We start from the raw sequence: 72,089 nt of genomic DNA on the forward strand, positions 1-72,089 counted from the left end.
ATTTGGATGATTTGGGACCAATCCTAGATCGTATGGAAAAGTTTAGTCTTTGACTCAATCCTAAGAAATGTGCATTTGGTGTCACATCAGGAAAACTATTAGGATATATTGTTTCTGTAAAGGGAATTGAAGGAGATCCAGAAAAAGTACAAGCAATAATGGACATGCCATCACCTTGAAACATCAGTCAGATGAGACGACTACAAGGAAGGCTTCAATCTATTCACAGGTTTATTTCACAATTGGCGGATAAATCACAACCCTTCACAAAGACCTTACATAAGGGTGTGAAATTCAATTGGAGCCAGGATTGTGGGCAAAGCTTAACACAAATCAAATAGTATCTTGTCAATCCACCAATCCTGATCCATCCTATGCATGGGAAGCCTTTTCTTTTATACATTTCAGCCACTGAAACATCTTTGGGAATCTTTTTGGCTCAGGAAGACAATGACAACAAAGAAAGAGCTATTTATTACTTGAGCCGAACATTGGTCTCTTATGAGAAAAACTATAGCATTATTGAGAAAGCTTGCTTGGAAATTGTCTTTGCTTCCCAAAAGTTGAGACACTAAATGCTTTCCCACACTACATGGCTTGTGGTTAAAATAGATCCATTAAAGTACTTGCTCAGTAAGGCAGCTCTCACAGGAAGATTGGCTAAATGGGTCATGATACTAAGTGAGTTTGACATCCAATATGTTGAACGCAAAGCTATAAAGGCATAGGCAATTGCAGACCTGCTGGCCGAGGCACCCATACAGAGTCTTCTACCAATAAACATTGATTTTCCAGATGAGTCAATTCTAACACTCACTCATCATACATGGGTTATGTTCTTCGATGGGTCATTCACACAACAAGGATCGGGTGCTAGATTACTTTTCATCACACCACAAAAATACTCATTGCCCAAAGCGTACAAGATTCTGTTTCCTTGTACAAATAACATTGCTGAATATGAAGCTTTGATCAATGGTATGAAAATTGCAGCTGAATGGAGAGTAGATCAGTTGGATATCTTCGGTGACTCTTAGCTTGTCATCAACCAAGTAAATGATGTGTATAAAAAAAAGGATGAAAAATTGATTCCTTACAAACACATGGTTGATGACTTGACAAAATATTTTGCACACATCACCTTCCAACAGGTTCCACGCACAGATAATAAAGCAGCTGACGCCATGGCCACTCTGGCCTCCCTTCTATGAATGCTAGAAAATGATCTCCAACATGAGTTCTTGTTGGAAGCGTTACACTACCCAGCCTATGACACACCTGATTCCAAGATGATCTATTCTATTATAGGACAAGAATCATCCTGCTACCATCACATCTATTTCTACCTTCGTAATCAAACCACTCTAGAAGGTTTGACTCAGAATGAGAAATGTTACCTAATCTGTAATGCTTCACATTATGTCATTATTGCTAACGATCTGTATAGGAGAGGTCTTGACGGAACACTCCTTAGGTGTTTAGAACCCAACGAGTCCAAACGTGCACTAATTGATGTTCACGAAGGCATTTTTGGATCTCATTCCAATGGCCTAACACTAGCTCGTAAACTCCTTCATGCTGGTTACTACTGGCTTAAAATGGAGCAAAAAGCTATTCAATATGCTAGGTCCTGCAAACAGTGTCAGCTACACAGGAATCTCATTCACGCTCCAGCTAGAGAGTTGATTCCCTCAACTACAACATGGCCATTTCAACAATGGGCTTTTGACTTGGTGGGACAGATTCACCCAACCTCTTCTAATGGACATAAGTTCATTATCACCGCTATAGATTATATCATGAAATGGGTAGAGGCAGTCCCTCTCACAATTGCTGATGGCAAAATTGTAGCACTTTTTATCAAAAACTACATCATCTATAGATATGGTATACCATCCTCAATCATTACTGACAATGGAGGATAGTTCAAAAATAAAGACCTTAAGGAACTGTGTAAGAAATTTAAGATCACACAACATTGGTCTTCCATTTATTACCCCCAGGGTAATGGCCAAGCTGAGGCATCCAATAAGGCGATCCTCAAAATTCTTCATCACACAGTCAGTAAGTCAAGGAGAGACTGGCATCTCCAAATCAATCCAGCCCTATGGGCATATAGAACAAGCATTAGAACTCCAACAGGCATGACTCCTTTTACGTTGGTATATGGGGTGGATGTTGTACTTCCAATAGAGGTTGAGATTCCTACTTTGAGAATCTCCATGAAAGGCCTTATCACTGATGATGACTATAGGATAGCTCGGCTTGAAGAGCTTGTAATTTTGGATGAACGATGACAAGTGGCCTGTGATCATCTACGAGCATATCAACAAAGAATGGCATGAAGCTACAATAGGAGAATTAGGCCACGTGACTTCCAGCTGGGTGATCTCGTCCTGAGAGAGAATCCTAAGAATCAACAACAATGAATACAAAAGGGAAAGTTTAAACCAAACTGGCTAGGTCCTTACATCATTATTGCAGTATATGGATCTAGCACCTATCAACTTTCCATAACCGAAGGAGAAGTACTTAAAGAGCCTATGAATACTCTCCACCTGAAGTGGTTTTACAGTTGATTCAATATCAGCAAGCTCTCTGTACATATCTAAATGTCTTGAAAAAAATCCTAAAAATTAGAAAAAGTCCTGAAAAAATTGTTACCCTAGTGAAAACCTTGCAATAGGTGCCTTGGTAACACCAAAAAAACTAAACAAAAAAAAAAAAACAAAAAATGAAGAGAAAACTTGCCAAGAAGGTGAAAACCTAGTAAACAGGCACCTCTTATTCCCAATGTTCCATCTCGCAGCGCATCTTCTAGCTATTTTGTATAGTCACTTTCATGTTTTCGCTTTCCTGCTTCTTGCTCATGTATCCATGGATTGAGTCTTGTCACAGCTCGGGGGCATTCCCCCTTTAGTGTCACTCTTTTCGTGATTCTCCTCATAGAATCTCCTTCGTGACAGTCACCAGTCATTCTGACTATGTCTGCCTACTATCGCTAGTGTCACTCTTTTTTAGATTCTCCTCATAGAATCTCCTTTGCGATAGTCAATAGTCATTCTGACTGCGTCTGTCTATTGTTGCCAGTGTCACTCTTTTCGAGATTCTCCTCATAGAATCTCCTTCACAACAGTCACCAGTCATTCTGACTGCATCTGTCTACTGTCGCCAGTGTCACTCTTTTTGAGATTCTCCTCATAGAATCTCTTTCACGACAGTCACCAGTCATTTTGACTACGTCTGCCTACTATCGCTAGTGTCACTCTTTTCGAGATTCTCCTCATAGAATCTCCTTTGCGACAGTCACCATTCATTTTGACTGCATCTGCCTACTGTCGCTAGTGTCACTCTTTTTGAGATTCTCCTCATAGAATCTCTTTTGCAATGATCACTAGTTGTTTCAACTGTGTCTGCCTATCGTTGCTCAGGTCATGTTTTAACATTCCTTTATGGAAGATCTCTTTTGCATTAGTCACCAGTCATCCTGGCTATGTCTGTCTACTGTTGCTTAGTCCTTCTTAGGTTCTTCATTGTGAAGATTCCTCTTTGACCTTAGTCACCAGTCATTCTAACTGTGTTTGCCTACTGTCGTCACCCTACTGAAGAGATTTCTTTCTTACATGTTATGGACATTGACACTTGACATCAATCTCGAAAACATTGAACTCAAAAAAATAAAAATAAATGATATACTTGTTTGGATATGCTAAGAATTTTCTTTGTTTGCTTTGTTTTGCTTTATCATATCTCCTCGAGCAACTTGATGATGTCATCTTTGACTAGAGAAGTAATGGCTAGGGGCATGATCTTTTTCTTTGCTTTCTATTTGCGGTTTAGTTCTAATAAGTTGATCTATTCCTATAAGAGGGGTGTCCACTATAAGAGCCTCCATCTTGTATTGGATGGCCGTGTGTACCTCAACTCCTTTTATACAAATACGTCAATGACATTGGTTCTTCTCCTTATTTGTTGGAGTGAACTCTTCATGCTATAGTACATACTGATACTTGTCCTATTAAGTGAACGTACGAGTCACTGCGAGTATATCTAGCACACTTCTGTCTCAAGTTATGAACGCAAGGGTCGTTGCAGACAGAATGAATACTGAATACTTAGCATAAGAGGAATCTCCTGTGTGTTTGGTGTGCTTGTCATGCAAGCTACATTTAGGTCATCCTAGCATTCATGCTTTGATGCTTATGTTAACTTTCTACATTAAAAGGGACAAATGTTATGGTCATTCTGGCTTCTTGTGCCTTGAATGCTTACATTTAATCCCGACATCCCAATAATGTATGTTATATTCATATTTTCATGATTGCAGTGTCAGTAGGAGTTGTATAACATACAAGCTTTATTTTATATCCAATGATGATAAATCATCGAGGCTTGGTAACTAGACCTAGGGTTGCATTTAACATAGTCTTGCATTACATACTTCACTTTCATAAGCATGCGATTCAATTGCAAATCTACTTTCACCTTCTCTAATGAGGGATTGCTGATCTCTTCAAAGTATCATGTTCTTTTACGAACTGCACAATGATTGATTAATCACCCTCTTGGCTACTTTGGTTGCTCTGAACCCATTTTTCGAGATCAAATTCAAAATATGACACACTTAAGTGGCTCAAAATGCATTTAAATTTTTTTTGTGCAATCCAAATCTTTCTGATACTTTGCAATTCTTGGAATCTTTTCAACTCAAACTTGGTCTTTTAGACCTCGAGATTGTTCTGATCTCTTCATATTTCTTCAGATCGTTCTGATCTCTTCATATTTCTTCAGATCATTATGATCTCTCCAAATTTCTTTAGATCATTCTGATATCTTCAAATTTCTTTAGATCATTCTAATCTCTTCAAATTTTTCAGATCATTTTGATCTCTTTATATTTCTTTTGATCATTCTGATCTCTTCATATTTCTTCAAGATCATTATGATCTCTTTATATTTCTTTAGATCATTCTGATCTCTTCATATTTCTTTAGATCATTCTGATCTCTTCATATTTCTTCAAGATTGTTCTGATCTCTTTATATTTCTTCAGATCATTCTGATCTCTTAATATTTCTTCAGATCATTCTAATCTCTCCAAATTTCTTCATATCATTCTGATCTCTTCATATTTCTTCTAATCATTCTGATCTCTTGTACATTCTGTTGAATCTCAAATTTCTTCTGTATCTATTGCTATATTGCTTCACATCTATTTCTGGTGTGTCATCTTTTGATTTTGCTCCCGAGGGGGCAGGATGATTACATCATTGAATACTTATTGCTATGGGCATCTAGTTCCCATCTTATGTCCTTATCACTTGGAGCATCTCATCACTTAGGGCATTTTGTTCCCTTCTATCTGGCATCTTTGCCATCTATCTTATCTTTTGATCAATCGATCAACCTTTTAACAACTCTTCTCAGAGTTTGATGGATAGGTATTGGGATAGTTTAAACCCTGACTCCTGAGGAACAAGCCTCATTCTGGGGATGATTCTATGACTCATGATTGGACCTTGTTATCTTTTATCAATCTCAGGTATCTAGGTGTTCTATCTGGATCCTTGAAGGTTAAGCTCTGTTCTGGAGATAATCTTCTAAATGCTATCAATTTCAAGTATCTAGATGTTCTATTTGGATCCTTAAAGATTACGCTTTGTTCTGGAGATAGTCTTTTAAATGCTACCAATCTTAGGTATCTAGGTGCTCTACTTGGATTCCTTGGGATTAAGCTATGTTCTAGAGATGGTCCTTAAAAGCTTATCAATTGGTCTCCGTGTCATCACCTTCGGAACCAATCTCATGTTCGCATCATGCTTTCTGATTTTCTTTGAATTGAACATGCTGCTCACACATTCATTCAAAAAGGGGCAAAATGTAATACCCCAAAATTGGCTCATTTCCATGATACCAATTCTGGTCTATTTCTGATCAATCCTATGACCTATTCTAATAGACAATTCTCATTCTGCTACTCGCTAGTTGACTTAATTGTCAAATGCAGAAAACCTAAATCTACATTCATCATGCTTATTATTTAATTCCTATAGTATTTACTCATATTAGTCACATTAAACCTATTGATTAATATTTAATTTAATTATTAAGTATTTATACTTTAATTAAATTAAATTATATCCTAAGGCTAATGTACTATGGAATTAAATTTATTTAATTTAATAAATGTCCCTATTTTAATTAATTAAACAAAATTATTTAATTAAATGGACAACTTACTTCTAAATTAATTAAACAAAGATTTAATTAAATGGGAAGCCATTCCTAATTAATTAAATGAAGTTATTTAATTAAATAAGAAAAGTGTCTCTAATTAATTAAATAGAATTATTTAATTAAATATAAAAGGTAATTATGAGAGCATATCTCATTTTATTAAATTAAATATCTCACCAAAATCTCTCTTCAGTTCAAAAAAGGAAATTTCCAGTTCACTATTGATAAAAAATGAGTCAAATCAGTTAACTCCTTTTTCTACTCAAATTAAATTAGTTAACTCCTTTTTTTACTCAAATTAAATCATTTAACTCCCTTTAATTTGGGAATCTTCCTTTATGACTGAACTTCACCTTTAATCTTGACCGTTGATCGAAATCGATCTCAACCGTTGATGGATTCCAAGAAATTCTATTTAAGAGACCCCCATCTCTTCATTTTAGGAGGATGAATTTGGAGAATTTGCATCAAATCACTACTGGAATTCATACTCACATTTGCTTACATTTCTTGCATACATTCTCAATTCTTAGCTTAATCTCATTTTAGTTTAATCATGCATATGCTTAATCTAGTTTTCTTTATTTGTTCTTAGATTACATTGCATCTTTCATTCTAGATTAATCTGCATACTCATTCTTAGCTTAATTTCATTGTCAAATCCTTCATTCTTAGAGGGTCTAGTTGCTTAAACACCTTGGATCTGAATATCTGATAAGCAATCCCCTCTAGATAGAAGGCAACAGGTCGCTTTGCAGGCTAATTTTCAGATGAACAATCCAATGTTCATTCTGGGATGAATCCGCAAATAAGGACCATGTTGAAGTGTGTGTGTTAGCATAGGCCGCATTTTCACATATACAGGGGGTGCCAGAAATGTATATGTGAAAATGCGGCCTATGCTAACACACACACTTCAACACAGTCCTTATTTGCGTATTCATCTCGGAATGAACATTGGATTGTTCATTTGAAAATTAGCCTGCAAAGCGACCTATTGCCTTCTATCTAGAGGGGATTGCTTATCAGATATTCAGATCCGAGGTGTTTAAGCAACCAGACCCTCTAAGAACGAAGGATTTGACAATGAAATTAAGCTAAGAATGAGTATGCAGATTAATCTAGAATGAGAGATGCAATGTAATCTAAGAACAAATAGAGAAAACTAGATTAAGCATATGCATGATTAAACTAAAATGAGATTAAGCTAAGAATTGAGAATGTATGCAAGAAATGTAAGGAAACGTGAGTATGAATTCTAGCAACAATTCGATGCAAATTCTCCAAATTCATCCTCCTCAAAATGAAGAGATGAGGGTCTCTTAAATAGGCTTTCTTGGAATCCATCAACAGTTGAGATCAATTTGGATCAATGGTCAATATTAAAGGTAAAGTTCAGTCATAAAGGAAGATTCCCAAATTAAAGGGAGTTAACTGCTTTAATTTGAGTAAAAAAAAGAGTTAACTGATTTGATTTGAGTAGAAAAAGGAGTTAACTGATTTAACTCATTTTTTATCAATAGTGAACTAGAAATTTCCTTTTTGGAACTGAAGAGAGATTTTGGTGAGATAATTAATTTAATAAAATGAGATATGCTCTCATAATTACCTTTTCTATTTAATTAAATAATTCTATTTAATTAATTAGAGACACTTTTCTTATTTAATTAAATAACTTCATTTAATTAATTAGGAATGGCTTCCCATTTAATTAAATAACTTTGTTTAATTAATTTAGAAGTAAGTTCTCCATTTAATTAAATAATTTTGTTTAATTAATTAAAATAGGCACATTTATTAAATTAAATAAATTTAATTCCATTAGTACATTAGCCTTAGGATATAATTTAATTTAATTTAAGTATAAATACTTAATAATTAAATTAAATATTAATCAATAGGTTTAATGTGACTAATATGAGTAAATAATATAGGAATTAAATAATAAGCATGATGAATGCAGATTTAGGTTTTCTGCATTTGACAATTAAGTCAAGTAGCAAGTTACAGAATGAGAATTTCCTATTAGAACAGGTCTTAGGATTGATAGGAAAAAGACTAGAATTAGTATCATGGCAATGAGCTAATTTTGGGGTATTACAACCATCGAATCTATCTAGTTGAGGCCCAATTAATTTTTTTAGAAATCTATAATGTGCCTTACCATTACTTTAACAACATCCTATTAAAAGGAACAATAATCTTTGGACACCCTAGACTAATTAATGTAGTATGCAGTTCGTGGGAGGTCCTACTAAACAACCATTTCTCTAGTACAAACAAATAAATCAGCACAACATCCCATATGGAATTATTGGCTTGTTGAACATAAAAATATCTATATAGGAAATAACTGGACTTCCTTTTTTCCCTTTCTCTAAAACATAGATTATGTTAACACGAGATCACTTGCTTCATCTTCAGTAAAAGGTAGTGTTGCTTTAGGTTGATTATGAATGGCATACACTACTTGGCCAACCCATAGTGCACAAAATGAATTTATAAGGCTTAGCCAAGTGGATTTCATATGGTTAAGGAATATTATTGTAAAAAACTATAAGATTATAATTCAAGTATTATAAAAATAATTGTATTTAGTGAAATTTCATTGAGCTTATGAGCTATTTGGAGCCAACATTAGTCTGACAAGGTGAATATAAAGTAGTGCTAAAAATTAACAAGGTGAGATGGAATGCAAAAGATAGATTTATTTACTAGGATACATATCTTAAATAAATATATCTCTAGAAATGCAGATAGATATCCACTACAAAATAATTATAATTGAATTTACTACATCTAAAATTATTTATATTTCCTTTATCTCCATTTTTATTTAGTTAATATTTTATTTGGTATTTATTAAATTATTTTCAAAAGTATATTTTATTTATAATAAGATTTAAAATTTTGACATGTAGATTGTTGTCAAATTTAACCTAGAAGAATAAAAGTTAACATTAACACCCTCATGCCATCCCACTCCTCCCATTTTGTCATTGTAGAATTCCTATTGGCATTAATAATAATAAGCATTTGAAAGGGAGAGGTTTAAGATAACACAATATCCAGATAGAGAATGCATTTAGGTTGCATGGCACTATAATTTGTCTATATTGTGTGAAAGCTAACATTTACTTATTTAAAGTAGTTATACTTCTTTATCAAGAATATGAATAAGCTCATGTGATTCCTCCACTAGTAGTGATATAAGAATCTCTCATCATGCTTGGCTCAATATTTGGTCCTACTCTTTTGTTACATGTGATTACAATGTGAATATTGTCGAGAATATTCTTAAAATTAGAGAAGAAATTCATTATAGATATAGAAATTTTGTAGAAATTAGAGAGTTTTCTCTTAATCTAACTTTTTGTTTTACGAAAATATGTAATCCTTCAACTAGTGCTTCTATTGCATGTTTTAATAGTTAGTCTTAAGTTCATGGTGGGGCATGTCAGAACTGTAACATTCTTCTATCAACAAATATTATTATTCATTATGGTGGTGACATGATTCAAAAAAAATAGTGCATTTAGATGTTAAATATACTGGAGTATAATCACTTACAAAGGGGTAAAATTTTATTAACATAAAATGAGAAACAAAAAGGAGAGCTCAACAGGGAGCTCTATCTTGAGCAACAAGGTTATCTAATTGAAGAGATAGATCTAAGGGGAGTTTCCCCCCATACGTGCAATAATTCAATATTGAGCATGATCAAATGCCCATTTGGTTAAACAATCAATAACTTTGTTCCATTCTTGAGGAATGTAATTAAAATTAACAAAATCTAGAGAAGTAAAAAAGAGAAGAGTTTGACTAACTGAAGCCAATTTCCAACTAACATCCTCAAAAACCTATGAAGTAAGAAAATTCACCACCACTTGAGAGTCACATTCACAAATAACTTTGCACCATCCCCTTGAACAACATTGCTCCACAACATATAAAATGGTTAGAGCCTCCATGTGATTATTAGTATGATAATCCTTATTCACTGAAACAAAGGAATTGAAGCTCTCCAAATCTACATCGGGACATACCCCCAATGTTAGTAGGACTTGGATTCCCCCCAAAAGAACCATTGGTGTTCACTTTGAGAACTCTAGGTGGAGGAGGTGACCAATGACCCATGTGATTCACCCATCTCTTCTCTTCATGTCTAGAGTGGTTTGGAACTTTATGATACCAATGACCTATAACCCTTGAGAACCCATTTTGAAATAACAAGATCACCATGATCCATATCTCAATCTAACTAACACTTTGTCTGAATAGTTTCCTATAGAAAGTGAAAATTCTTCCACCAAAGATGCATGACACCAATTTAGACATCCTAAAATATTCATTTGGTCCTCTCCAACTAGACATGCTCAATAATAAAAGAGGGGAAAAGAATCCATAAAGCTTGAATAGGTGAAGCATTGGAGGAGGCACTCTCCAAGTGATCCTAAAACTTGGGAAAGGAGGAAGCATGTCAATAAATGAAACTACAAGAACTCCACCAAATATTTCATAACTAGGTAGAAAATGAAGAATGGAAGAAGATATTAGAGATAGACACCTCTCAATTACCATATAATGCACAAAAATATGGGACCTAGAATCCACATTTATAAATATTATCTGATGTAAGACACCAGTTATGAGCCACTAGCCACATGAAGAAATTAAATTTGGACCAAGAAAAATTATTCCAAACTTGTTTCCACTAAGGGACATCAACATCCCATAGCAATTGTCTAGTAATCTCCTAGTACTTAGCAAAAACATAATGTTTACTAGATAGGGTACCACCCCAAGCCAAAAAACCTAGCCCCAATAGAGAAAAACACTCCCAAGAAGCCAAAATCTTAGAAAGATCCTAGTGGTTTTCCTGTGATCCCCCAAGAGGCCAATCTGAAGAGCACTTCCATCTATATCTGACAATAAGACTCGGTTTATAAGGAGTCTTATAAAGAGCCACTTTTTTCCATCCAACAATAAGAAAAAAATCCCATAGAGTCTTAAGCTAAGGGTAAATGTATAAGATGGGAGGGTTTTCATCCCAAGCATCAAACCAAAAAAAAATCCTCACAACATCCCTTAAAAATCCAAAAATTCCATCTTAATCAATTGAGCACCAATCTTGAGAGTATTCCACACCATAGAGTGAAAATCTTCAAGACAAAGTATGTAAAAAGACCAAGGATCAATGCCTCTAAAATACCTATGAGTAATTATATGAGCCCATAGATCATTTTGTTGAGAGTACTATCGCTAGTAAAGCTTAGTAGCGAAAGATTTTCTACTCAAGATAGTAGATTGGAGGCCAATACCACCCTCCTTCTTAGGCCAAAAATTAGTCTTCCAACTAATCAAATTCTAGTTAACATTACACAAATGACCACTCTAAAGTAATTATCATGAAAATGAATCAAATTCCTTGAGAAAGTAAATAGGAGTAGCTTGAATCATGCTTCTATAAATAGGAAGAGCCTAAATAACATATTGAAGAAGGGTAACATGAGAAACAACAAAGAGGCATCTAGAGGTCCAGTTATTTACCTTCTCCCGAAGTTCGATAATAAAATTCTTATAGAAGAGTCATGGTTGCCTAGATATTGAAATATTAATGCCAAGGTAAGTCAAAGATAGAAAACCAATTTGAAACATAAGGATATTAGCAATCCTCCACTAAATAGGATGAGGAGTATTAAATAATTATATAGAAGATTTGTGTTCATTAACATTTCAGCCTTTCACCACCAAATAAATATCAAAAGTATGTCAAAAGGCTAAAACTTCCTTGAGTCAACAAATACCTACAAGCGAAAAGTCATTAACAAATTGAAGATGATAAAGAGAAGGTTAAACTATTCCTCCTATACCACTCCTAGATAGAGTTCTTGGACACTTGATACTTAATGAATCAATCGAAACCCTTAGCTATAATAATAAAAATATAGCGGGAAAGAGGATTACCCTTATTGAGACCCTTAGAAGCACCAAATAATTTGGAAGGTAAGCTATTAAGAAGAATATCAAAAGAGGATGAAGAGACACAACTCATAGTCCAACTCACCCACTCTAAGTTGTAGCCAAATGCAAGAAGAATATTATTTAGAGAAATATCTTGTGTGGCCCATGAAAACAATATCTTAAATAGAAAATTGATAATTGAGTATGTTGATATTGCTCAAGGATATTAATGTTACATTAAAGAAATAGTAATAATGTAGGAGAATAGATGTAGAGGGTAAAATTAAGAATGTTTAGGAAACTCTGAATAATATTTACTAAAACGGGTGTAAAATTTTATTAAGAAAATGTAGAGAAATAAAAAGGAGGGCTCAGGAAGGAGTCCTATCCTTAGCAACAAGGTCATCTAACTCATGAGAAAAATCCAAGGGTTGTTTCTTGCTTTCCACAATATTCCAATCCTGAACATGATCAAAAGCCCATTTGGCAAGACAATCAACAACTTTGTTCCATTCTTGAGGAATGTAATTAAACCTAATAGACTCTAGAGAAGTACAAAATAGAAGAGTTTGATTAACAACTAAATTCAATTGCCAACTAACATCCTCAAGCAACTATAAAGTAAGAAAATTTGCTATCAGTTGAGCTAGATTTATAGACAAGCTTGCATCATCCCCTCAAACAACATATAAAATATCTAGAGCCTCCATGAGATTGTTACTATGTCAGCCCTTATGCATTGAGAAAAGAAATTAAACTTATCTAGTGCTGCATTGAGCCACACTCCAATGCCAATAGGACTTGGATTTCTCCAAGAAGAACTATCAATGTTTACTTTAAGAACTCAAGGTGGAGGAGTTGAACAATGACTAACATAGTTCAGTTATCTCTTCTCTCGATGTCTAGGATGGTTTGGAACATTATGATACCATTGACTTGAAATCCCCATGAATTCATTTTGATAATTAAATTCAAGGTGACTAAAAATACCAAGATCTCATGGATCCATACTAGGGATAACTAATTAATATTTTTTTCACTGATGGATATATAAATGATGGCTATTTTTTCCCTTGCCAAAAATTAATTAATATTGTCAGAGGAAAATTACTTGTTTGTTAGGAAAATGAATAATAATGGTATTGGCTAATCTTCAGTGGTAAACTAAAAAATTGTTTAATCTAAAAATGAAATTTGCACATGTATTGGTTAGTGACTGTACTGACTGCTGAGTAGTCACTTTCAAGTAAATTAACTTGTGTACTATCTTAGGTGTGTTATTAATAATGTCATAACATCGTTACATTAGTGTCACAATTACCAAGTCGACTATCATCACTTTTGTTACATTAATAGTAAATACAATAGTTTTATTGATCGTTGATTAGTTAGAGATCAATGATAGTAGATGCATCTCAAGGCCACTCGCTTGAAAAGACTTGGAGTCGCATGTAATTTTCTAGAATAGAGACACATGGAAAAGTTTACATGGAAATCATTAATCATGTTAGGCACTATTGACTATCTGAAATTAATGTCAACACATTTTGATGTTTCACACACTTGAAAATTAATAAAAATACGAAAAAATAAGATATGGAAGATCGCGAATACCACATCGCCGAAGAATTAGATGCAAATGTAGTCTGCCATTAAATAGGCTCTTCAATTCCTCTTTCAATATCATTTTTCATATTCTAATTTCTTCAATCTAAATTTGGTTTGTAGTTTCACTTTGCAGAGTTTTCAATTTCTTGAATCGTAGTCATGGATATGCCAATTCGCCTGAAATGCACTAATATGGCTTTGCAAAAGCCCTTTTTGGGAAAAATTCTTGATGATGTCCTTGCCATGGTTTGCAAGGTAGATGGCTGAAGTATTTTTATCTACCATGCTATATGCATGGTACTCGGCCATGAATTCTTGAGAAATGATAAGAGGTATCGTGTGTCCATGGATATTACCTCCCACTTCCTTGCATCTCTTCTTGACCTTGGAGGCAGGCAAATAGACATGATGATGCTTTTGCATAACATTTTTAAGGAAACATTTTTAAAAGATGATATCAAAATTATTGTATTGGCCAAGCAAGTGCTGGGGCTAGGTATTTGCATCCCTTTTGCAGATGTAGTAGACAAGTGCTGGGAGGAAAGCATAGGTTGCATTATACATAAGCATCCTTTCTTGCTTGGCATGAATTAACATCAATTGACTTGCCATTGGAAGTGGGCGCGGCTCGAAAGGGATTTTTTGCGAAAATCGTTGTTGTTGGATGATGATGTCAGTGAGACAGACTTCACATGGCTAGATGAGTTCAGTGAAATCATCTTCTCCAATAGATTCCTCGCAAACGAAATTGAAGACCTTTCTGATTAAATGTTTTGATTAGGGCAAAAGTTTCCTTGGCACTTTAAGGCAAAAACATGTTTTGATTAGGGCAAAAGTTTGTTAAAAAAATGTTTTCAAGATATCTGTATTTTTCTTTGGATTGGGCCCTACCCTTTTTTGTAAATTATGAAATACTAAAACCAACTTGATTAATGATTTAATCAGCTATTTTGAATATGTATGCTATGAATCAATATTATGTACATTGTACAGTCTAAAATATTATCAATGAAAATAATAGTTTTTGGTTTCTCAAATCGTTGTTCTTCTTAGTCTACAACTTTGTAAGTTTGTTTTAAATTTATGTGTCAAATTTTTATAATTTATGTGTCAAATTTTTATTTCATACCTATCTTGACACCTATTCCTAACTTTTTTTTCATTATGAAATCATTTAAATGATGGAGAATAGTTTATAAACAATTATCATAATTTTCAATATATGTTAAATTTTAATAATTTATAGATATTATAACTATATTATATTTTAATTTTGAAACTAAATAATAAATATGAATAAAAATAGAAATTTTTTAATTATATTTTTAAATTGTAATTATAACCATATCATATACATATAATATAATAAATTATACTATAAAATAATATAATATAATTATAATTTATAACCATGTAATATTTATATAATATAATAATAATAACAATGAGTATGACCATCTCATATTAAGATAATCGTGGATTCTGTAACACGTGTCATAATTTTGGATGAATCTGGGCAGATGAGAAAAGATTCCTCAAATCGGCCCGAAATTCATCCCGGGCCGTAGATGACTCAAGTCATTATTATTAGTATATAATATAATATAATATAATTATAATTTATAACCACATAATATTTAAATAATATAATAATAATAACGATGATTATGACCATCTAAGATTAAGATAATCGTGGATTTCATGACATGTGTCATGATTCCGGATGAATCTGGGCAGATGGGAAAAGATTCCCCAAATTGGCCTGAAATTCCTCTCGTGCCGCCAATGACTCGATGGTTCTTATTATTATTAATATTAATATTTATATAATATAATAATAATATTTATTATTAATATAAAATTATACCATATAATATTTATATAATGTAATAATAATAATAATGACTCGAGTCATCGACAAAATTATTATTATTATTATTAATATCTATATAATATCATATTATTATTATTATTAATATTTATATAATAATAATATTTATTATTATAATATTATATTATTATTATAATATTATATTATTATTATAATATTATATTATTATTATTATTAATATTTATATAATAATAATATTATTATTATTATTATACCATATAATATTTATATAATGTAATAATAATAATGACTCGAATCGTGACACATGTAACTTATGTACATCAGTGATTCAGTACATTATTTAATATTGATTTTGAGTCTTAACAATTTATTACGGTTAGATGTACATTGTACATAAAAGTTAAAACCATTAATTTCTAATTACTTTCATTTTAACTATTAAACTTCAAGTATTGCCTTTTTAGAGAATGAAGTTGAGAGTTCTAGAGCTGTAAGACGAGAGTCCGATAGAATAGCCATAGGGTTTTCAAATTTGAAATTTTTAAAGACTTGTAGAATTCCATTTTATGTTCTAGTTTTTGAAGACTGAAAGTGTGAAGCTTGGGTATCAGATAACAACACCAATTATCCAATCTCAATTCTAGGTATTTAATTTTTTTCAAAAAAATTCCATTGCAATTTGCAGCAATAGAAATCTTGATTTTAATTGTCTTAGGTTTACACTTTACAATTATTTTGAATAGGGTCTAAAGTCTAATAACCAGTAGCAGCCAGGCATGGGCAAAACAAAGTCAAAAACCTCCCAAACGAGTGCACCCATAAAGGAAAAGAACACCATTATACAACTTAGACAAGTGCTACAAACCCCAAGTTTCACCGATGAATGTAATGATATTTTTTATCATGTTATTCATGGAGATTCTAAAATCATGGAAATTAGAGATTCATTGTTTAGTAAGTGGAAAGATCCCCAAAAGGGGAGAATTTATTACAAATATAACAACGGTATTGGTGCATATACAAATAAACTAGCTGCTCTAGTTATTGGATTAGAAAACCTCATTGTACTTGAAGTATTCCCTTGCCCTAAAATTGTAATGCTATGCACTCAGAATTATGATGAAAATAGAAAGGATATTGTAGACCAAAACACTCAAGAGGAAATTTTATCAATAACTGAGAGTGAATTTTTCACTTTGTTAGACCTAGGTTTAGGGTTTAGAACAGAAAGCTCTAATGAGTGCATTGACTTGGATAAACTAGCTCACGCTTATGACAAGTTGGAAAGAAGTTTTCAAGATTCATATATTAAGGGTTCAATACCCTCAGTGTCCACTAGTAGTGTTACTATTACACTGGACAAAGACCATAAGCCTCCTTATCAGTATGATATTTTTGTGCCATGGGTTCATAATACTATTTCTTTGTTATCATTTTTCCTGGGATTGGATAGTAACAAGGAAGTGGGGGCCAATGTTCTTGAAATGATTTATAATATCCATTATCAAGGTCAGTCAGTTAACAATGTAGCAGTAAGATATGATTTTGTTCAGTACATTGTTGAATCTATGCAACAACACTTATTAATGATTAAACAAAGTATAGCTACAGGGAAGGCAAAGACATTTAGGTTCACAAGTTACTTGTGCTACCTTCTTTTAGCAAAGCATTGCCCAATATTTGAGACAGAGAACAACAAGCTTGATATTGAGGTTTATAAGTTTGATGAGAAAACCCAGAAGAAATCAGAGACGCCAAGTCTAGCATATGAGTGGACACATAAGATAAGGATGACTGCTAACAATAAAAACTACAACCATTTTGAAAACTTTTTTTTGGCACCTATTTACCAAAAATCCACAGGCACAACAATGCCTAGATTGCCTATGTCTTGTAAAGATTGCATTCAATTGGGAAGTTAGATTCAATTGGCTAACTGGTTCTTCATGGAAGAGTACACTATCTTAAGGTTTTATGGTTCAACGCTTGAACTCTGCAAACTTCCAATGCATGTTACAGAAAGGGTTTTTGCACTAGAATATGTAAGACAGATGGAGAGCACAGATGAACTTTTCAATGGAAAACAAAAGAAAATGATATTTCCTTCCTTGCTTTTTGCAATTTGAGGCCTCACATTTGAGAGAAAGGCTTTCAAAGTGGCAAATGAATTGGTAGCTTTTTTTGGCTTTCATTTTGTTAGTCACAGGAATTATGATCCACTGAACATAATAAAAACAAGACTTATTGCCAATGGGAACTCTGTGAGAAAATATCAACACCAGGAGATGCCATTGACAGAAAAGTTAAAGAACAAGAATTTGTGGGATGAGGTTAAGAAAGAGATGGAGAAACATGCAACAGAGAATAATATTTCAATGCAACAAATGTCATCCCAAATTATGACATTGCACATATCAGAGTCACACAAATCAGGGCCTCTGACATACTTAAATTTCTACGAGAAAGCACTTGAACCTTCTAAGAATTATATGCTGAAAGAAATTAAAGAGGCATGCATATTTGAAATGTGGTGTCAAACCAAGATAACTGAGTTTTGGAAAATGAGGCAAAATTTGGGTGAACTAAAGACATCAACAAATTTTGAGGAAATTGATGAGGATGACCTTTTCAACACTTATTGGGATAAAGAGCATCCAACTGTACTATATCAACTTGAGAGTTATAGTGACATTGATATTCAAAGACAGGAGGACCTCCAGTCTGATGCTGACATTCAAGGTATTGAGGATTCTAGGTCAACTAGGGTCAGAGATATTATTAAACTTTAAATGAGTGATTCTACTAAACAAATGTATGGTAAAGGAGCAACTATGATACAAAAAATGGGTTATGTAGGTATAGGGCCCATTGGTGCAAGTGGAGATAGGATTTGGAATCTAGTTCCATTACTAGACTCACCCAAAAGAGGAAGTAAACCAATCATTGGAAGCTCCGAGATTGAAGATGATTCATCTAAAAGGGGCAAAAAACATTATACTTTTGTTTCTGAAGGTCATCCCAACACATTATTTGTTAAATCTTCAAATCCAATTGTAGTTGATCCCACTGGCACTAGCATGGATGAACCTTGTGCAAAAAAGAAAAAACTTATGACAATTACATCGCAAGAAATGTCAGCGGTTACTTTAGCAATGTATGCACTAGTGGCTTTTGTACAAAACCCTAAAAATAGTCCTAAAATGCTAGGATTTGGAATGGGCCATATTCAGTATGTTGGCAATCCTCAAAATATAGTTGTAGGTGGAGTAAGTTTAGCTGGAGATGGAGGAGCATCAGCATTCAACGATACAGTTGATAATTAACCTTTCAAACACTCAATTTTGTCAAAAAACCCAGATTTTAGTTTGAATGAGTTTGCATCAAAGTTTGAATAGACAAGTGAGAGAAATAGGTAAATTATGAAGACTTTGAAAAGTGATGCAGTTGCCAAATGTCAAGGATCTACTAACAGAATATTTCCAACATATGATCCAAACAATGAAATGATGAACTTCATGGCTATTATGCCCCTGGGTAGAGATAATAATCCACCACAAAATGTAATAAATCATAATGATATACAAGTTACCAATCTTCAAATGGATTTGTCAAAAGTGAAAAAAATTGACAAAATCAATATATCAAAAGAGAGGAACAAAATAGTCTACTCTACACTTCTGAAAGCGGAGAGGGAAAACAAAAGGCTTACAAAGAAAATAGAAAAGTTATAGACAGACCTTGATAATGTGAAGGCAAAGGAGAAAGTAGTAGATAATAGGTTCAAATAATTGCAAAATAGGATAAAGAAATCTTCTCCTATAGAGGCAATTGTCCAGCAAGAAAAGATGAATGAACAAGTGCAACATTTGACTAAAGAATTGGATGAGTGCCAAAAAAGACTTAAGAATGAACAAGCGTCTACTGCACAGTTGTTCAAGTCTATAGAGAGTAGTGCATAGGTCATGAATCAATTGAAAACTAAGCTGGAATCTGCTGCCAAGAAAAATAAAATTTTGAAGGATGAATGGGAGAAGGAAAAGAAAAAAAAATGGAGTCTAGGGCAAGTATGATTTTTAATTTTCAAAAGGAATTGGGGAATGAGAAGAAAAAAGGGGAGTCTACTGCAGACACAATCCAAAATTTGAATAACTAATTCGAGAATATGAAACAAATAGATTTTTCAACTGCAAAAACTATCAGTGATTTGAAGGAAGAATTGGAGAATGCAAAGAAAATGGAGTCTAGTGTTACTGCAGACACTAACACAATCCACAAATTGAGGAGGGAATTGGAGAATGCAAAGAGAAAAAAGGAGTCAGCTGCAAAGAAAAACCTTGATTTGAAAAAGGAATTGGAGAACACCAAGAAAGATGAGTCTACTCAAAGTCTCCATGATTTGAAGAAGGAATTGGATAGTGTGAAGAAAAAGGAGGAGTCCACTTCAAAGACAATCCATGATTTGAAAATGGAACTCGAGGAAAAAAAGAAAAAAGAGGTAACTACTGCAAATAAAATCCAAGATTTGAAGAAGAAATTGGAGGATGAGAGGAAGAGAGCAACTGATTGGCAAAGGCAACTAGAGGAAATGCAGAAAAAGAGTGAGAAAGAGATGTATGAAATGAAGAAAAAGGTGGATAATGTAATGGCAGAAAATAGAATGACCTCTTCTGAAGACCATCATGTGAAGGATACTATAATAAACATAGTTAAGCCTATGAAACAATAAATTTGGTACAAAATAATGACGATCAGTGATGGTTTGGTTGAATGGATTGATTTAAATAGCAATCTCAGAGTTGTCTTTGAAAATGTAAAAATTGATTTTTAGGGTAAAAGACAAATCTTCACCAGTTCCTTAAAAGATCTTTCTGACCAAGTTCTCAATAAACTAAAGAGATCTAGTGATATGGATTTGAAAAACCATAGAATAAAAAACCACTTGGATGCTTGTGTAATGTCCATTAATGTCTCCCAACATTGTGAAGAGGTAACACAAATTGGTGAATCACTCAATTCTGCTTCCAAAGAGTTGATGAAGATGAATATCACCATAGTGAACTTGTTGAATGTTGGATTACCAAATCTTGCTAATTCGGAAAGCACATTCATTGGAAATGAAAATTACATGAAAAAGTTACAGGGTAGGATGAATTCTCATTTAGGGGAATTTCCTGAGGAATTCACTCTGGAGGGAATTGCAAGTTGCATCAAACCACTGTCAATAATGAGTGATGCTATAGATAGATTCCTCCTATCATATGATTCTATCTCTCAGAAGTATTTTTTGTTGACAAGACTACAAATAATTAGCTACAACCTCAAAAAAATGGGGTTTCCAAATGATGTAGAATGGAGTGCCCTAAAGAAATTCAGTGAAGTTGGGTCATCTTCTCAAACAGTTACTATTGCTATCAGTGGCAGTCATAGCTGATAGCACTAAGTAGTAACACTATAACAACTTAGTAAGTGATAGAACTATAATCATTTTGTTACTTGTTTCTCTTTAATTTCAAATTTTTGATTTAATTTCAACTTTGTTTAATGTTAATTGTTACAAGAATCAAGAGCTAGCATATCTGATCATATATACAATTACAAACCAACCTACAGCTATTGTTGCTCCCTTGTATCTGCAAAAGGGAATTCGCGGTCATTGCAATTTGACATTGGGTCATTTGCAAAGGGTTGTAATTGTTTGTAATTGACAATCATTAAATGTATTATGTTACAAGTTGATTTGTAATTATAAATTATAATACAATTTTTTTAAAATGGAGCTTATTCTGTTAAATGCATTATGTTACAATTTCTTAAAGAAAAAACTAGAATCAATGAAAATCTCAATATTTTCAAAAAATACAATCAATGAAAAGATCCACATGTAAGTATTAAGTTTGTAACATCAACATGTTCAAAAATAAATAAATAAAATTAAGCATCTATAAAGGGACATTAAATGAAGGCTATAAATTAACTTCTACAAACATGTTATATAATTAATTAGTAGGTAGAGTCTTAGATCAGAGCTACTAGCCTACTACTTGACTCATGCAGAAGGTTGAGAAGCTGCTATAGTTGCCATTTTGCCTAGACCAGCTCAGCATCGCTATCATCAGAATCCTCCTCATTTATTGCATATAAAATTTCATTGTTTGCTATGTTTTCTTCAGATTCATTATCAGCATCAAACTCATTATGCATGCCAAATTCAACATCATCTTCATTGCTTTGACTTTTAATATCACGATATGAACCATTGCCACCACCACTACCACTTCCACTTGTGTTTGAAATGTTGGCAATCCCTCTTCTTTGACATCACTTTCTCCAAAAGTTGACAATCCTATCATAAGCGAAACTTTCTCCCTCATACCTAGAATTATAGAGCCTTAGACAATTATCCAAATTTTTGTCTAATTTGTTTCTAACCTTTGACTTAAGGAAGCCCAAAGTACTGAAAACTCTCTCATCCTCCACTTTAGGTGTGCAAAAATGCTGAATCAGAGTTGTCATCCCTCTTCAAAAATCATTTGGACTATTTAGACACCAATGTTGTGGAAAAAGAATTGACATTGCTTCCAACAGTTCCTCTGGAGGGAATCTGAATCTGATTTCTAATGACAGATTGTACCAAATTCGCTTGACAGAGTCAAGAACAAAGTCTTGGATCTTCTTGAAGGCTTCACTTGTAACATGTGAAAGTACCTTCTCTGGTTTTGATTCAACTTTGCTTCCTACTTTGTTGGGGTTGACGTGGGCATAGTACTGTATTGGTATGTCAACTCCACATACCCTAGCATATACCTCATCATTTGCACCAATATGTAAAAAGTTCTCAGGATTGTTCAAATCTGAGATTTCTAACCACTTTGCAAACTTAGTTTCATCTAATGGTAATAATTGGTACAGAGTATCTAGGCTACTACATGTCACTTTATGCAGCTTATTATATTCTGTAATGTACATAGCTCTTTGTTGAACCTTTTTTATAATATTTCTCATGTCCTGTAGCATGGGGAGAATAGCTGCTAAAGTTAAGAGTACCTTAACATTAGTTAGGCTTGAATATAGCTGAGAGAATCTGTCTCACAAAGAGTGGATTAGTCCAAGAAATGATGGGTATTCAGACATTACTCGATTCGCTGGTCCATCCAAAGAGATCCATCTGGTATCATTGTCTTTAAGAAGCTTCCTCCCATTAGTAAGTCTTGCAGCAAAGTGCTGAAATTCTCGGACTCATTTTGGACTTCGACAGAAGTATTGGTAAATCTCTTTGATCAGAGATTTCACTTTACTTACACAACCAAAATTTTTGACAATTCCAAAAGCTAGATTCATTCGATGGGCCATGCAATGAATGGGAATAGCGTAGGGTGCCAAATCATTCTTGATCTTTTTGCAAAGACCACCTTTATGACCTTGCATAACCGAAGCACCATCCGCTCCAAAACACACCAAATTTTTGGCAATCTCCGTGCTATCCAAACCTCTAGATTCAATTAGAGTAGTCTTTAATAATTCATATAAGTTTTCAGCTATTGCACTACGATTCAATTTAGCAATAGATAGTAGAAATGGTTGATGAAAAAGATTGTTTACAGTATAAGCATTCATGCACACCCAAGAAGTATTATCAATTGTTGTAACTTCATCTAGAGACAATGCAATGAAATTTGAGTTTTTTTATAGATTCCTTCATATATTTTATTTCAACCTGTGCAAGACATTTAGCCCATTCTCACCCACTATTTACTGACCAGTGACTGTTAGGATAGTTTCAAGTTTTCAAAAAATGCAATAATGTAGTCATTGTAGTGTAGTCCATCATAGGGCATCCTCTACTCAATATATAAAAGACCACACCTAATTGAACTACTTTTCCCATATTTTGCACTTTTGTTGCTTTCCCAATGAAATCTTCAATGGAACCTTTTACTGTAGAATGCTTCTCCCGTATTTGCTGGTGTAACTCGTACATTTCAGCATTCTTGATATGCAGACAATTCTCCTTTGTTTTTCAAGTTAGCACAGATTTTTTGACTCAATCTATAATTTCCTTCTTGTAAACTTTACCAACATGCTTTTCTATGGTATCAATTTTATGTTGTAGCCTCTTCTCCTTCTTTGTTATCTTTGTGTAAATCTTATATCTGCATTCTGTAGGAGGCTCACCATCATTTGGATTGGGCACTAGTTCAATGAACCAGTACTTTTCCACCCATTCTAACTAAAAATTCCTTTTGGACAAATCCCAGTGAGATTCTACTTTCTTCGATTCCAGATTTCTTTTCCCCTTTTGTGTATGAACCTAATTTATGGAATCATTTTTGGTTTTCTCAACGGACTGGTTTGGGACTGACTCCAACTCTATAATCATAATTTGTGACTCCCTACTCGGAGGAAGTTCCTCCAGTTCTTGTTCAAGTTCGTCCTCGGCTGAGATATCAGGTTCAACAACTTGAACTTCAATACTGTCTGAGGGTCTAACTTGTGATGAATCTCCTTTTTCAGTAACCACTGGAGATCTAACTTGTGAATCTTGTAGGTTGCCAACATTTTAACCACCAAAATATGCAGCTATGGTTCTGCATTTTGGTAATGGTGGCCTCTCTTGAATTTCAGGGATCAGACTAGTCTTGTTTGACATGGAAAATTGATAAAGGCTGCAAAAAAACATCAACTTAGTTGTTGAACAAAAGACCTAACTACTTAGACTACATATAATAAAAATAATATGATTCATTCTCAAAAAAAGGGTACTACTACTACAGTACTACATTCTACGGTACTACCCAATATAATTCACAAACCTAATACCTATAGGCTATCTTAGCATTTGAGATGTCCAATCACCAGTCGACACTGGACAGTAAAACTAAAAAAATAACTAGTACCACTTACAAAATAATTTAAAAATCACTTTCCTTTTACAAAAAGCAGGTCCATGAGTCAATGGCCAATGCACTCAGCACTCTGAAAGTTCGACAGCAATAAGAAATGCCAGTCTCCAGTCCAGAAAATAGCAAATTGTGTAGAATAATAATTTCTTATAGTCCAATCTAGGTTGGTGAATTAGGTGGGATTAACAAGTGGGAATTTCAAATGCAGGCAAAATGCACCTTCTGATGCAAGCCTATAGTAGGAAACAATTGGCTAAATAGGGCGAGTGATCGACACACGTCAATAAAATGGTTGGCGACACCTAACCCAAGGAAAAATTAATATGGTTGTATGAAATGTCCCTTTTCTGATTTTGTATGATATTTCCAACCTCTAATCAGATTTTCAAGATCAAACAACTAATATCACAAAGATCCACCAAATTTCTCAAGAAACCCCAAATCGGGTATGCCAAAAATTGTGCCAAAAGCTTCACACCTTCACCTATTATTAATAAATCTGAAAGTAGACATTTTTACAGAAATTTCAGCAGCATAACAGCCTAAAAAATGAAATTTCTAGATCTGTATAGCCTTTACACAATAGTTCTCAAATGTAGGACAAAAACTATGCTCATCGGGCTCCCGAAATTAACACAAAAGTGCCCAGAAACACCACAAAAACACTAATAATCTATCTCAGAAGTTTAATCACATCCCAATAAATATATTAAGCTCTATTTTAACACCTTAAAGTCTGAAATATAGTAGCAACCCAAACTGATATGAAATACTCAACTGAAAACACCAAACTCATACAAAAAACACACCCGAAAACCCACAAATCTACACTGTTTAGCACAAAGGAAAACTCTATATGAGCATGCACATGGAATGGCTTCAAAATCCAATCCTCAGCCTTCCTAGAAACCTGCAAACTCCCATTCTTGGGTCTCCCTGGAAACCTGTAAACTCCCGTTCTTGGGTCTCCTTCTCCACAGGTTTGGCAACCTTTGAAGAATAAAAAAAAAGAGCAAAATCAAGTTCTGGAATCTGCCCAAAATGCCTCCAAACCCCTTAAAAGAGGGCATAACCATAACTCACATCCAAGAGAGGTTAATGAAACATATTTTAATAATAATTTTCATTTATTAGTCCAACGATTTCCAAAGATTAACCCCCTTTTTTCGAAACTTCACTTTCTTGGGCCTGCCTACCTAAGCAAAGATTATTATTTTTTAATTATTTGAAAAGGGGACATGACAAGTCCTCCCCTCCCAAAAATTTTTTGTCCTCAAGAAATTGCTAAACAATAAACCAATCAATCCACCTGGATCCCAAATGTAGTCATGAACTATACTACTACCAATTAACACAGGCTCCTGCAATATCCTCTGCAATATGACCAAGAGGAATCCATAATCAAACTGACAATTATAGCTCAACCAAACTCCAAAATCACCACTACCACAGTCAAAAACCCATGAGACACAAACTCTTAGAACATCAAAACCCAAGTAAAGTGGACAAATCAAACTACCAACACAGTAAATACCATCAACGCATCCCACTAGCCTATACAGAATGTACAATCCAACTCTGGAACAATGGTGAACGCTCTCAAATGAAATTGTACCAAGTATGGAGAATCCACACACTGTACAACTCCTGCAGTCAACACAACTCTGTAAATCACCAGCCACTATCTCATAACCATTACTCCCATGCACTGCTGATGGTGAAAAGACATTACAAGATAAAGAGTAAGAAATGGAATCCAAACCAAATTTGCTTTCCATAAACTCCTTAAAAGAAGGATCAAATGCTAACTGATGTACATACCGTGCAATAAAATGTTGATTAAAAAAACCAACCTCAGTCACCAGCTCACCATGAACAAGTGATACAACCCACTGTGACTGATCACTAGCTAAGTCAGGAGATGTCATAGCCAAAGGAGTAGAATCAATAACAACACCCACTAAAGAATCACTCCCAAACTCCTGCTCTAAGTCACATATCATCAAGCTGTCAACTGCAGAACCTATCACCATGTCATGCCCATCACAACTCTCATCTTGAGGCATCAAACTATCCCATAATTGATGATAAGCACTAGGAACCAAAGTGCATCTCTGTATCATCATCTCATCAACATGGTCATCAAAGGTAAATTGATGAGCGTACCTCATAGTGTAATGCTAATAGAATTTGCCAATCTTAGTCAGTGGCTCAAACTGTAATCTAGATGAAACGAACTACAATTGATCATTAACCATGTTGGAACTGACTATTACCTCTGAAGATATCACCAAGGGAGTAGTATTACTAGCTAAAACCATGCCAACTATAGACTCACCAACATCACATATGATCTTTGATACATGTCTAGTCTCTGTGCCATTAGTACTAGAGGCCACCACCATGTCAGGCATACAACAATCTGCTACAACACCCAACTCAACTGAACGTGACTCTAGTGGGAATGAAGTTGATATGCCAATGTTAGTATCAAGGATGGATGCATCCCTATCTCTATTGTCTCTGACAATCTCGGCCATGGACATCCTCGGATCACTAAACACCATAGCTTGTGACTGTATAAAATTAGGTAAAGACTGCAGTCGCTCTAACTCCATGGTCACCTTAACCAAATGAAACTATGACTCCTTGAAATCGAACAGTGTACTCTCAAGAATCTTAGAAGTCACCTCAAGCTGCTTAGTAAGCTCACTCACCTCATCTTCCTTGGCCAATAATGCATCATATGTTGTACTACCCCACTCCATAAGATAATCTCTGTCAGCTACCAACTGCATATAATTCTATCTCAAAATTTGAATAGCCTCCCATAAAGAGTGGATCTCTGTCAAGGAAAGATAACTGCCTTCCTGCTCATCACTAGTAGGAGAACCCCATCCATAAACTGCTAACAATTGATGAGCAGCATCAAAATGCTGGCAAGTGACAGCAATGTCTCGGTCACTAACTCTCAACTGATTAGACACATGATGGCACTGGCTTGATTGTCTCCTACAAACCTCCTCTGATGCACTTTCTAAAGGAGTATCCTCAAAGTTACTAGTCTCTAGAGTATTACCATCCATATCCTGTTAATCAAATCTAAAGCTCATATCAACATATGGAGTATAAAAAACATTAGCACTGCTATCCAACTCCTCTGTACCTAAGGAAATTAAGTCTTCAAAACTGTCCATTCCATCCTCTTGGATGTCATCAATGCCAATATGATCCTAGGACTCATCTGTACACACTACCAAATATGAAATATCATCAACACATTCCAGCAAGTATGGTCAACTGGATATATGAACAAAGCCCAACACTAGTGTATAAAAACTAATACCAACATCGGATAAGCTCCTGGCACAAGAAAAGACAACACCGTGTAATCTGCTAATCAAATCCATGATAGCACCCAAACAAACACTGCTACCAAAAAGTGCTAAAGATTTCTAGTCAACTGAATCCCAAATGCCAATATAACAATCTCGAGTCCATATTCATAAACTATAATCAGCTGGTAACTCAAGAAAAATCTTCACTTGAGTAATATGACCAATACCAACTAATTTTACATACCTACTATGATGAGATAATGTAGTCACAATACTGTCTTCACTCACCTTCAGTTGGCGGGATAAATCATGTGAAGTACTACTAGCCTCAACCTCATGTGACAAAACATCTAACTGTGCCTGGTACTCTCTCTCAGAAAAGTCATGAATGCTCAATGTCTACTCATCTCTACCAAGTATCTCACCATCATGCACAACAACATCTTCATAATCATCATCCTTGAGGTCAAATCTATCTATCACTCTTTGACTAAAATCATCAAATGTAGTTACCTGATCATGACCTTGAGTAGTCATTCCATGATACCACCAATTATAGGCTGCATCTTCCAAGTGTAGACTTGCAATTTGAATAGCATCACTCTCCTTCATGGGGTTAAGTGTGAAGAATGTCTCTAATTTTTGTAGCCATGCTCTAGCTGAAATTTTATTTGTTCCATCAAAAATAGGTACTATAAACTTGCTTATTTTATTTTTGAGCTCTCTTCCACTTATGTCATGCTCCCTTCTATACTCTTTCTTGGGAATCAAAGTGTTCATCACATCCACATATTCTCTAAAAGGAACCGAACTATGAAAGTCATCGTCTAAGCCATTGTAAGTAGCTCTTAATGTAATCAAGTTACCTGTAACCTCTTCCATAGGATTAATGGCTGGATTTGGTACTGGTGGCTCATCTGTAGGCAAGAAAATAGTTTTGGTTGTTTTAGATGGTGTGGATTTCAGATTTCTTGGCTCCTCTTAAGTGCTCCCTTTCTCATTAATAGATGCAACTCCTTGTAGTTTTTCTGTCAATATTCGCAAAGCCTCTCTAGTTTCTGCCAAACTATCCACTGTTTGCTTCTGAGTATTTTGGATGTCTTGGAAGAAATTCTTTGCCATCTCATCTAGATCAGCCATACTTTTCCCTTCCTTGGATTTTGTACTTTTACTTTCAACTGGAGGTTTGAGAAAAATTTCTTTATTCTTTTCTTGCGGTAAATATCTCTTTTCTCTTTCACTTAGTTGCATGCAACCATAAATTTTGACATGCAACTGATTAGAAGCAACATGCAACCACCAAATTCACTAAGAACTAACATGAAAATGATTAGAAGTAGAATGCAACCATAAATTTTTACATCTAGCTGATTGGAAGCAACATGCAACCATAAATTATGACATGCAAGATTTGGGTAGTTATCAAAACTGACATGCAAGATCTGGGTAGTTGTCAAAACTTACATGCAAGATCTGGGTAGTTGTCAAAACTGACATGCATACTTCTACAAACCCTCAGGCTGGTAAGATCATGGCTTTGATACCACTGAAATGTCCCTTTTCTGATTTTGTATGATATTTCCAACCTCTAATAAGATTTTCAAGATCAAACAACTAATATCACAAAGATCCACCAAATTTCTCAAGAAACCCCAAATCGGGTATGCCAGAAATTGTGCCAAAAGCTTCACAGCTTCACCTATTATTAATAAATCTGAAAGTGAAAATTTTTACAAAAATTTCAGCAGCATAACAGCCTACAAAATGAAATTTTCAGATCCATATAGCCTTTACACAATAGTTCTCAAATGTAGGACAAAAACTATGCTCATCGGGCTCCCGAAATTAACACAAAAATGCCCAGAAACACCACAAAAACACTAATAATCTATCTCAAAAGTTTAATCACGTCCCAATACATATATTCAGCTCTATTTTAACACCTTAAAGTTTGAAATACAGAAACAACCCAAACTGATATGAAATACTCAACTGAAAACATCAAACTCATATTAAAAATACACCCGAAAACCCACAAATCTGCACTGTTCAGCACAAAGGAAAGCTCTGTATGAGCATGCACATGGAATGGCTTCAAAATCCCATCCTTAGAATTCCTAAAAACTTGCAAACTCCCATTCTTTGATCTCCCTGGAAACCTATAAACTCCCGTTCTTGGGTCTCCTTCTCCATAGGTTTGGCAGTCTCTGAAGAATAACAAAGAAAAATGAGCAAAATCAAATTTTGGAATCCGCCCAAAATGCCTCCAAACCCCTTAAAAGAGGGCATAACTGTAACTCAAGTCTAAGAGAGGTTAATGAAACATATTTTAATAATAATTTTCATTTATTAGTCCAGCGGTTTCCAAAGATTAACCCCCTTTTTTCAAAACTTCACTTTCTTGGGCCTGCCTGCCTTAGCAAAGATTATTATTCTTTAATTATTTGAAAAGGGGACATGACATTGTAGTTATGGTGAAATAAAATCGGCCAATAAGAAACAACATGCAAAGGTTGGCAAATTGTTTAAAATAAATGTATCCAAACTGTATATTGCATTGGTGATTGCACTGATATTCTTGACCAATCATGTGATAACTAATGGGTGACCACCTCAGGCATTGGACCCGAATATGATAAATATTCGGTGATGTGGTTGGACCCAAACATGATAAATATTTTCCAAATGATGATTGACTCGTCAAATGGGATCACCAAAAGGAAAAGATTCGCCGCTAAAGTAAACCTTGATCCATACCTCCATCTGGTTTGAATAGTATTTAGTTCATTAGGATGATAACAATTTGCTTAATCTTTAGGCTTGAGTTGGTTTTCTTTGAACTAAAAATATTTTATAATAAGTATCACTTAGTGGAATGTACTTGCCTTTAGTTATAGTGAATAGCATAAATAGATATTATATGTAATTATAGTTAACATAATACATATGTATTATATCTTGTTATAAGTAATAGAATACATATGTATTATATGTAGTTATTATTTTTTACTAAGAAAATAAATAATTAACGAGTCCTCCTAGAGTACATTCATATCATTATACATCAATAATAGAACATTACTAGTGCCTAGTAATGAAAGATGTAGATAAATCAACCCTCCCTCTATTAAAGATAAATTCCCATAAGTGACTAACCTACCAACCATGGTCAACATTGTAAATGAATAATTTGGACAAGCTCCCAATATATTTGTAGATTTAAACCAAAAATAACAACAAAGAATCAAAGTGTGCCCTTTAAAACTACTAGTAATCACTAGATCACAAGAAAAAAGAAAGAATACAATAAGAGATCACCATAACAAAAAGGCCACAAACTTAGGCCATCCACATCAATCATATCTCTAAATAAAAATATAGGTCCCAACAACACTATATCTCTAACCTTGCTAACACCAATACATATCTTTCAACCATGGCTCGAGGCAAGGCTGAATCTATAGCCATGGAGAACATAGTCAAAAGCTTTTCATACAACTAGAAACTCCTAAATCACAATAATAGCAATGAGAAGAGAAACAAGGAGAAAGACCAAACCTCATAGCTAACAATTTCTCTCCCTTCTTCCACTAACAAAGATACTAAAAGTAGTGCAAGTACACATCATCTTGATAGGAGTTTCATATGCTTCCCAACACTCAAAAATAATCTTTACCACAATAGGAGCTTACTCCACCTTGATTGGAGCTATGCACATAGAAGAAAAGAGGAAGACCTAGGCCATCTTGGAAGGAAATAACACACATATCTATAATAAAGAATTTAGGCGTGGAGTCATGCCCCCTTTACTAGGTGAGGTACACTATCCAAACATTCTTTATCCATATAGATATCTTACAATAAGAAGGAGATACTTGTAAACAAAAAAGGAGAATACCTACCAAATTCATTCACTATAAATTTGCTTCTAGCAAGCAACAACCTCCATAAAATTTTCCCCTACCTCAATAGGGTAGTCCACCTTAATAAGAAGCAACAAAGTGAAAGAAAAAAAGAGAGGAAACCTCCACCACATATATGCTCTAGTTTTCTTACACCAACTAATAAAAGATCACCCAAAAATATGGACATAATGGCCCTGCAAAGAGAAAGGCACAATTTAGTCCAAACCAAACTAGCAAGTCTTGAATGAACAAACTAGTACAACCCACCCTAAGACCAATGCAAGAACCCCAAAACCTAATTTCTCTAAACTAGAGGATCCTCCAAAGAAACATAAAGGGTCACAACTCTTCCCCCAAAATAATAGAAAGATTCTCACCAAGCTCAAAAGCATAAAAGGTTCAAAAGGGGGACATCCCTATACAACTTGAAGCATCACCATTTATTGCTGCATAAATAATGTTAAGCTATGTCCCCCAATCCATAAAATGAATAGCATACTAGCAACAGAGCTCCTCCCTAACAAACAATTAGGGTCATAACCCAAACACATAGAACCTAAAATGGGTCCCAAATGGGCACATCTCAAAGTCCCCAAAGGAACCACACCAACAACACAAACAAGTCAACCCATTTGTACACAAAGATAAGGGAAAACCCTAATGTTGTCAAGGAGAAAAATATGCAAGGCTACACAAGGGGAATACATCCATAAGATCATTATAATATCAATTGGGCTCAAATCTAAGAAAAGTACAAATCCACTGGTAAATCAGCCCAAAATTTTCCAACAACCATCCTACTCCTCATCCTTGGATCTTCTATTTCTAGACAACATAGAGGCATCATTGATCACAAAAATATATTTCACCCAAGTCCCCTAAGTAGGCCATGCACCATGGAAAGCCAATAGATCACCCCTGATCCATCTAGATCCTCTGCATCACCATCCCCATCAGTTTTGTCATTGACATTGGAAAACCTAGCAGCCTACATCTTGTTGCTCATCGTCTTCTGACATATACTAACTTATTTCTAAGTCAAGGTAATTATATGTAGTTATATATTTTTATATATAAGATAATATATTTTATTTTATTCTTTAAATTTCATAGAATTATAACTTAACTATTTTTTAAAAATTCAAACTTCATTAACCAATATTTTTATATTTTAAATTTAATTTTTATATTATAGGTAAGTAAATTATTAAATTAGAATTCACATATAAATGTTCATATATAGATTATATTAAATATAATTAACACGTAAAGCTGATAAACTTCATATTTTTAAATATAGATGAGTTATATAAAATTATAGTAATTCATTGTTTCTCAAAATTTTATATTTTTATTTTAATTTTTTTATAGTAGACTTCGAAATGGATAATATTGCATATTTTCATTACAGAATAAATATTCAAATTTTTTTTTTCATATTGTACTTTTGTACTCATTTTACATTTAAAATCTAATTTATATATTAATACCTAATTTATATATTCATTTATTTTATTACAATCTTACATCTAGAAAATCTTACCATTAAAAATATATTATGGAGGGATAATAAATAGAATTAGAAATAGATCTATTTATTTACTCATATTACATTTAGAATTTAAATGTTATTTTATTACAATCACTACATAATAAAAATCCTTTTGTTAAAAATGTAATATGGAGAACATAAAAAAAAGGGGGCTCCTATAACACCAAAAGTATTGAGCCAATCATATAATTTTTATAGTATATAAAATATCTAATTAAATAAAAAAAATTTATAAATATTTTTTTTTATTCAAAAATAAATATATGTGATTGGCTAAAACTAATAGAATTTGTGAAGAAAATAAATACAATAGTAGTTAACAATGGAAAGTGCAATAAGGCATCTTCCACAAGAAGAAATAAGATTGAGTCACTCAATTCTTTTTTAAGATATGCACTTTCTATGCTGGGGAAATGTTGTAATGGAAATGCTTGATTTGGTGACTATTCAAATCTATGATTCTATTATTTTTATGGTGGTTTTAGACCTATGGGATAGCTTAGTGGAAAATCAACACTGCCAAAATTCTTTAGGGTACAATCCCCACCTTATCCCTCATGAGATCAGAGCCTTGCACTCAACAAGACTTCAACGATTATGAAATATTTTTTAATCATTCAATATAACCAATAGACTAGGGGCCCATTAACCATGGTACTATTTTTGTCTACTCAATAAAGTTTAGAAAAGGTTCCTTTAAATTAGTTATAAAAAAAGAGACCTCAAAATCCTATACAAAAACCAAAAGCCTTTTCGTGAAATTTTGCATGATATTTTTCTTTTTCATAAAAGGAAATTTCAAAAAATCATCTATACCTCTGGAGAAACATTAGCACCCAAGGAGATTCAAAACCTATAATTCATGTATTTCCAATAAAGATGAACATGAAAGATGATATCATGGGTTTATAAAAATATGTAAAGTTAGTATAGAGTAAAAAAAATTACATTCAATTACTCATTAATTTTTATTTTTTTACACGAAGACTTACCAAAGAATGACATATAAGGATGGATCAGTTGTATTAGAGATGTAGGAAAAGGAGACAAACGCCTTAGTGAGGTCATGAAAATGATAGTAAAGTGATGGTTTTGTATTCAAAATCTAGAATTGCTTTTATATGAAAAGGAAGCAATTATCACTTGGGTTATAATAATTATTCATTTATTGTTTTTAGCATCTCTTCATGACCTTTTATTCGATTAATCTCACAAATATGAACAGTGAACCATTATTATTCTAATAGTTGAGAATTTTTTAGCTTTTACTTAACATTTTATATTTATGATTAGCCAATTTGTTCATCAATATTAGATATTTATAAATCACTATTGGGCCATGTGCACTATTATGTGGATATTTTTCCACAAGTACTAGTGAGGTTTAGTGAATGTCCATCAGTGCAATGAGGGTAGTGTATTAGTCAATACTTTGAATGTCCATTTTAAAAGTATATCATGCATAAAACCTCCTAGAATGTGCATAATTAATAAGGAGGATGAAAATACTTAGCTTTGAAAAGATAAGTTCTCTTTAATTACACCCAAAAAATCATGGAAATCTACTATGCCATTTGGGAGATATAACTTTCAATAGTTGGTACTAGTTTTTCTTCTCTGGTTCATGTCATTAATGCTCAATAAACACTACATGAATATTGTGATTATCATGAAGTGATGACTAACATGACTGACACCATTATTGAGATTGTTAACAACCTCGAATTTATCTAGTGTTGTGATGCAGGAGCATCCTCAGTGTAAGAGTAGTCTTGCATCACCCAAAAAAAAATTTCTTTTCAATTTTTTTCTATTTTAATAAGAACTAGCAGATAGGGTGGTTACTATTTATGGAAACTTTCCATTTTTAATAAGTTTGTCATACAAGCTTGGAATGTTCTCATTTTCTACATGAAGGTTCACTTTAGAGTTGTAAGCCTACCATAGAAATCTCATGGTTCAAGTATCAGTATCAGAGAAGTTATTGCAGATTTTCAATGGAAAAATTTGTAGAAAAATGTTTAGGCTTACCATTAGAGGCCCTAGATTGCCTAGATGAGATTTCGAGCCTATAGATCAAGAGTTGGAATTTTTGAGAAGTGGTTATAATAGCCAATTAGATTAATGGTTCATGAGTTATGGATTTTAAAAGTTGGGCTACCTAAAATATTTAAAAGAGTTGTCAAAGATGTATTTGGCTGACTCTATATGTATTGTTAGGGTTCATCGGCCCTATGCATTAAGTTTCAATGTCTAGAACCTTCTTGGGTAGCATAAAATTGCCTATTTAAGAAGGACCCAAACATAGTCTAGGACAACTCCGTGTGTTAGTTCACAACTTAGTCTTGCAGATTACTATAATGAAGGCACCCATGTGGGTTAGCAGATTATGCTCATGAATTTTGTAATTTCACATTAGTGGTACAAATAAGAAGTCCATATCTTGTTCTCAAATTTTTTGTTGTTTCTTTGATTTTTTTTATGGTTTATAGTATTAAGGAGAGCATCCTTCATCGATTGGTATTAGAGCTAGAGTTATTGAGTGTGTGGACAAATCATTGATTATGAGGTAGTTCATGTTAGGATAGTGGTTTGTGCTAAGCAAGTAGATAGATTGCTAATTGTGAGGTAGTTTACACTAGGCTTTCAACAGAAGTGGGAAAAATGCCTCCACAAAGAGAACATGATGGAAGAGCTATATGTGTTACACCTGAGGGTTTTTGATCCCTCCAAAGAAAAATGTAATCATTGGAAGAAAAAATTAATAGAGGAATAAGTATTGCCATAAGAGATGAAAGTGAGGATGAAGATGAAGTAGAAGAAAATGCCAATGCAGAGGCAGTTCTAAACCTAGAGGAAGAGAGGATTTTTAGGGCCATCTCAAAGATTGGAAAAAGACCTAAGTTTGAAATTGCCACATTTTTGGGAAATCTAAACCTAGAGGAGCTAATTGATTGGATCAATGAACTAGAGGTCTACTTTGAGTATGAAGATATTGAAGATCTTGATAGGGTCAAGTTTGCGAAGGTGAAACTAAAGGGACATGCAAAGATTTGGTAGCAAGAGGTTCAATTGGAGTGAAATCAAAAGCGAAATAAAAAAATCACTAGATGCGAGTGGATGATAGCTAAACTAAAGACACAATTCATTTCTATGGATTATGAGCTTGATATGTTGAAGAACGTTCAAGGGATGAAGCAAGCAAGAAAATCTGTTCAAGAGTATACTGAAGTGTTGTAATGAGTTCTCATTAGAATCAGCCATGTAGAAGTTGGTAAGGTAAAAGTGGCATGTTATATTAATTGGTTAAGACCAAGTATTTAGAATGAGAAGAGTTTGGTTCAAATGAAAAATATTGAGGAGGCATACCAATTTTTGCTAAGAGTTGAGAAGAAAAAAAGCAAGAAGTTTGACAACAAGAATAGTAGAAGAGGTCATGGTGGAAGATCTAGTAGATGATCTTATGAAGGCCATAATGATGATCAAAATAATAAGGTTGAGGCTGGGAGTAGCAATCAAAACCAAAGGTGAAATAATTGTAATCATTTCCATGATTAGAACATTAAAGATTAGAGAGGAAGAGGCAAAGGACAAGGATCTAGAAGAGGAGGCTTCTGTGGGAAATGTTTTCACCGAGGAGAAGAAGGTCGTAGAGCATTTGAATGTACCTAGTACCAAGGAATGATAGAACAAAGAATAGAAGACCAAGCTAGAGTTACACATGTTTATGAAGATGCTAGATCATCACATTTTGAAGATGCTAAAAGATGAGAAGTCCTTGTTAATAGAAGAGTACTACTGAGTGGTGAGAATGAACCTGATCAAAGAAGGAGCTTGTTTCACACAAGGTACATATGTGAAGATAAGTGTTGTGATGTGATCATTGATCGTGGAAGTATTGAAAATTTGGTGTTAGAAATTATGGTCACCAAGTTGAAGCTAAAGAGGAAAAAATTTGCATATCCATACCATATTTCTTGGGTGTAAGATGACCTCAAGGTCATGATCAATGAGCAGTGCTCTGTGAAGTTCAAGACTGGAAGTTATCACGATGAGGTACTATATGATATCATACCTATGGACATATTTCATATGTTTTTGGGTAGACCATGGTAGTTTGACAAGCATGTTATACACAATGGGTGAGAAAATACCTATACTCTAACCAAGGATTGAGTCAAACATAAGTTAAAACTATTGAAGGATAAAGAAGAAATGGTATGTAGTGTTGTTAGAATATATTTTGTTGATGGAAAAGAGTTTCTCAAATGCATGAATTGTGAGCAATATGTTTTTTCTATAATTCCAAAATATAGTAAAGAAGAAGTAGAGAAGGTGCTTGAAGAAGTTGTAGACATGTTGGGAGAGTTTTCTAATAGTATAAAAGATAATGCACCTAATGGATTGCCCCCAATGAGGAAGATCAGTCACTAGATGGATTTATTTCCAAGAGCCAATTTACCAAACAAGGAAGCACACAGAATGATACTAGTAGAAAGTGAAGAGTTCAATAGACAAGTTCATATGTTGTTGTAGAAGGGGTTGATTTGAGAGAGTCTGAGTCCATGTTTTGTACTAGCCATATTAGTACCAAAGAAGAATGGTGAATGGAGGATGTGTATAGATTCTCACACTATCAACAAGATCACAATCAAGTATTGATTTCCATTGCCAAGGATGGATGATGCTGTGGACTATTTGAGTGGAGCTGAGTATTTCAAAAAGATAGATTTGAAGAGTGAATACCATTAGATTCACATCAGAGAAGGTGATGAGTGGAAGAATACTTTCAAGACCAAAGAAGGACTATATGAGTGGTTAGTCATGCCTTTGGGCTGACCAATGTATTGAGCACTTTCATGAGGCTCATGAATGAAGTACTGAAGTAGTTTCTGGGTAAATTTATCATTGTTTACTTAGATGATATTTTTGTCTTTAGTAAGACATTGGAGGAGCATTTGATCCATATTTGCAAGGTTCTTGATAAGATGAGGGAAGAGAAGTTGCTGATAAACATGAAGAAGTGTTGTTTTGTAAAGGATTTGGTGTACCTAGGATTTGTAGTCTCAGCATAAGGTATGAAAATAGACCCTAAGAAAGTGAAGGCTATCCTTGAATGAGATACTCCAAAGAGTGTGATAGAGGTAAGATCTTTTCATGGACTAGCTAGTTTTTATAGAAATTTCATAAAAGGTTTTAGTAGTATTTGTGGACCCCTAATTGAAATAGTGAGAGGGGATAGGAAAGAATTTAAATGGATTGTAGGAGTAAATAAGACTTTTAATCTATTAAAGTAGAAAGTTACTAAGCAACCTATTTTAACAAGGTGTTTCAAGTAGATTGTGATGCTAGTGGCACTATAATAGGAGCTATTATGAGCCAAGAAGGAAGATCTATTGCTTATTTCAGTGAGAAATTGAATGATGCAAAAAGAAAATATTTTGTTTATGATCAAGAATTTTATGTAATAGTTCAAGCATTTAAGAAATGGAGACATATCTTTTTCCTAAGGAGTTTGTTTTGTATACTGGTCATCAAGATTTGCAATATTTAAATAGTCAATGAATATTGAACTAAAGGTAGTTAAAGTGGGTTGAGTTTTTGCAGAGTTATACATTTTTTTTGAAATGAAAGAGTGGGAAGTCTAACAAAGTTGTCGATGCTCTTAGTAGAAGACAATTTTTGTTGACAGAAATGCAAATAGAGGTGGTTGGGTTCAAGGAACTTAGTACTTTGTATCTAGATGATCCTAATTTTGGTAAAGTGTGAAAGGCTTGTACAAAACCTGTTACACTTGATAGGACAAAGTGATTGGATTTCATGATCCATGATACCATGTTGTTCAAAGGAAGCCAGTTGTGCATTCTTGGAAGTTCAATGAGAGAGAATCTTATCAAAGAGAAGCATAGTGGAGGATTAGATAGACATATTGGTAGAGATATGACCATTTCTTTGGTTGCTGCAAATTATTATTGGTCATAGCTGTAGCAAGATTTGAAGAAGTTTGTACAAAGTTGCAGAGTATGTTAGATGGTGAAAGGAGTGAAGTAAAATATAGGGTTGTATCAACCATTACCTATACCAAAGAAGCCATGGGAGGATATCATCATGGATTTTTTTCTTGGATTATTGAGGACTCAGTGTGGGCATGATTTTTTTTTTGTTATGGTTGATATGTTTTCAATGATGACATATTTTATTCCTTGCAAGAAGACTAGTGATGATGTTCATGTAGCAGATTTTTTTCACAGAGAAGTGGTGAGACTACATGGTCTATTAAAGAGTATAGTTTCAGTTTGAGATACAAAATTTGTTAGGTATTTATGGAATACATTGTGAAAGAAGTTGAAGATAGATTTGAAGTTCAAGTAATCACATCATCCATAGACTGATGGAAATACAAAAGTTGTGAATCACAGTTTGAGAAACTTGCTAAGATGTTTGGTTGGAGACAAGCCAAAAGGATGAGATATGATTTTACCATAGGAAAAAAATTAATATAATAATTTTCTCAATAGGAGTAATGGTAAATCACCATTCCAAATTTTATATGGGATTAGTCCCACAAATTCTTTTTAATTACAATAGTTGCATAAAAGAGAGATAAATAGTGCCGACGCAGAAGAATTTGTTGAACATTTAAAGAACATCCATGAGGAGGTGAGGAAGCACACTATAAAGATGAATACATAGTACAAGACTAAGGAAAATATGAAAAGGAGGTATAAGGAATTTTAGATTGTAGATGAAGTCATGGTTCATTTGAGAAAAGAGTGTTTTCCAGTAGGGAAATAATAAGTTGAAGACAAAGAAGTTTGGACGGTGCAAAAAAGTGTAAAGGCGTGATTCTAGAAATGCTTATGAAGTGGAGTTCCCTGCTGAATTGAATATTTCACTAGTATTTAATATTTTAGATTTGACAAAGTATTATGAAAGAGGTGATGGAGATGAAGTTGCATAAGAGTAGTGGAGTATTCCAGTAGGTAGTTTAGTTACAAAGGAGATTGAGAAGATACTGGACAGTTGTATTGGAAAAAGTACAAGGAAAAAAATTTATGAACAATATCTGGTCAAATGGAAAGGGAGGAAAATAGAGGATTCATTATGGCTAGTAAAGGAGGAGGTTAACTAACCTTCTTTTCCTCTGGACACTTGAGATGTGATGAAGTCACTTCTCAAATTATCCTAAATGTCTTATGCAGGAGCATCTTGGGTGTAAGAGAAATCTTGCATCACCCAAAAAAAATTTCTTTTTAGTCTTTTTCTATTTTAATTAGGACTAGTAGACAGGGTGGTTACTATTTATGGAAACTTGCTATTTTTAATAAGTTTGTGACACAAGCTCAAAATGTTCCCATTTTCTACATGAAGGTTCATTTTAGAGTTGTAAGCCTACAATAAATATCTCATGGCTCAAGTATAAGTACAGAAAAGTTATTGTGGATTTCCACTCAAAATATTTGTAGAAAATCTTCAGGCTCACTATTGGAGGCCTTAGACTACCCAGATGAGGTCCAAAAACTCAACTAAAGGGTGCTTGCACCATTTTGAGTGTATAGATTAGGAGCCCAAATTTCAAAAGTGATTATAATAGCCAATCGGAGAAACAATTTGAGTGTTATGGATTTCCAAAGTTGGGCTACCCAAAATTTCTAAAATAATTGTCAAGGATGTATTTTGCTGACTCTATATATATTGTTAGGGTTTGCCGGCCATAGGTATTAAGTTTGAGCATTGAGAACCTTTCTAGGCAAGATAAAATTACCTATTTAAGAAAGGCTTGAACATTGTCTAGGACAGCTTTGGGTGCTAGTTTACAGCTTAGTCTTGTAGATTACTGTAATGAAGTTACCCATGTGGGTTAACAGATTGTACTTGTGAATTCTATAATTTTGCATTTGTAGGGCAAATAAGAAGTCCATATCTTGTTCTCTTATTTTTTATTATTTCTCTATTTTTTGTTAGAGTTTATGGTACTAAGTGTAGCACCCTTCATCATGTAGACACCATCAAATAATAAGAAAATACTATTATTTGAATGATTATATATCCACTATGATTTTTTTTGTATGCATTTTCATTATTGTGGAAATTATTGTGAAATAATAGAGAGTACCACAAAATTTGCTTCTACATCCATGTATCTTATTTTATGTATATAATAGAATGGGATATTTTAAGTAATCTGATATAGGCTCATATAGATGATAGAGGACCATGTAGCAAAGAAGATATTTGTAAGAAAACTGGTTTTATAAAGACTAGGAATCTAAAATTAACGAAAAAGTAGCATCAACAATCTTAATAAAACAACAATCGAGACCCAAAAGAAAACTAGAGAACTAAAAATGTGATAACAAGCACATGGAAGAATAACCTTCATATGTAGAAAACATTAGGAAAATTGGAGACAATTTTGTTTATTTTACTTCTCTAAATTGGAACAATATCCTCACTAACATTCTTTGGATTCCTAGTAACACTATTTGTAGGGGGAGATCCTCATGGTAGGGTTAGGTAAGATCTTCCTTATAGCTTCCAAAATAACATCTACTTTGTTTGAAGGAGACTCATATATCTTTCAAGCACCAATAGTCATGGAATTTTCCTTCTTGATCAATTTGGTAATGATGGTTGGAGAAATACCATTAGATATAATCTAGACAAATTTATCAAAAAAAAATCCTTCATAGACCATTGTTCATGTTATCCATTACCATTTTACTCACTACAACCACCACTCAAAGATTCTTGGACCTTACAAAACTTATCCTCTAAAGCATTGAATCAACTTTCATGTCCAATTTTAGATGTTTGATTCCATTAGCCAAAGATTTTGTGTTAGAGAAGATACTCCCAAACTGTCCAACTCCTTCAAGTTATTAATCTCTTGGGTGAAAAAATAGAACATACAAATATGAAAATCTGACCAATTCTTCATATTGATATTGGTTGTCATATTATCAAAGACTAATGAATTTATCTCCTTATGAGAAATCCTACAACCATGCATGTCATAAATTGTATGTATAGTTACATCCTCCATAAACCCACCAAAATCATGTAGAGGTAAAGTATTCCATTAATAGGTCTTCCTATTAACATTAACTATAGGACCTCCAAAAATTTAATTTTCCCCTTGGAACATTTTAAAAAATCCATAGCTACACCTCTACCTTTCACTTCAATGGTAGGATACAAAACATATAGTACATATTAAGAGTCATTATCATCATCAAACAAAAAATAAATCTTTTTACTAATGTTAACATGGTTGGGGATATTTGTCTTATAAAATGAAGGACCTTTCTTCTTTTAAATGTGATAGGTCTTGTCATCATTATAGTTCTCTTCATCATTATAAGAGGTGTCCCATTAATGGACATTGATGATTTTCTAATATTTAATTTTTTTCTTTTCCATAGTGTTACCCCACTTTTCATCTTACACCCGAGTAGTAAAAGTGATTTCTTGTGTCTTAGTAAATTCCTAGGTGTGTTCAAGTCTAGGTCTAAGCCCACTTAGGTGGAAAGAATCTTCATTGGATTATTCATTTTCCCCTTCTTTGTATTTCATAGCTTTGTGGTTTTCCCTTTATGTGGAGGGATTATGTAGGTAGCTTAATGCCTAATCCAATGGAGATTCACATTGGTTGTGTAAGGATCATATAGAAAGACTCATCTACTCATGGTCTATCATTTTCTCATAAAAATAGAAGCTTGCATAAGTCCAAACTTCGTCTTCTCCTCAATAGGTTTTCAACCCATGAAGACAATTTCTCGTGAAGAGGACCAAATGATGCAATTGGATCAAAATAAGAAGATAATAGGGTGCCCTATGGAAAATTAATGTTCCTCTTATGATTATCTACCTTAGGGAATGTTCAAGATTCGTCACAACTCTTATTATCATTCTAGGGGGAAAACTCAGAACTAACTTCTCCTTGATAGATTTTCAACCCATGAAGTTAGTTATCCACAAAAGGCAATTCTGAAGGTAAGGAAACAAAAGGTGGGTCCCTAATGAATTTTTACACTCCTTTTGGATATATTTGAACCCAAAAGAAACAATAGTCAAAAGGTAAAGTAAAAGGGAAGCATGGGTGAGGAAATTGAAATTTTCTTCTCCTCAATGGGTTTTCAACCCATGAGGAAAATTTTCTAGATTTTAAAGAAAATCAAGTTTGCAAGTAGATTGGACCCACAATTTGTGGACAAAACTTCTCAAGAAGATGATAAGAAATATTCCAACTATTGCAAGACAGAGTTATTAAGTAGAATTCAAGTCAAAAGATATTTTCTCATGGAGTGCTCTATTTATAACTTCCTAAAACTTAAAGTTAAATAAGAAAGTAAGTATGGGAGGATAGAAAGTTACCGTTGGGCCAATAAAATAGTGAAAATACATCAAGGTATCGATTAAAACCATGCATTTACTATTCCAATGGATCTCTCCTCTAATTCATTTGTGTGGTGAAAATTCTAATGATCAACATATGAATTGAAACTCTTATATAGCTGGAAACATAAATAGTTACCAAAACTACCACTCTTTCTGAATTGTTAAATTTTGTTAAATTATACAACTTTTTCAAAAAGCTAGTATCTAAATGCATTTTCTATTCCTTTCCTTTTTTGTATTCAAAATTCATTCACAAATACAAATGGCAACTAGATTTATGGGTTTCAACAGGTTAAATAGAATTAAGTCTTCATGGATAATTCTCTCTATTTCTATGATATGCAAGATTTTCATAAGAAGGTGAGATTAGAGCCAATTCATCCCATCACTAAGAAGCTCTGAGGATACGGGCTAGTCGAGGTAGCTAGTTTTCTAGTATTAGTATAGGCTACAAAATTAATCTATGAATGCATAAACCATTACAACATAGACACCAAACAGATAGTATTGTCAGATGACACAATCTTGATCTCCATTGATAGGAAAACTGTGGTGAATTGCGTCCAAGTTTTGAAATGGGAAGAATTTTCAAATTTGATATTTGGAGGAGTTGTTTCTGAGTTCTCCACAAAGAAGTTGATTTGGAGAAAAGAGATCATGCAATCATGGTTTCAAAAACCATGACGCACTAAGAGTAAGGTTCCTAAGATTGTGTTTGGGACTAATCTCAAACCTAATATTGCTAACATCATGGTCCTCTTACAAATATTTAAAGGTGAGGTAGATGCTTTAAACTTTGTTAAGCAATATTTCTATTTGGTGCAAGCCATTTATTCTGATAGCCAATATATTGATTGGGCTCACAAGGTAAATGAGATTCTATCTAATGCTCTTAGTGCTATAAAATTCTACAACATATTCTACATGTCCTCCTTCCTCATTTATATATTAGCTTCTTTAGAATTATGGTAAGGCCTCCCAAGGGTGGAAAATTTTCTTGATGATTTGAAGTCTTGTGAATTCTAACCATGTTTAAAATTGGAAAATATTTATACAAACTATATAAGAGTTTATGATACATTCACCATGAGAATTTGTAGGGAGTTCCAAGGATGTATAAAGAGGAGATTCAATCCCAAAGCTATGATGGTCATTAGTTAATTTGGGAGTTATTTCATCTAGTTCTCTTCCTTTTCATATTTGCATTTTACAAATTTTGATGGATTCCCCTTGAAGTTACAAAGATATCACTAGTGATATGATTGTGTTGACTGAGATCATGAGGCAAGCAATCCAAGTGAACATGTTGAGTGGGAGTTTGAAGAAGAAAGGGTATGAGTTTCCTATGAAGGTGGGAGCTCTTAGTTGCAAGTCCCATTTTGATGCAAAGAACATGCTAAATGTGTTAAAAATGAAATATAAATTGGAGATGTATGAGGTCTTAAGACCTATGTTCAATTTGAATGGAAATGAAAGGGAGGTATTGTAGATTAGAAGTGTGATCAAACACATCACCACCATTGAAGACTATTGGGCTAATTGCAAAGATGAGTTTGAGATCCGTGATCATGCTTTTGTCAAACATACAGAAGATCAAGTGAGGATATATAAAGTTAATATCAATGTTGAGAGAGTAGAAGGTGATGGATAGAATATGTACAGTAATACCTATCTAAAAAAGATAAGAAATACTCATATCATCTTGGAACTATTGGTGTTTTGAAATGCTACAGGTTTCAAATTACCCCAATAAGAAAAAGACATATCTATTGGCAACTAACTCCCATCATTAACTTGTTCTTTCAAACACTGGGCCAACTATAAAGCTTGACATTTCTTCAACTTTAGGCTCTTCAAAACCTATGCTAGTGGACCTTAGATTCAATCTATATTGTACCAGTGCTAAGCATATTCTTGAATCTAACAAAGTAGATAAAACCCTTAATCTCCTTTACTTACGTAATAACAAAGATATGTAGTAGCAAGTTGCAACTCTATGGAATTCACAAGCTGAGTGAGGGCATCCTTTTCAGCTCCTCAACATGAAAGGAAAAGATATTTGAATAATGATGTTCATTTTCAAAAAAACCCCAAGTATGTAATAGTGACAACAAGTTTATCCTGTAGCTGATCAATGCCTTAACCATTGGGCAATTTCATGAATCAAATGCATACATCTATGATATCAAGGACATATTTCATATGCCTAGACATCAGATCTACCCTATCACTTTGTGAATTAGACATTAGTGTTCATAAAGACCTTGTTCTCATGAGATATCCTTCTCAAAATAACCATCAACCATGTCAAAAACATTAAGCATTTACTTGGCCCTTTGTTCCAACAGGAAAACATATCTAACATATAACCTTACAATGATTTAAATGAGTCTCAGTTATTTGTTCCTAGACTACATAAGATTGTAGATTATTAAGATAGGAGATGAGAATCAGAATGAAACTAAAGAGATTCTACTCATTTGTATTTATTTCTTTGAAATTATACATTTAGATGCATCAAATTAAGACATAAAAAACTTAATAGATCTGAACTTTCTGTATTACCTTTACTATTTTTGTTCATACAAGATAAATTTTTGAAGAAAATTTGGTGTCAAATTGATGAAAACACATCAAAACTAGAACCATTGGTTTCACAGTGAAAAAATAGAACCCCAGTGGTATCACAAGATTGATTTTTTTTCTCCCAAAAATAGGAACCAAATGATTTCACAATGAGAAAAATGGAACCAATACAATGGATGAAGGAAAGAAAGATATAGGAGGAGATAATTCCTAGATATGATCTGAGAATGACATGTCCACTTGGAAAACATCTCCTAGCAGTGAAAATAATCTCTCTAATGTTTCTGTACAATTGGTAAATCAAATCTTCAATCAGTTCGGCTTCTTAACTAAAAATTGGAATCAAATTATACTAGAATGACATAATATCCTCAAAACTAACCCAATAGACATTTTACTGTGTTTTTACCAATCCTAATTTTACCGAGAAAGCCCAAATTTTACATTTTTGCCTCTAACTTGAACCAATGACTTCATGTGTGAAAAAAAACTCCATAATTAGAAAATTCATCTTCTCTCAGCTTTGCTGATATATAATATTGCTATGTTTTCTTACTAAAAACCCCTTGAATCTCATTTTGAAAAATCTACCCCTTTGGTATAAAGCTCTGGTCTGTAGCTTGAAATTTCAAATATTAAATTTTTTCCAAAGTTCATACTTTAGAAAATAACCTTTTTAGATTTAAAAAAAAGATCTGAATGGGATTTTTTGGAAAAATATTTCAAATCAATTTTTAAAAATCACTCTTGAATTTTCCCCTACCCATGAATTCCCGATCAACCTTCCTTGGACTTTTTGACATGTGTCAACCTCCTATTATTTGACCTTTTCTTTGTCACGCCATCATACCAGCTTGACACATGACCACCACCAAGCTGGTTTCCATGTCACTATGTTAACCTCCCTACAACTTTCCTTTGGTGACATGGTGACCACCATCAAATTCACCAATTGTCACAATCTAGTTACCTCTGATCTTGATCCACGACATCAACACTTTATTCAAAGTCTACTTGCCATATGCTGCCACATGTTAGATTCTAGTTCATCACCTCTACTATAGTCAAGTCCCACATCCTTCTCACTAGGTTTCAAGGTTTTTCTGGCAGGTTGTCATGTTGCATTCTAGAAAACCTCATCATTTTTTGGTAGTGAAAAAGCGACCACCAGAATCCAATGATGATTTCAGTGTGTTCGTTCAAAAGTTATTCTTTTCTTTCGTCCAACTATTAGTGACTGGGTCAGGCCCCACAATATAGCCTGTAGCTTCCAAAAGCCAGTGTCTTCAAGACATCAACTTGACTGAGTTGATTTACATTTAAACATTGAAAAATATTTTTTTTCAAGTAGATGTGGATAATTATGTATTATTTTTTTGGCCCCTACTCTATGTTTTGAGACTTGTAAATGGGAATAACAACATTCTTGTAACTTTCACAGGTCCTATTTCTTGACTGGTATTCCTCCATGGTTGAAAAATGACATTTGATTACTCTCCCTGCTCAATGTTTGATGGAATAATCTAGAGCATTTTGTGAATCACTCCATTCATGAATATGGATAAGTCAAAGTTTCTTCCATTTTGTCCTATGTTCTGTTTGGATATCAAATATTGTATACATCATTGAGGACTTCTTCAAATCATACTTTTTAGTGTAATTATAGAGAACAAATCACCATTTCTCCTCTAATAAGACTCTACTAAAAGAGCTACAATGCAAATCAATTAGGGGCAAAACCTAATTTAAGCATTATGGTCTCCAGTTCTATCCAATAGGGTTAAAAATCTGCCACAAGAGCTAGAAGAGTTACAATTCAACCCTGTTGGTTTCCTAGCAACTTGTTAGTTTTCCTCCACTCATGTTACAAACTTTCCTTAATCCCCTATTCTTTCCCTTGGTTGTGGATGCCGGTTTCTCTTTAAATTCCCCTACCTCCTATGATTTCCCTCCAATTTTTGTGTTCCTCTTCATGGTGTGGCCATTTCCTGCGGCTTCCTGCCTTCATGCCATGGGTTGTTGTCATGTCATGAGCTTCGAATCTCTTCACTCACATGAATGGAATTCATCATATTAAAATTCTCTCATACACAAACATGGAGCTTCTACCTTCCTCATGCATTTTACTTGCTTTGGCTTCAGTGGTCTTCTCCCTTGTCTAGTGCTTTCTCTCTATAATGGCACCTTTCTTGCATTTGAATTGCCAGCATGTGGGCATTACCTTAGTCTATAGCATCAATGGCACTCTAGAATAAGTAGTTCCACAACCAAAATTTTGGATTTATAGAATCCATCAATCTTTTTCTTTCTTCATTTGATATCCCATATGAAGAAAGCTCTTGTAAATATTGAACAAATGTAAGGAGGAAAACTCAATAAAATGTATTCTTCACTACTCATTGAGTGTCATGCTGGCCAAAGAAGCTAACAATAGGTTATGCAATGCTAGTCAACATGGTGAGATTATTCATATATTGGACAACAATTTGAATCAACTCTTCTACACTAGATTCTTGCAACTTAGCATAACACTCGTTCATTTTATACCCAACATCATTTAGCCCTTTCTCCACATCAAATATGATCCTCTAAAAATCACCTTTCCCTAGTTCTTTCAATTTTGACTTCAATTTCCTTATCTTAGATGCTAATCCAAGAAAAATCCTAATGTAATTTCTAATCCCATGATAATTTGGATTTGTACCATTCAACTTTGTAATAAGCTTAGCAACCCTTTTGGCTTCAATGGTAGTGAGGCCTACAATGAGTAAAGAAAGCTTGTGTATGTATCGTAGAGAAATGACTTTACAAATTTTTCATGTATTAGTACTTGTAAGCCCATTTTGCATTCTAACTCCAATTTGAAAAAAAAACAAAGCACTACTCTTCCCCATCTTGATCTGATAGAATCAGTCTGGCCCTAGAATGGGTCCGACTAAAAAAAAATTAATTTTGAAACAAATGAACTTTCAAATTGATCCAAGGAACATCTAAGAGTATTTAAGATCAAAATCAACCACTAAAACACCATTTAAAACTCACTTGACATATTATCTACAATCTATATTTTCTACTAGCATGGCCTATTAGCTGACATTAAAAACTGATCCAAACACTTGATTGACCTCTGGAACAAACACACCGATTCTCTATTCTACACACCTTTACCCCATCAAATCTCATCTCATGAAAAGTTCTTAGTAAAAAGATATTGATAGTCAAAGTTGTCCTCTCCACACTACCTACGAGAAAGCATGTCAAAAAACTATAAATCACATTCAGATTTGGCTTCATAAACTGGGTAAACTGATACTTCGGGAAACAAAAACTAGGGCATTAGTTCATGTCATGAGGAAAATATAAATCTTTGATTTGAGCTCATGATGAATAACATGACACAAATGGCAAGTGGTCAAAGTAGGCTACTTAAATTTGGAGACTAAAAACACTAGCAAAAAAAGTGTTTTTTTACAAATGGAATGGATCTGGAAAAGCATGGAGATGTATTCATTGAGAATTGAAAATTGGCATACTTATAGTATTTTTAGAGTAGAATAGAGTGGTACAATTAATTCCATCTCAACTATCATGGATTTCAAGTTATGACATCACAAATAGGGGTACCAAAAAATCTACATCTTTTGACACCAATAAAAAGTTAGAAATTAAATTTGGAATCACGTTTGAAAACTGAATCAAATGAATTTTTCATAAGCTCAAAATTGAAACATAGTAATTCTTTGACCTTTAAAATGCAACTCAAAAGGAATTTTAGCATTTCAATAAACTAGGTCAAAGTTATAAGAAGTCAAATAGGGCTTCCTAGAATTTGAAACAATTCACATCAGCATGACAACAATAAATGACCAACTTTGATGGTTTCAAAACCTAGTCAAATGGATTCAAAAAAATTCAAAATCTGAAACATAAGCTCTTTGGTATGGACACTAAACACTCCCAAAGTGGTGATTAATGACACATTACTGGGTGGGAGATATCCAATTGTAAACTCAACCTCCCATTGTTGTTTGACATGGGTGAAAATGTAGAATTGGAGATTGCTCAAAATGAGACTTCATAAAATGGCTCAAAATGGTAATTTATCTTCATGGAACACATAGAAGCACTAAATGAAAGGTGTTAGAAACATTAAATGCCTCTTTGGCCTCAAATGGACAGCCAAGTACACATGCATTTAAAAGAATTTATAGGGCTTGATTTCTCAATGGTACTCAAAATTGGGGCTTCAATTTTGAGTCCCAACAGTGGCTCTGTCTGGGGATGCAAGTCTGTTGTGGGCATGGAAAGGATTTAGATCTCTGGTGGAAGTAGACCATTACCAAAAGCTTCTCTTGAGTAGCTTTGTTTAAAGCAAGAAACAACTACTTCTACTATGTACAAACAATGGCCCTGACTCACTGAACTTCAACAAAAACTTTTACATTTGTCATAAATCTGTTTTTCATCTAAATGTGCATGAGGTAAACTGAAAATACTTCTCCTATCAATTTCACTAGTCAAGTTAGCATTATGAATCAACACACTTGGCCAAACTGAGTCTACATCTTCACTTTCATAACACACAAAAATTAGCTTCATTCTCAACCACCTGCTCATTATAAAAGTTCTAATAAGCATGCTTATAAATATCAAAGTCAAACTAAAAATCTTCTTCATCAAATAAATCATGCATGCTACCAGTCTTGAATATGAAAGCTTCATATTCACAATGGGGGAAAAGGTCACACATACCTTGAAAATATGCATCCTTGTGCATAACCAGATGGTACTCAAACAAGCAATTAGATTTACACTCACACATGTCATCAATTTCATAATCTGAAACTAATTTAGGATCTTCAAATGGCTCTTTAAAATCAACAAATGGATCAGCCATCATATTAGAATATCCATCATAAAACTCATTACAAGGTGCATGCTAATTTTCAACAACTTCATCAAACACCTTGTTATCCATATTATGAGATGCAACATCATCATCATAATCACTGTTAAACTTGAAAGAGGAACAATTTGATCTCTTACAGTAGTAGGATAAAGTATCATCATTAAACTCATCCTTAATCAAATCTCAACATTCCATGTCTTCTTCAAATAATGAGTTGATAACTCCATGTAGTGATCCTTTTAGAACATCTTGAAAAAATATAGATTGATTATCATCAGGATCTTCATCATATAAAGCATTAGTATACACTTTAAATTCACTACCCATTTCATCTTCATAGAGACTTTTAGCATTTGACGAAAAATCAGAACGATATAAAAACTCACTTTCTACTCCATCAACAAAGCATGTATAATATAAATCAAAGTTACTTTCATTGTCTTCATGAAGGTGATTCAAATGTCTTGTAAATCAATCATCATCAGGTGTTGATGCATTAACCTTAGAATCATTTGTATGTTGGTTATCACTACATATACCTTCAAGACATTCATCTACACAACTAATCGATTCATCTTTATAAACAAATTATTTATCCTCATATTGTGTAGACAACTCTTCTTCACAACTTTCAACCTCAAGCTAATTCACATAACTTTGAAATGGAACTTCGCTTTTAGATTTAGAAATAGAACTCATACCTTTAATCACTTAAGAGTACTCACTTCTGCCATTGCTTTCTTCTTTCCAATTTTCATTTGATTCATATGAAGATGAACATATGCTATCATTTTCCTCTTCTTGACTTAAGTAACAACTCTCATCATTGTCTTCACCTGATGCTTCTTCACAATATGTCAGATCAGCAACTTCACCTTTATCACTTGACACGTAACTTTCAACTTCTTCATCCTCATGTTGAGGTGAACGTTATTCAACTTCATGGTCAGTTATGTTTTCAACATTAAAAAAATCATCAATAGGATAGGAAATAACTAAATTTATATCTTACATATCTAACTCATCAAGTGAACTAACTTTGTCATCTGCTATTATAATACTAGAAACATGTGCATTCAATTCAAAAAGAATGGAATCATCTTCTCTTTGCAACAAAGAGACTTCATGTTCACATGTTTTTACTTCTGAAATTTCAACAAGATTATTTACAAAACTAGTGGTATCTATTTGCTGATCTAAACTTAAACACTCCTTTTGACATTGATTCTTCCTTTGAACCTCATCTTGCCAGAAAGCATTTCTAGAGAAATAACTCCTAGTTATTCCATATTTTACATTGTTTTCAATTTCTTTGTTGTTATGAATGCTTGATGCAAATTCTTAGGTTATTTATCTCTCAATAGGTAACTCATGTTTTTATCAAATGCATCAACATAAACAACTAAGCACACTTGATCATCTCACTTATAAATTTTAGGAATCTCATTCAAAACTTTTGTAAATCTGATATTAAATTCAGGAACTAACTCGCCATTCCTAATTTGGATTTTCAAGAACTTATCAAAATAATCATAGCTGATTACTCTTTCCCCAAAATACTTCATGAAGCTGAAAGTAACTTGTCCCAAGATGAAATTGAACATGCTGGTAGAAAGGGAAACCAATCCCTAGCATCACCTTCTAAAGTCTAAACAAAAAACTTCATATGCACATCTTCATGAGTAATTTCAAAATCACCAACCAAGTTACTTAACATCTGAACATGATGATTGGCTGAAATTTCATGTTTCACACCAAACTTAGGCAAATACATTCTAAGATTATATGGCATAGGGTTTGGAAAACCATGAATGCCATTGAAATTTAATAGCATGTATCTTTTAGTAGAAATAGATCTATAATTCTCACTAACGAGCTACATAATTGATAAAAAGAAACTTGATATTCTTCAAACTTTAAACTCATTCACCAATAATAAATCTTAGATTCACAACTTATAGCAGATGTATACAACCTTCTACCAAATAAATCTCTTCAAATAAACTTCACAAACTTTATACAACAAGCTGAAACTCAATCCAATGTAGTGTATGAAATTTGTCAAACTATTCTCCTCCTCTTAGTGTTGAAACTCACTTGTTGGAGAACACTACCTTTCAACAATCAATTTTCATGAAAAGATAATAAATGAAAATAAAAATACCTCAAGATCGGATGGCTGAAAGTTCTCTATCCACTATTTACAATAGTAGACCCAAAATCTCATCAATTCTTTATTAAACTATTTGAACCAACACATCACAAATCTTACCAACCATTTCAATGTTTCTATCTCTTCGAATTTTCTCTTCTCCTACAACAAGTAATCATAATTCATTTATAGAACTGCATTAGTATATAGATTAACTTTGATTCGCCACTCACATTAAGTGAGACATGAATTGCATTAGTCTTGAAAACACCACAAATTGATTTAAAACAATAGTAGATAGAAGACACCTCTTCAGATTTGTCTTGAATTTGAAAATTCTACACAAAGCTAAAACATAACTTTCTTGACTCTAAAATTACAACATCAACTCACATCAAATTGAACTAATTGAATGCATACTCATTTCTCAACACAATTTGCATCCAATTTAAGAACTACTGCTATAAGAGAAAAAGCTTTCTAGAAAAATTGACTAAAAATTTTGTTGCCGACTAGGATAGGCAAAACCATATTGAAAATAGGACTGAAATATTCAATTGACACTAGAGATTCTTGTCCTTTTAACAAAATGTATTGCCATCTTATTTCCCCAGTAGTGTTATGAAACACTATAGGTTTCAAATTACCCCAATGAGAACAAGACATATCTAGGGGTAGCTAACTACCATCCTTAACATGTCCTTTTAAACACTAGGCCAACTATAAATCTTGACACTTCTTCTATTTTAGGCTCTTTAAAACCTAGGTGGGTGGACCTTAGATTCAATCTATATGGTACCAGTACTAAATATATTCTTGAATCTAACCAAGTAGATAAAACCTTTTATCTCCTATACTTATGTAATAACAAAGATATCCTATAGCAAGTTTCAAATCCATGGAATTCACAAGTTGAGTGAGGGCATCCTTTCTAGCTCCTCAATATGAAAGGAAAAGACATTTGATTATTGATGTTGATTTTCAAAAAAACCCCAAGTATGTAACAGTGAGAACAAGTTGATCCTATAGTCAATCAATACCTTAACCATTAGGTAATTTCATGAATCAAATGCATACATATATGATATCAAGGACATATTTCATACACCTAGACATTAGATCCATCCTATCACTTTGTGAATCAGACATCGATGTTCATAAAGACCTCATTCTCATGAGATATCCTTCTGAAAATAAGCAACAACCCTATCAAAATCATTAAGCACTTACTTGGCCCTTTGTTCCAACAACAAAACATATCTAACATACAACCTTAAAGGGATGCAAATGAGTCTCAGTTCTTTATTCCTAGACTACATAAGACTTCAGATTATTGAGATAGAAGACATGAATTAGAATGAAACTAGAGAGATTATTCTCATTTGTATTTATTTCTTTGAAATTATGCATTTAGATGCATGAAATTAAGACATAAAAATACCTAATAGATCTGAACTAAGTTCTATATTATCTTTAATATTGTTGTTTATACAAGAGAAATTTTTGAAGAAAGTATGGTGTCATAGTGATGAAAACAAATCAAAACTGGAAGCATTGGTCTCATAGTGTAAAACTAGAACCCAAATGGTATCACAGGACTGAATCTTTTTTCTCCCAAAAGCTAGAACCAAATGGTTTCATAATGAAAAAATTGGAACCAATACAATGGATGAAACAAAGAAAGATATAGGATGGGAGAATTCCTAGATATGATATGAGAATAACATATGTCCACTTGGAAAACATGTCCTAGCAGTGAAAAGAATTTCTCTAATCTCTCTGTGCAATTGGTAAATCAAATCTTCCATTAGTTTGGTTACCTAACTAAAAATTGGAACCAAATTATACTAGAATGGCATAATATCCTCAAAAATAATCCAATAGACCTTTTACTATGTGTTTTTACCAAGCCTATAATTGCATTTTCAATTTTCATCAATTTCACCAAGAAGGCTCAAATTTTACATTTTTTCCTATAACTTGAACCAGTGACTTCTTATGTGAAAATAAACTCCATGATTAGAAAGTTCATCTTCTCTTGGTTTCATTGATATATAATATCACTATGTTTTCTTACCAAAAATCCCCTGAATCTCATCTTGAAAAATCTACCCCTCTGCTATAAAACTTTGGTTTGCACTTTGAAATTTCAAAAATTTAAAATTTCGTCAAGTTCATACTTTAGAAAATAACCTTTTTAGATTTTTTTAAAAAAAAATCTGAACAGGCTTTTTTGAAAAAATATTTCGAATCAATTTTTTAAAATCACTCTTGAATTTTCCCCTACCCATGAATTCCAGGTCAACATTCCTCTAATTTTTTTTCCATGTGTCAACCTCCTATTGGTTGACCTTCTCTTTTTTACATCATCATGCCACCTTGACACATCGTGGCCACCTAGTTGGTCACCATGTCACTATGTTAACCTCCTTGCAACTTTCCTTTGGTGACATGGTGACACCATCAGATTCAACATGAGTCGCAATCTAGAGACCTCTGATCTCAATCTGCGACATCAACACTTTTTTCATAATCTACTCATCACATGCTGCCACATGTTAGATTCTAGTTTGTCAACTCTACTATAGCTAGGTCCCACATCCTTCTCACTTGGTTTTAAGGTTTTTTGGAAGTTTTCCATGTTGCATGTTGGAAGACCTTGTCATTTCTAGTAGTGACATAGTGACCACCAGAATCTATCAATGACATTAGCATGTTCATCAAGATTTATTCTATTCTTTCCTCCAGTTGTCAGCAACTAGGTCAAGCCACACAACATAGCCTACGACTTACAAAAGACAACGTCTTAAAGACATCAACTTCACTGAGTTGAATTGCATTTAAACATTGAAAAAATATCCCTTTTCAATGGATGTGGGATATTGATCTATTAGTTTTTTGGTCCCTGCTCTACATTTTGAGACCTACGAAGGGGAATAACAACTTTCCTAAAACTTTCACGGGTGCTACTTCTTGACTAGTATTCCTCCATGCTTGAAAAATGGCATTTGATTGCTCTGCCCACTCAATTTTTGATGGAATCATCTGGAGCTTTTTGTGAATCACTCCATTCATGAATGTTTGTAAGTCAAAGTTTCTTCCTCTTTTTCCTATGTTTTTCTTGGATATCAAATATTGTATATATCACTAAGGAATTCTTCAAATCATACTTGCAGTGTAATTGTAGAAAAAAATCGCCATTTCTCCTATAATAAGACTCTGCTAAAAGAGCTACAATTCAAATGAATTAGAGAAAAAAACCCTATTGAAGAATTATTGTCTCCAGATCTATCTAATAGGGTTGAAAATCTGCTAGAAGAGCTAGAAGAGCTATGATGCAACCCTGTTGGTTTCCCAGTGGCTTATTAGTTTTCCTCCACTCATGCCACAACCTTTCCTTAATCCTATGTGCTTTCTTTGGTTGTGGATTTTGGTTTCTCTTTAAACTCCCCTGCCTCCTATAATTTCCCTTCAATTCGTGTGTTCCTCTTCATGTGTGGCAATTTCTTGTGGCTTGTTTCCTTCATGCCACAGGTTGTTGTCATGTCATGAGCTTCCAGTCTCTTCACTCACGTGCATGGAAGTCATCATATAAAAATTCTCTCATGCAAAAACATGGAGCTCCCACCTTCCTCATGTGTTTCCCTTGCTTTGGCTTTAGTGGTCTTCTCCCCTGTCCAGTGCTTTCTCTCTTTAATGGCACCTTTCTTGCATTTGAATTGGCAACACATGGGTATTCCCCTAGTTTTTAGCATCAATGGCACTCTGGAATACGTAGTTTCACAACAAAAAGTTTAGATTTACAGATTCCATTGACCTTTTTCTTTCATCATTTGATATCTCAGATGAAGCAAGCTCTTGTATATACTAAAAAAACATAAGGAGAAAAACTAAATAAAATACATTCATCACCACTCAACGAGTACCCTGTGGGACAAGGAAGCTAACAATAGGTTATGCATAACTAGTTAACATGGTGAAATTATCCATGTATTGCACAATAATATAAATCAAATCTATTGCACCAAATTCTTTCAATTTAACATAACACTCATTCATTTTATACCCAACTTCATTCAACCCTTTCCCCACATCAGATATGATCGTCTAAAAATCACCTTTCGCCAATTCTTTCAATTTTGACTTTGATTTCCTTATCTCATACACCAATCCAATAAAATTCCTAATGCAATTGCTAATCCCATGATAATTTGGATTTTTTTCATTCACCTTTGCAATAATCTTAGCATCCCTTTTGGCTTCAATGGTAGTGAGGCCTACAACAGTCACAAAAAGCTTAGTTTAAATTGGCAGTTAGCCCTCCTTTTGCATGGCACAACAATGTAGTGCAAAACTATGGATTTGAAGTGCAACATAAGTGATGATTCTCACTACATTCTCCATGTTTGTATCATGGAGTAATCAATTTACAAATGTTTCATGTATTAGTACTTGTAAGCCCATTTTTCATTATGAGCCCAATTTGGAAAAACAAAGCACTAGCTACTCTCCCTATGTTGATTTGATAGAATCAGTCGAGCCCTAGAGTGGGTCCAGCTAAACGAATTAACATTTATGAACAAATAAACTTTCAAATTGATCCAAAGAACACATAAGAGTAATTAAGATGAAAATTGACCACTGAAACACCATTTAAAGCTCACTTCCCATCTTATCTGTGATCTATGATTTTCTACTAGCATAGCCTGTTAGCTGGCTTTAAAAACTAATCCAAACACTTTATTGGGCTTTAAAATTAGACATTTTGATTCTCTATTTTATCCACTTTTACACTATCAAATATTGTCTCATGAAAATTTTTTAGTCAAAAGATATTGACTATTTAAGTTTCCCTCTCCACACTGCCTACAAGAAAACATGTCAAGAAATTATAAATCACATTTAGATTTGGCTTCATAAACTAGGCAAATTGACACTTGGGGAAATCAAAACTAGGGCATTAGTTCACTATCATGAGGAAACTATAAATATAAAATTTGGGCTAATTGAAAATAATTGGATGCAAATGACAATCAGTCAAAGTAGGCTACTTAAATTTGCAGACTACAAGCACTAGTAGAAAAAGTATTTTTTTGCAAATGAAATGGACTTGGGAAAGCATGCAGATGGATTTGTCAAGATTTGAAAATTGGCACACTTAAAGTATTTTTAGAGTACAATATAGTGGTATAACCTATTTGATCTCACCTATCAATAATTTCATGTTATGACATCACGAATAGGGGTACCAGCAACTCTGCATCTTTTGACACCAATAAAAATTTAGAAATTACATTTGGAATCGCATTTGAAAATTGATCAAACAGATTCATCATAATCTCAAAATTTAAACATAGTAAGTCTCTAACATCTATGATGTAACACAAATAGATTTAGCATTTTGATCAACTGGGTCAAGGTTATAACAAGTCAAATAGGGCTTACCAGAATTCAGAACAATTCACATCGGCATGCGAATAATAAATGACCAACTTTAAGGGGTTCAAAAACTAGTCAAATAGATTCAAAATGAATCAAAATCTGATATAGGCTCTCTATTATGGACACTAAACACTTCCAAAGTAGTGATTCATGACACATTATTGGGTACAAGATATTCAATTGCAAACACAACCTCCTGTTACTGTTTGACACTTAGGTGAAAATGAAGAATTGGAGGTTGCTCAAAATGGGACTTCATGAAATGGCTCAGAATGCAATTTATCATCATGGAAAATGTAGATGCACTAAATGAAAGGTGTTAGAAACATTAAACACCTCTTAGGCCTCAAATGGACAATAGGGTACACATGCATTTAAAAGCATTTATAGGGTTTGATTTCTCAATGGTACTCAAAATTGGGGCTTCAATTTTGAGTCCCAATAGAAACCATATGAAGATGGTAGAGATGAGCTAAAGATCATAATGGCCTAGATTTTTAAAAGGACTTGGAAGTGGGTCAAATGGACTACAAATAGAAGGAGTCAAAGTAAAAGGACACTTGCTCAGGCTTCCCCAACAACTGTAGTGACTTCTTCCTCACAAGGTGGTACATCAGGTGCAACCTTGGCTATCACTCATGGACCAGCTCAACTATAAAGTGGAGGTGATCAATCTCTAGAAAAAAATATTTTTGTGGCTAAGACTTTCCAAGATGACTCTCTCTTGGTGATTGGAACCCAGCCAAAAGCTAAGGAGAAGAAGGTGAAGGAACCAAAAGATGGTATAGTTACTCTAGCCCCCTCACCCCACAGTAGACTAGTTCTATCTCTAAGTACCACACTTCTCCTATTGAGTTACCCTCAAGTGTAGGTATTGGAATTAGGAGATGGAGGAATCAGTGTCAGAGAATCCACTAAATTAGACAAGGAAACAAAGAAGACCCCAAAAGTAGAGAAAGGCAAAGATACCTCAAAACTTGTTTTGCAGGCCCCAAACAATCCCTTATCTTTGATTGCGAAAGTAGTCACTCTAGTCAAGAAGAAAATGTTTAGCATAGATTCTCTTAGGATAGCCTTTAAAGTGATAAGTACAAATTCATGGTTGGAGGATACTCTAGATAGGAAGAGAGAGAGAGGAAAGATGAAGGTGCCTCCAACAGGGATATCTTATCTCTTGTGGTACACTTTGGATTAACATTTACTAAGGTCAAGAAGTAGAAGACCTTGTTCATCCTCGAACAAGACCCTAAAATAGGGCACCCAACAATGGAAATAGAAAAGCCTACCAAAGAGGGAAGAATTGAGGACATGATTACAAATGAGTTTACATTGCATTTGGTGGATCTCAAGGAAGTCAAGCATGACACCAAAGTTGGCTTGTGAAAGTAAACAAATGAGGAGATCAAAGGACAATTGGAGAGCCTTAAGTTGTCAAAAGTTAGAATAAAAGTAGAAATAAAAGAACTAAATGGCTTCATCAAGTAATTGGTCACCCCATTGGCAAGCATATCTGGGATGCCTATTACTAATGATCCTACTAATGCATATTTTCAAGTACTTATCTCTCAACTCCAAGAGGACAAACACTTTGGGTAGATCAATAGGGAGTGGAGCAAGGAACTCAAGTTGGAGGGACTCTCCATTATAGAGAAAATTGTCAATTTTGTATTTAGGTTGGAGATAGAGAAGGATAATATTTCATCAAATAGAGCTATTTTGGCCACAGAGAGAACAAAGAGTGAGGATTTTGTCTCTCTACTAAAGATTATCACTCATATGAAGACTGGGGCTATAGAAGGAAAGATCCTACCTAAAGGGGATGAGCCTTTATTTGAATGGCTCCAGAGCATGTAGTTCAAGTTCAAAATGATCTTGATAATAGAAGAAGGGCTCAAAGAAACAAAATCTAAAGTGAAGAAAGATCACGACAGAGATTATGAAGTCCTGAGAAGTTTGCATATAGACTTGCAAACTAGTGGTCAAGGAAAGGGAACAATTCAAATATATCATGCAATCAAACTTATCCAACTTCATAGATAGCCTGATAGATATATCTTTTAGTCATCAGAACAAAGTTTCCAAACTCTAAAAACTTGGTGGCTGTGTTCACATGGCCATGGAGGAAATACAAGATCGTTTGAGTGTTGTCAAGGATTTGGCTAGAGAGAATTCTAAATGTCTCTTGAGATATACTAATGTACATGTCCATAGGCATGAAGAACTAATTCCAATCATTGTAGCCACTAAGGCATATAGGAAAAAAGCAGAAAAGGGAAAGAAGGTGAAGTGATTCATATTCTGCCTCTTTCATATTTTTTTTTAATCACTATAATAGAAAAACTAGCTCCTTGTCATTTGTCATTTTTTAGGAGGTGAATTGATTAAGCTTCCTTTTTAATAGTCATCTTAGAATCCTATATATATTGTAATGAAAGATTAATAAAAGGATAGCTAATTTTTTGTGTGAAATATTAGATTTTGCAGAGTCAATTGAATGATATTTTGTGTCAATTATTTTCTCTTCCATTCTATTAGTTGTAAATTGTTTGTTTTCTCTTTTATCTTTATTCAAACAAGAAAGGAATAGAGCTTCATTCCAATGTTTTGAGATAGCAAGCTAAATATGATAAGTCTTGTCATTGTAGGTTTGAAAGGGATCCTTTAGATTTTTTTCCAATTAATCTTTCTTTCTTTGCAATTTAGTTTCTAGCTATATCAGTTTCATTTTAGTTAGTATGCACTATTGAAGAACTAAGCCTTATGAGTTCATAGGATGTGTGAGTTGATAAAATTAATTAATCCTCAAATATCATTTCTTTCCTGATTTAGACCCTATTTAAATTTACCTCTCCTATTCCTAGGTTAAGAACATATCCCATTTCAGATTTAAGAGCAAACATAATTCACTACAAATCTGCAATAAGTAGTTGTACCTAATAATTCACAGGAAAGTTAATCTTTCTAGAAGCAACTTTCCAATTTTTGTAATTAGATATTGTTAATAAATTTGGGTGTTTAAGAGTTAAAATTAGAAAGAACAATCTATTTACCAATAGATTCTTGGTGAGTTTGTTGAAGAGATGAATAGTCGCTTGATTAATAAACTCATAACATGAAGGAAAATGGTACTACCTCATGAGAACATATTTCCAGTGCTCCAACCTAATCATTGATTTTAGGATGAACAAGAAGATATAATCTCATCTCTTGACATATTTTTTTGGACGAATAGGAGGAACAAAAAGTACTATAGAAACAGAAGCCAAGTATTGGAAGAAGAAGAATCTAGGGTTGAAGCCTTAGAAAGAGTTGTTCAATGAAGAGAAACCAAAGAGAAAAAAGACAGTTAGAATGCAAAGGTTGGAGGAAAAATTAACCTAGCATCTTGGAATGAGCTAGGTTCCTTAGAAGTACCAAAGAGAAAGGTGGAAAAGACCCTATTTTTGAAAATCTTAGAGAACTCAGTTTCCTATCCTAAATCCTCTGAGATGAAAAGGTGAAAAGAAAAGCCAAAGTAGACCATCTCCACTTGTTAGAAATCAAATTTCTTCACATACTTCTTGCCAGGTGTTGGCCAAACATGGAGTAACTACTCCTCTTATTTTCAATTTCTCACCATACCTTGCTAGAACAATCATGGCTACTCCCTAGACTACAACAACTAGTCCATTAGCATTGATGGATTATCACCCACTCTTGACCAGTTCAAGGAAGAGTTTTCCTAAAATTTTAGGTGATGGGAAAGTTTCTATTGATGAACATATTAAAGCCTTTCTTGTGGCTACTCAAATTTTAGGAGTAGCTCATGAAGATGTAGCTATAAGGATTTTTTTAGAAACTTTGATGAAGAATGTAGCATATTGGTTTATTCATTTAGATGATGGTTCAATCACAAGTTGGGACATGATGAGGGAAAACTTTGAAACAAGATTAAGAATGGCTAAAGATGATCACATCCTATTAATAGAATTAATGTCTATTAAAAATCAACCTACCATGAGTATGAGGGTTTTGTTGCAACATTTAATAAGATCACTGGCAGGATCCCGATAGCTAATTGACCTACTACTTGCAATCTAAAAACATTCTTCATAACTATGATGCTGCTAGATATCAATTATGATTTTTATTTATGTAGGAGCATCAAGCATACATTTTGGTGGATTTATACTTTTCATGGTTAGGGATGTTTTGGAGATACATTGAAAAACCTTTCCTCATAATTGCATAGAGATTAGATAGACTGCGTTGAATTTTGACCTATCTATACCTTGCCGCTGGAACTGTGTTCTTCTAGTTTCTAGGTGCCTATTGTAGGTTGTGTAAATAATTTTTCATAATGAATAAATGATATTATTTTCAAGGATTGAAGAGGGCCTAGATGAATTCCTTGTGTCAAAGGTGCAAGCTCAAATTCCTCATTATTTCATATATATGGAAATTCTACCAAAGTATCAATTTCTAACAGTTTTGTGTGATAGTTTTCTATGCTTGTCTTTTGGGATGGATGCACATTTATCCTTGGTGAATCAGCCTTTTCACATTTAAGGGCTTGTAGAGGACCTAAATTACTAACCACAATTTGAGCATGAGTTCTAATTCAATCAGACCTAGGAGATATTTTGATTTTTCTTGGGTATCAATTCCTAGACATTTAATTTTTGTTGGAGGCTGACTTGTGGCTTATATTAGTATAAGTAGGGATCTTAGGTAGAGTCTTAATCATTAATTTTTTGAGAGGAGTTTTAGGTGGATCATCTTGGAGGTATAAGTTTGTATTTGAGTCTCAAGAACAGTTCTTCTTTGAAATATGTATTCTTCTTTGAAATGACCATAACCCAGAAGGCCGTACAACTGGGCATGTTGGATGTAAAATTCTTGATTTGAATATATGATATATTGTCTCCTTGGATCTATATCTCACTCCTCTTGTTCTTTTGCTACTGTGTATTTATTTTTTGGTTCCTAGATCACCTCATTTTGGGGTACATCTAGATTAACACTACATTAGTTGGTATTAGATCTCAGTTGTTCCTAAGTGTGCAAGTAGATCACTAAAGTATGAAGTAGTTTGTACTATGACTTTGGTTGTGAAAAGTTTATTAGAGAAGGGTTTTGATTTTGGAAGTCCTATCTAGTTGGCAATTTTGTGTAGGGTGGAAGATCTATGGATTTGACCTGCACTTGCAGAGGAATCACCATTTGATTGTTGTTTTTATTTTTAAAGATGTTTCAAGGAAGGAGAAATGTTGATCAAGAGTTCTTGTCCATTTTGAGGAAGCTTGCAGCCAGAGTAGACGCTCTTGAGTTAGCACAAAATTATGGAAGACATCTTGATGATTATGATTCTTTTTGGGATGATTTACATGAAAGGATTGATGATCTAGAAAATCTTGATTTGAGTTGGTATCTAAGGATTATAAAGAATGTTTGTTTGATAACTAAAGAGATTAGGAAGAGAAGAAGATAAATTGTGGAAGTACCTGATAATTTTGCTGAAATCAAGGAAGTATCTTTTGGTTTCTGTGAGCAGTTGGATAGATCTAGCATGGAAATTGTAGAGCATCTTATTGTGCATAATGAGATTGCTAAAGAGGAGAGCTTCACTTATGTTGGAAAGGAATTGGATGTTGTTATACAAAATGATGTTAGTGTTAGAATGAATGTGATTGAGGACTTATCTGTTGCTATTGATCTAGAGTTATATGTTCATTATGTTATCAATGATGTTGAACTGGATGTTTCTTGTGATAAGAAGACTGATTTACTTGCTAGTAATGTGGTTGAGGGTTTCAAATGTGTTATTGATACGAATTTACATGATGTTTTTTTTGTTGGTGGTATGGATCTAAACTTATATGTTGCTACTAAGATAATAAAGGATATAGATGTTGTTGATCTATATGTTGTTGGAAGAATGAGTATATATACTATTATGAGTATGGATGACATAGATTTATTCTTGCATGTTGTTGATATGGATTCATTTACTACTTATTTGGTGGAGGACTCCTATATTATGGCTTTAAATTTTTTTTTTATGATGGATCTGAGTTTATATATTGTTGCTGATAAGGTTTTGATGTATGAGGATGATTTTATGGATAATGTTGATGACAATTTGTAGATGGAGCATTGTGAATTTTAGTTGAGTTCTTATGTTGATTGGTTGGATGAGATTTTAATTTTTGAATGGATTAAGCATAGATGGTTGATTTTAAATTTTTTTTTATTGAATTTAATGAAGTGGAAGCCTTTAGTAAAGATGAAGTTGGTTGCAAATCTTTCTTTGGGCATCAAGTATGGGACATACTTTTCTATTTACCCGGGGAGTCTGATACAGTAGCACCAAGCTTGGATTTTGGTGAAGTTATAATTTTAATGGGTAGGGATGTGTTGGAGACACATTATGGAACCTTCCTCATGATTTCATAGAGATTAGATTGATTGAGTTAAAATTTGAGTTGTTTGTACCTTGTTATTGGAACTATGATTTTCTGGTTTTTGGGTGCCTATTGCAAGTTGTGTAACTAATTTTTCATAATGAATGAAAGGATATTATAGTCATGGAATGAAGAGGACCTAGATTAATTCCTTTCATCAAAGGGAAAATTTCTAATTCCTCATAAGTTGGGAGATATGGCAGTTCTCCCAGAGTATCAATTTCTAATAGTTTTGCATGATAGTTTTATATGCTTGACTTTTGGGATGGATGCACACTTATCTTTTGTGAATCAGCCTTTCAAAATTTAAGGGATTGTAGAGGAACTAAATTAATGCCAATAGTTTGAAGTGAAAGTTTTAATTCAATCAGAGCTAGGAGATATCACAATGTTTCTTAGATATCGATTCTTGGATATCTAATTTCTGGTAGAGGCTAACTTATGGCTCTTCAAATATTTAATTTAAGTTTTTAGCATTTTAGGCTGACTTGTGGCTTAGATTAGTATAATTAGGGATATTGGGTAGAGTCTTAATCATTAAGTTTGGGAGAGGAGCCTTAGGTGGAGCGTAAGGAAGTCTTAGGTAGAGCAACTTGGAGGTAGAAGTTTGTATTTGAGTCTAGAGATTTGTTCTTCTTTGAAAGATGTATTCTTCTTTGTAATGGCCATAACCTGGAAGGTTGTATAGCCAAAAATGTTGGATGTAAACTTCTTGATTTTAATCTATGATATATTATCTATATAGATCTGAATCTCACTCCTCTTGTTCTTTTTTCACTATGTGTTTGTTTGTTGGTTTCTATATCATCTCATTTTGGGGTACATCTATATTAGCACTACATCATGAGGAGGGCTCATACCACAGATTTAAAAGATGTACAAAATAAGGTGGTTGAATTTGAGGATGGCTTCATCTCCACAAGAAAATGGAAATGAGAACTTTAGACCAAAGAAAGTTCTAGTAACAATACCTCATATGATGAGATGATTCAAAAGTTGTCAAATGAATTGGTGGTAGTAAAGAGGAAATTACCTGGGTTTAATCACTCTTACCAATAGAATTATCAAAGTCCAATATGAAGGAATAATGATTGAAAGTTTTTGTAGCTTATGAGTTCACAACCAAGGTTAGCAATTGAGGCAGCACCAAAGAAAGGAAATATGTGCATGTTTCATTTGATAATAGATCATGATAGTGAAAGTTGTCTGAAAATTACTCGTATGATACTCTGAGTTAGATTTATACCCAAATCATGACTTTAGAAATTTATTTTTGGAGTATGAATTAGACTCTGAGTCAAAGGGAAAATTCTATGCAACCATTGATGCAACTTCATACACGGTATTAACTTGGAGTCAAAAGCTAAAAAATCAATCTCGCAATCATGTTCTAGGAGATGGTCCCATGTCTTACTCAAATAACACTTGCATTGATCAAGAAGCATCAACATCTCAAACAAGTAAGCATAAGAGTCCTTTTGATTTTATCTAATTTCATAAAGAGTCAAAGATTCAAATCTCTCCTACAAGCTATCTAAAATCTCATCCCTTTGAGTTGAAGAGGTTACTAGTTCATTGTAAAGGAGGTGCTTCAGATTTAAATCATAATGTTACCATTGAGGAAGAAGATGAACCTTTGACATATAAATTGTTTAACCAAGAAGACTCCACTATCTTGGTGACTTTCCCTAGGAAAATACCCAACCCATTCCACATCTCCCTATATATCAACAAATGTAAATTAAGAAATTGCAAAACAGATTTAGGCATGTCAGATAGTGTGATGCATTTTTTTGTAGCTAAGTAATGGTGATGTTATTCAATAGATGCTAAGTAGGTCCCAGTACTTGGACAAATCAAATATTCTCAGGTGGCTCTAGCCTCTCATCTCGAAAAGAAACTTTTATTGACTATTTGGTTTGGTACATTCTGGCAAGTTATGGCTTGCTCATAAGTAGGAATTTTTGCAGAGATTTAGGGGGAGAAATGAAACTTGACTAGTCTCAAGAAATTATACCTATAGGGAGTAAGAGATTCAAGTTGGAACCTAAGGAAAAGGAAACATTTATTGTCTTAAAGTCAGATGATCCTAAAGCTCAAATTCTCTATCAAGAACTAGAGTTTGGGAACTATATGTTATTTAATAAAAATATTATGAATGACCAAGAGATTGAAGGCCCAAGAATAGAAATCCTCAGTAAAAAAAAGAGGAATCTTCTATATGGACATTGGAGTTCAATGGAAGCTGCTTGTCATGATGATCTGGACTAAGTGTAGTGTTAATACCTCCTGAAGGAGAACTTGAACCCATGGCTTTCAAATTGGAGTTTGGAAATACAAATAACACTATGGTGTACAAAGCTTTACTACTTGGGATAATAGCTATGAAGGAAAAATAAATAAAGATCCTGAAAGCTCGAGGTGATGTAGAACTCATTGTGAGACAAATTAAAGGGCAATACACTATAAAGAATCATAAGTTTAAAAATTACAAAAATAGAGTTTGAGATGAAATAGAAGGCCTTGATGCCTTTTCTATTGAATTAGTACCAAGGGAGATGAACACCAAAGAAAATTCATTGGTTATTTCTACTTCCTTATTACTTCCTCATCTAGAATTTAAAGATAAGAAATATCAGGTCAAAATTGTATATCGAGTCTAATTGTGAAGTAATATCATTCCCTCATATTTTGCATCTTTGGAAAAAATATTTTATAGAGATGATGCCTACATCAAGAAGAAAAGGATAGAAAAAGGCCCTTCTACTAGTGAGTATGAAGGAGTAAATATTGGAGATGCAAAAAGTCCTAAGATGATCAATATTGGAAAGTATTGCTCACCTAAAGGGAAGGACGCTTCCAAACAAATTTTTGTAGAATATCAAGATGTATTCACCTGGAGCTATGAAGACTTGAAAAGCTGCAGGGGTAGGAAAATAAAACATCGGATTCCATTAAAACCTAATGTAGTTCCTCTTTGATAGAAACAAAAAAATTAAAATCTTAAAGTGGAAAACACTATATTCTGAGAAGTAGACAAGATGCGAAAGGCGAGGATCATTTATCCCATCCATCACTCCACCTTGGTGGCTAATGTAGTACTAGTTAGGGAGAACAACAAAATCTATGTTGATTTCCAAAATTTGAACTAGGCATGCTTGAAAGACAATTTTTCTCTTCCTAACATGGATTACGTACTACAAATAGTAGCTAGAGCTGAAATGATGTCCATGCTCAATGAATTCTTGGGATACAGTTAAGTGGAAGTGGAAGAGAAGGACCAATAGAAAATAGCTTTCACTACTAATTGGGGAACAGTTGTATATCATAGAATGCCCTTTGGGCTCATCAATGCTAGTGCTATGTTTCAAAGGTGTAGGAGTTAAACATTTACAAATCTAAAAGACTACATTATCATTATGTACCTGGATGATTTCACCTTATTTTTCAAAGAAAAGAGAAAATCACATATAAGATTTGAAGAAAGTATTGCAAAGGTGCTAGGAACACAGAATCCCATTTAATCCTAAAAATTCTATTTTATGTGTGACAAAAGGAAAGTTTCTTGGTCATATAGTGTCCCAAGAAGGTATCAAAATATACCTTGAGTGAGTTGAAGCCATTCAAAGGTTAAGCCTACTATCAAACAAAACATGAGTTAAATCATTCTTCAAGCAAGTAAATTTCCTTAGAAAATTCATTTCGGATTTTGTAGAGACTACTAAATGTATTTTAGACATGATGAAAGGAAATTCAGATTTTAAATGGAATGAAGCTAGGAAATAAGCTTTCCAAAATATAAAGACTGGTATTGCTAATGCTCTAGTACTATGTATCTAGATTATAAATTGTATTTCGTCATTTACTATTATGCCTCTAAATACACCTTATTAGCTATCCTTATGCAAGACAAAAAAGAAGGGATATAAGCCCCTATAGCCGTCATGAGTATAACTCTAAAAAATCATGAGTTGAAGTACTCACAAATTGAAAAATATGTCTTTACAGTAGTTAAGGCACTAAATTTTTTTAGGTTTTACATCTTGCACTTGCATTTTATGTTTTATGTTCCAAATGTAGTAGTAAAAAGTATGTTAAGTAAAAAAGATGTAGGGTGCAATGCTAGAGGAATGTGGATAGAAAAAATACAAGAGTATGACATTGAAATTAAACCTACTAAGCTAGTGAGAGGTAATGTATTATGCAAAGCAATTGCAAAAAGTAAAAGTTTTGAAGGAAAAAAGGAATTAGGAGAAAAGAAGTTAGTGTTGGCAGTAGGCATGCAAGGTTCTTGGTTAGAGAATTTTACCTACCTACTAACATATGGAGTGTGTCCTGAAGACATGATAGAAAAACAAAGAAGAGATCTCAAGTGGAAAGTAGCCAAATACATAATTTGGGATAACAAATTGTTTAAGAAAGCTATAGATGGTACTTTTGTGAAATGCATAGACAAACAACAAGAAGAAAAATTGTTGAGAACACTTCATGATGAAGCATGTGGTGAAATTTTTTTATCTTCAGTCACGACTTTCAAAATATTGAGGTAGTGTTACTATTGGTCCAGAATGTTTATGGATGCCTACTCCTAGATGTCAAAATGTAACCAATATATAAAGGAATTGGTTAGATTTAGTGTCCCCATAAAATCGGTGATGGATAATGTGGAATATTTTTCTTCAATTGAGATCATTGAGTTTTGTCTAGAGCATGGCATAATAGTTACCCATTCAACTGACAATTTTTTTCAAGGAAATGGTCAAGAAAAATCTAGTAATAAGAATTAAATGAATATTGTCAAGAAATTGATGTCAAATAATTAGAAAACTTCGCACAAGAAAATTCATGAAGCACTGTTGGTGGATAGCATGACACCTAAAAGGGTAATCAGTATATCTCCTTCCAAATTGATCTATGGGATTGAAGCTAATCTTCCATTACCTTTGGAACTAGCTACAAGAAAATTGAGAATAGTAATTGAAGATGATATCCATAGAGATGGTTTAGAAAAGAGGATTTTGTACTTGAGAAAACTTGAAGAGGAAAGAGAAGAAATTGTAGATCATATTACACAACACCAAATGCATCTGAAGAGCCTATTTGATAAAAGGGTGAGACCATAGAAATTCATGGTAGAAGATAGTGTGTCACTATGTGATATGTGAAGAGCACCAAAAGGTATGCATAAGAAATTTGATACCTTGTGGAAGGGTCCATTCACTATTCATCATGCTTTCAAGAACACTCATTTAAATTGATGTTTCTAGATTGAAAAGTTCTACCCCTAACATACAATGGTTAGGATTTGAAGATCTACTATATTTCAAATTAAAATCGAGTAACCCCTATATTGTACTATAGTTACATTTAGTGTCTTTTTGTGTTTTCCTCATTAGGTTTCCCTTGCTTTCTTTTTTCCCCTATTTTTCCTTACTTTAGTTTTGGTAAGTTGCCACCTTTTAGTTTTTTGAAACTAGACATTTTAGGTTCCTTACTTGGGTATGCTTTACCCAAGTCCCAAAAAAAGCTAGCTATTGCCCTAGTTTTCATCCCACGCCTGAGTAGTAAAAGTGATTTCTTGTGTCCTAGTAATTTCCTAGGTGTGTTCAAGTCTAGGTTTAAGCCCCCTTGGTCAAAAGACTCTTCATCACATTTTTTATTTCCCCCTTCTCTAAATTTCATAGCTGTTTGATTTTTCCTTTATGTGGAGGGATTATGTGGGTAGCTTAGTTCCTAATCTAATGGATATTCACATTTCTTGTGTAAGGATCATCTATAAAGATTCATCTACTCATGCTCTATCATTTTCTCATCAAAATAGAAGCCTGCAAAGATCTAGACTCCATCTTCTCCTTGGTGGATTTTCAATCCATGAAGATGATTTCCCATGAAGAGCACCAAATGATGCATTTGGATCAAAATAAGATGATGATAGGGTGCCATATGGAAAATTAATATTTGTCTTATGATTATCTACCTCAGGGAATGCTAAGGATTCGTCACAACTCTTCACTCAAATCTGACTTCTCCTAGGTGGGTTTTCAACCGATGAAGTTAGTTTTCTGCAAAAGGCAATCTTGAAGGAAAGGAATCAAAAGGTGGGCCCCTATTGGATTTTTACACTCCTTTTGGAAATATCTAAATACAAAAGAAATAATAGTCAAAAGGTAAAGTAAAAGGGAAGCCTGGGTGGAAAAATGAAAATTGTCTTCTCCTTGGGGGGTTTTCAACACATGAGGACAATTTTATGGATTTTAAAGAAAATTAAGTTTGCAAGCAACACAATTTGTGTGTACAACTTCTAAAGATGATGATAGGACATATTATAACTATTGTGAGAAAGAGTTATTAAGAAAAATTCAACTAAACTGATATTTTCTCATGGAGTACTCGATTTGTATCTCCCCAAAACTTAAAGGGAAACAAGAAAGGAAGTATGGGAAGAGAGAAAGTTACTGTTGGGCGAGTAGAGCAGTGAAAAGAGACCAAGGTATTCATTAAAACCATGCATTTACTATTCCAATGGATATCTCCTTCAATTCATTCATGTGGTGTGAATTCTAAAGATCAACAAATGAATTGAAATTCCTATATAGATGGAAACATGTACAGTTAAAAAACTACCACTCTTTCTTGAACTATTATTTAGCTAAATTGCACAACTTTCTCAAACAGCAAGTATTTGTGCATTTTCTATTCTTTTCCCTTTCTAGATTCAAAATTCATTCACGAATAGAAATGGCAACTACATTTGTGGGTTTTGACAAGTTGAATGAAATTAAGTATTCACTATAGAATTC

Source organism: Cupressus sempervirens, chromosome 10 (assembly GCF_028749045.1).
Source record: "Cupressus sempervirens isolate cs-2001-9-10 chromosome 10, ASM2874904v1, whole genome shotgun sequence".
In the NCBI taxonomy this organism is placed as follows: domain Eukaryota; kingdom Viridiplantae; phylum Streptophyta; class Pinopsida; order Cupressales; family Cupressaceae; genus Cupressus; species Cupressus sempervirens.